Here is a 69559-nt window from a genome sequence, read left to right as displayed (position 1 = left end):
AGAATTCGAAAAAGGAGACCCTGGCATTTCATTAATTAAACAAATAAATAATACATCTCAAGATTAATTCATGAAAAACTGTTTCTGTTGTTAGATCCAAACCAATATTTTTCCATAGTAAACGAAATATTACCTCACATAGTGAAAATGCATGAAATGAGTGATATGTATGCAAACAAACTTACGAATAAAATATATCAAAGTTGGTGATCGGCCAGTGACCCTACTTATTACAAACTGGAAGCAGTGGGACAAAATATCTTTTATATATTCTTTGCTGATTCAATTCACATTAGTGAAACAATATTTAACCAATGGTAACAATACATCAACATTTGATAACCCTACAGTAGTTGATCTTCCTCTGAAAAAGACCGAGTGTCACAACTTTCCTCCTCTGAAATAAACATCATTCTGAATGGCAGATTGAGTGTTTTGCAGAGCTGCCAACATAATTTATTTATTTATTTACGACTTTGTTTACATGGCGAAGTTAAGGCATTAATGCCTTCTCTTCCACTTAACCATTAATTACAGGGATTATTTTTTTGCAGTAAATTGTATACAATTAAAAAATTAAAAAAGATAAATGAAAAATAAAATAATAAAAGAAAAATAAAGTAATGAAAGTAAAATGAAAATAAAAATGAAAGCAATACAGTTTGAATACGAGCAGTCAAGCCCTGGATTAACCATTAATTACGTACATTGCTCATTATTTTTACTAACACAATGAAAAAATGTAGTGTAGAAGAAATTAAAATTAAAAGCAATACAGTTTCTACATGCACACATACACACACACACATTCACACACAAGTACTACACAGAAAGTATATTTCGTGGGATAAATGTAAAACGTATTTCTTTCTGGGAATTTAATCTAGGTCCAATTGTTTAGCATGTATAATTTTAATTGTCTTTTGAATGTTACAACTGAGGAGGAGGCTTGGATTTTGGGGGGCAGTCTGTTCCAGTGTCCTGCAGAGGTAACGGTAAACGAATTGGCGTAGAAGTTACATCTGTGGATAGGGATGGATAACAGATTTTTCACGTGATCTGGTGTTGCGGGAGTGGAAGTCCGAAAGATATTGAAACCGCTCGGAAAGGTATTTTGGATCTTTTATTTCTAGGGCTTTGTACAGTAGGACAAGGTTGTGGTAAATCCGATTATCACTTAATTTCAGCCACTCGACCTTCGCATAATACGGTGTCAAATGCTCGGAATATTTTATGTCGAAAACGAAGCGGACACATGCGTTCTGGATTCGCTGAAGGCGTTTAGCTTGCTCACAATTAACGTCTGAGTAAACAGTGTCACAGTAATCAATAATAGGAAAAACAAGAGATTGGACAAGTTTGGTTTTATACGTTCGGGGAGGAGGTTTTTAAGCCGGTAAAGAGTGTGTAGTACAACGAAAGCTCTTTTACACACGGAGTTTACGTGTTCTCTCCAGGTAAGATTATTGTTTAGCGTAATTCCCAGATTTTTAACCGTGGTAGAGAGAGGCAAGTATTTATCGTTGACCGTAAGATTAGGGAGATTTAATTCGTCAAGTCTGTTCAGAATCTTTGGGGAGCCTACGAGCATACACTGGGTTTTGGTCGAGTTGACGTGCAAGCCGTGGTCTACAGACCACTTGTTGATTTTTTTCAGGTCGTTGTTTACACGTTCGGTTGCATTCAATATTTCTTGAGGAGGGAAAGAAAAGTATAATTGAAAGTCATCGGCATAGATGTGATACCTACAATGATTAAGCACTGACGGGAGGTCATTAATATACAGTGTAAACAGGAGGGGGCCCAGTACGGTGCCTTGAGGGACGCCACAGGGGATGCTTTTCCAGGATGATCTTCGATGTGGGTCGACGATACATTGTTGACGTCCAGACAGGTAGGATCGGAACCAGTTAACCGTAGTGTTTGAGAAGCTGAATAGGGATGATAGTTTTGTGAGTAAAATTTCGTGATCAATGGTTTGGAAAGGTTTGGTAAAATCGAGAAGAACAAGGATTGTAAGTTGTCGATTGTCCATAGCTAACCTAATGTCATCGGTTACGTTGACGAGAGTCGTGCATGTGCTGTGGTTGCTACGGAACCCAGATTGAAAACGGTTTATTAGGTTATTTCGTGCTAGAAAGTCACGGGATTGATCACTAATAAGATGTTCTAGAGCCTTAGACAGAGCTGGGAGGATGCTAATTGGTCTAAAATTGTTTAAATTGATTTCGTTGCTTGTTTTAGGTATAGGGCATACCTGGGCGAGTTTCCAAAACGATGGGAATGTGTCAGAAAGCAAGGAGAAATTGAATATGTCCGTGATGGGAATAAGGACATGGTGGAGGATTTTTTGATCATGAGAATGGAAACTTCTACTTCTACGGCCGACGATTTTATCTTAAGTAAAGATTTTCTAACGTGTTCCGGTGAAATACAGGAAAACCAAAATTTTGAAGCATTTGTGGAGTGCGTTGCGATGTTCTGAATAGTTTCACGTTTAACATTATTTTCAATAGTCGGGAGGTCACAAAAATGATTATTCAGTACATCTGATGCAAACTTAGGAATGTAGTCGTCCTTTTTCTGTTTCCCAACACCTAGAATTTTCAACTTTTCCATAGAACGTTCAGTTTATTTTGGTGGTTGAGCAATTCGTATGCGAATCGGCGCTTGGCTTTTCTTACCTCCTAATTGCAGCGGTTCCTCAGGGTTCTATAATTTTCGAAGCTGCATGTGCTAGAGTCACCTTTTTTTACATCATTTCTGTATTTGGTGTAAGCTCTGTCTCTCATGACCATAAGTCGACGTACGTCATCCGTCAGCCAGGGGGCGGGGGGACGTGAGACCCATTTCTTTCTGACGGGAGAATGTTTATTGAACAGTTCAAGAATAAATGTATTTAACATGTGAAGTTGCTCGTCCACTGTTGGTAACGTGCTAATTACGTACCACGGAACGAGTGCAGCGTTTTCGTTCAAGCGGGTTTCGTCAACGTTTTATATGTCCCTGTAAGATACTTGTTTAGGCTTAAATTTTGGAACGCGGATGTTATATGATACGTGAATTAAATCATGATAGGAAATCCCAGGTACCGGAATTTGGCCATGGCTCTTTACGCGATTTTCGTCCGAGACCAGAATGACGTCAAGCCAGGAATCTGAAGTGGCCGTGTGGTGGGTTGGATTTAGGCAGGGTGACCAGACGTCCTCTTTTATCCGGACATGTCCTCCTTTTTAGGTGTCTGTCTGGCATCCGGGCGGATTTTTTAGAAATCGGAAAATGTCCTCCTTTTTGGAAAGAGTATAGCATTGACTATAGCAAATGTGCTGCATACACAATGCTTCATTTGGTGCGCGTTAATTCGAGCAATGCTCACCTAGTATCTGGGAGCTCAATACGATCACTTTCCCGACTGAGTCAATAGTAAGGCGCGTATTTAAGGCACTAAAAACCTCTGAAATAGACACCAAAATGATGAAAATAGGCACTTAAAAAGCACCATAAACTAAGAAAAGGCACGAAAATAGTCACCCTAAAATAAAATAAAAAATACATTAAAATAGGCAATGGATGTGAACTTCTTTAAATTTTCTTCTTACAATGCACAGTTGTACTGTATTAGCACTTCAGTTGATACATAAAGTGCGCTAGCGATTAACATACTATAATACTCTTTTGATCGAAATTCACATTTGCGGGGAATCGTCTATTAAAGTAATTCTCACAAAAAGAGCTTGTGCTAACGACTGCGAATTTGAACAAATTATGAATAAACAATTTGCAACATTGTAACAAAAAATATTTTAAACAATGTTCCAAGTCAGACCATCAAATCTGGCGAATCCCAGATTTCAGTGAGTACAACATCAACAAAGCCTTACATCTTTCAATATAGGGAAAGCCAAATGCATGTAACAAAAAGCTGAAGTATGCAAAAATTGCAGAATATCCATTTTTTGGCACAGAAATAGGCACTAACCATCAAAATGGGAATTTATAGGCAATATAAAAATGTGTTTTCGGAATAGGAACTCCATGAAATGAACTTTAATGTTTATGCATGAAAGCCTATGGTTTACTACAAAGGAATAAAAAAGGCAAATAGGCAAATTTCCGCACCCCAGTCATTAGTATTAAGCGCCGAGACTGCTGGAACGCATGTAGTCTGTGTGTTTCCTTTCCGGTTGATTGATTTGGTTTATTTTACTTCGCTTTTTTGCTACTTTTGGCTAATCGCGAAGATGAGTATGAGCAGTGGTGTCTCGTGGCCTCAAATTTGGCCGGGGCTTATTTTTTAAAGAATTTAAAATATAATGACAATTCACATGAATTACAAAAAAGGTATTTTTTTTTTCTTCTAGACTACAAAACTGGACTTACTTTTTTGAAAGAATTTAAAATATAATGACAATTCACATGATTACAAAAGAAACAGGTATTGTTGTGAAACATACCTTTCTACGAATGTTGATTCCTGTTCTTCTGCTCAGCAAATTTTGTTATTACTTTTTCGTTGAAGCCCTCTATGTTTGAAATGTATTCTATCTCTATTGTAAGCAAGTGCCAAGGCATTTGGTCTGTCTTGTCCCATTGCATTTCTTAAGCAGGTTTTAATATGCTTCAATGTGCTTAAACATCGTTCAGATTCAGCTGTTGCCACTGGAGTTATTATATGTTTGTCATTTTTACTGTTTCTGAAAAGGTACCCTCTAAATAATTTTAAATAAAAAATGAATGCAATCTACTGATAGAGTTTATGTTTTTCAACTCTTCACTACAATAAAGAACACGAAGTTCCCTTTAGTTTTCCTTCTTCTATGAAGGGATAATAAATCTGGGATAGATGCCTCTATTTAAAGAATGTTCTCTTTCATTATGTCCTCGTAGAGCAAGTTCATGTCGACCACAGAATTTTAAGCAATCGATAATTCTATTTAATATATGCCTATTTTTTCGGACAAATTCATTGTGTCTTGTAATTGACAGCCTATGTCCTTCATCAATTTGTGTTAGAACATCAACCCTGCCAAACTCACTCAAACATAGCAAATGAAAGCCACCAAAACACTACAGAACAACACGCAAGATCGAACGCGACGCAACGGAGCTAGCCCCGAATCAGCACTCAAATACATTGCACTCTTCCCTCCTCTCTCTGCTAGCATGTGACCTTCACTGTAGCATAGCCTTCCTTTGCGACGTGCCCCGGAAAACGATAATTGACATCAATGCCGCTAGGAACGCTGTCGTATCCATTGCAACAGACGATGAATTTACGTGGGTAAAAATCGCCTTTCAAAAGACTGTGTTATAGTTATGCGTTATGGTGATTGATAATTACGTGAATACGTCCGTTTTTCTTTAGGGGCTAAGCCCTGGAAGCCCCAAGGGACGAGACGCCACTGAGTATGAGCGATGATATGATGATTTTGATGAAGGACACACATGCCCAGGCCGGGATTCGAAACTGAGGTCTCTGGCGTTGTGGTGCGGTGTGCTAACCACTCCAGCACAGAGGTCGGCCAGTTCCTTTTCAAGTTATACATACGTGATACAGAAATATGTAGTGAGAATTTTGATTATTAAGTAATATTTACTTTCATGAAATAACGAAGCGAAAGAAAATATCCAGTTTTAAAGGATGGAAGAAACCATAGGCGCCGACTCCATGGTGCTTGGGAGGGCTCGAGCCCCCCACAATGTTAACGATGAGGGGGCAGAGCCCCCCAAATAATTTTGCTTAAGAGGATCTAATGTATTATTTTGCTTCTCTTGTAAAGTTTGCTCTGAATTGTGCCACATGAACTTAACTTTCAATACACATTTGAAATGTTCTAGACCATCAACTTTGGGGGCTGAGACCGCTAAAGCATCAACTTTGGGGGGGGGGGGGGGCTATGGCCAGAGACAGCAAAACACCTGACTTATTACTTTATACTTAGCATGTAATTATGAGTATTGTTAAAATGTTTACTAAAAAGAGTTTCAAAAGACGATGTGCATGAACTAGGGTAGTGGATGGGACATTCGGGGCTTCGGGCTACAAATGGCTCTCACATGACATTCAGAACGAGATCATTGATATGTTAGGGAGATCTGTTTTGCGCTCCGTGGTACCAGATATTAAAAGTCGGGAATATTTTGCTATTATGGTTGACGAAACATGTGACATATCCATCCGTGGACAATTAAAATTAATATTCTGCATTCGAACTGTGAATAAAAATTTTCATATTTTTGAGGAATTCATGGGCTTTTACGAGATTCCGAACACTGAGGCCAAAACTTAATAAAGGAAGAGAGTGAGTCATTCATTAATTTAATTTATTTCAGTGATCAGCCCCCCCCCCCCAATTTTTTTGACAGTGCCCCTGGAAGAAACGAATATGGGGTAAAGTGCAAGGTGATTGCCATTTTCCCCTGCTGTTGAAAGAGTGCTAGAAATGTTCGTGGTATTGAAATCATACTTCTCTACCCAATCCAAACTACCTAAATATTTTATTTGGTTTCTCGAAATAAGTTAAGCGAATCTTACTTGTTACATTTGCATTCACTTGTGGAGATATTTCAGTCTAATATCCAAAAATTAGAAAAGGAGTAAAATTCTGTGCTTCAAATTATATATATTCTTTGTAATTTGTTTTAAAAAACAGATTAGGAGATTGCTTTCTTTGCTAAAAAAGGTAAGATGAAGTTCTTGAAAGAGATCCTCTGAAAAGCATCTGTGAGCAAAATGTTGGTAAGATTTTTGTATATTGATTAAATTATGAGTAATGGCAAATGTATAGCCATTTTTTGCGGTGTCCTCTTTTTTATGACTTTGTCCTCCTTTTTCGCCATGCTCTGTCCTCTTTTTTGAATGTATGTGTCTGGTCACCCTAGATTTAGGTGACAGATTGTAAGATTTAAGGCTGAGAACGTATCGCAGAATTGCATAGCCTAATCTTTGGTGGTACACAGGTCGACGTTCATGTCTCCCAAAACAATGACGTGAGAATATTTTGGTAGAAATGTTGTGATATCGTTTTCGAAGTTTTCGAGGTGAGTGGTAGGTGGTCAATAGACTACGGCAAGGAGGAGTTTCTGTTGACCGACGGTAGTTTCCATAATTATATATTCGGAAGATCGGTCGTAGTCGCCGGGTGATTCCGAAAGGATTTTGACAGAAATATCTTCGCGTAGATAAATTGCCACTCCCCCACCCCTCTTCCCGATCCTGTCTCTTCTGAATAGACGAAAACCTGGAAGGTGCACCTGTTCACTCGAAAGGCTCTCCTTTAGCCACGTTTCCGACACGAGCAGAGCATGCACGTGTTTGTTTATTTGGGCAATATTTTGGACTTCAAGGAGATGCGCGAGAATGCTTTGTGCATTGACGTGGATGACGTTGAGACTGCCCAAGGGGAGGTTCAGCTGCGACCCAGAAGGTGGGTCGCCCATTTGTGACACCGGGGTTGGGGAGGGAAGGTCGTTGTCGCTTGCTGGGGAAATGCAGATATTTCTTAATTGACTGAAAAAAGCCGACGTCGGTGTTGCCGGGAGGTTGCCGGCGGGCAAACAGTTTGAGGGGTTGGGAAGCGAGTTTATGGTCTGCTGCTGGGAGGGGGTAGGGGGGAGGTTAATGGCAACTGAAGAGGAGTGGGGCAGGTTTTCAAGTTCTACAGAAGCACCGGGTGGGGGCGTTGCCAGATTTACATCCACCAGAATGTCAGTTTGAGCCATTGGGAATGAGAAGATAATAAATAAAAAAAATTAACATCTGTCGCTAGGTATACCAAACACAATTAATTATTAGAAATTGGAGATTCACTTATCAAGCCAGCAGAAGTGATGTATTTAGAGCCTGCAGGACACCGAAAACTGAATTCTATATACTTACGCACACATACGCACACGCACACATACACGAGCATAACGGTTAACGTAGTAACATAAATACCAATAACTAACATAATGCAGTCACAAACACTAATACACAAAAATAGCTGAGTTTACGCAATAACGTGGCGGAATGTGATGCGCCCTCAGTAGGCAAAATAAACGTTCTGAGTGGCTGCTTATTCCCTGCACGTCCTCTTTTTTCCCCTTGCGTTCACTCCACTTTGTCCAGTTCCTCCAGTGTGGTGACGGAGATCTTCCGATTGTTCTTTAGTATGATGATTCTGCCATCCTGAGTCCACACGTTCCTGGGGCCATGCTGCTCCTTGGCCTTCTGCAGCACTTGCTGCCTGGCTGCAGTCAGGGATTCGGTGATGAGAACTCTCGTTCCCTTCAGCGCCTTCTTGTTCTTCCAGATGGCGTCCCTGGTTCGGTAGCTGCAAAGCATCCAGAGATGCTGCACTTAAACTAAATTTCATGCTACATTTTTTTTTTTAACAGGACTGTATAACATTCTACTATGTGAATTTGGATTTTTATTACAAAATTAAGGATACTTTATGACTCTCCTTCAAACTTTTAGTCAATACTGTATGTGTGAATGAATAAAAAAAATGTTTGGCTACATATGCAGCCACTGGTTTCCCTGTGCACCTGGTCAAATGTTGAAGAGGGGGAAGGGAATTTTTTCTACACAAGTAATATGTAGAGGCACATATTTTTGGTGAATAAAAGAGCAAAATTTCGGTACAAAAACAGTCAATTTTGGGTTCAAAAGCGGTAAACAAAATAAAATTTCGGTGTTATAGCGGTGAATAATCACATCAAAAGTGGTATAACAAATGACATTTTGGTTTTAAAGTTGTGAATATAATCCTAAATTTGATTTAAAAATGCACTTATTACACAAAATAAACTTATCCCTTCTAATAGCACAATTATGTATTTACCAGAGTATTAAGTTTATTCCTGTGTAAAGGGGTCCATTTTTGCTTCTCAAATATATACAGCAAAATTAATCAATTTTCCGTGAGTTGCATAACTCACAGGATACTTCAGACTTCAGAAAGTGTCGCGTCTGTATATAAACGGTAGATTTCATGTTAAAGAGTATATTTCGCACTATTTTGTAACAAAACAGGGTAGAAAAATGCACCTCACACCTTTCAGAAACATGAAAAACTAACATTACTGCATGTTATTTCATATTTCAGGTTTTCGTCAAAAAACGAAATTCCATACCTCTAGTAATATGTTATGGTGCATTGATAGTTATTTTGACATCAATGCCTACAATAATTTTTGATATATGATTTGTGTCTCATACAAGCTAGAATAGCCATGTAATATCGGATAATGAAAGACACATTCTGTTATTCAGTGCTGTAGCTTTCCCAGCAAAGGCACTCTGCAGTGAAGCAAATTCCATTGTAAACTGCATGTCCAGTTCTGATACGCCAATCAGAGAACAAACATGGGCTTAAGGGTTTATTTTTTTCAAACAGAAGGCAGCACAAGTTTAGTCCTGAGTATTTTATTCCAAAACTAATATACAAAAACACCTTCAAACAAGAAAATTCTCATTCAACATGTGAGCAACGTACTTTAATATTTTTGAAAATATAAACTTAGTAATTTAACAATGTCTGACACTGTAGAAATGAAGAAATTAAGTCATCCCTTTAACAATGGAATACCTGTAAGGCAGAATTATAACTCACTAATTTTTTTTTGGATAAATTTCTATTCTAACACCATGTGATAAAATACAATAATGGTTCATTAGAAAATAGTGTATAACATAGTGTACCATTTTCTGCACAACCAACTAAAATGTTTTAAAAACTATTCAGGTACAAATAGATAAAAATGCATGTAGCTTGCATACATTTCTAGGAACTAACAGTAAGCACCTTTGGTTCTGAACCACATTGTAGGAAAATCTCACTCAAGATAAATTTAGTTTTCATGCCTTTTATATTATTTTAAGTGGTTCCATTTTTACAATAATATAGTAATGATGAAGAAAGAAACTGGAAAATAGCATCAAATACAAACACAGCATACTTTTAATCCTAAAATATTTTAAATCTACTCAGGTAAGATAAATCAAATGCATGTAACATGCACACATTCAAGAAATTTCAGTCAAGTAACAGTATGGAATTTTGGTTCTAAATAATGTCAATTTAGAAAAATCTCTTAAAACTAAGTACTCATACCTATGATATTAGTTTACGTGATTCCACTCTGAAGAATTTAACAATAAAATCAGAACAAAAAGGAAAAGGAACATAACATTCCAACTTAAAATGAATGAGCAATGGTGCACATCAAATTTTATGAAATACAAATACAACACACTTTTGGTCCAACACCAATTTACAAAAACACTTTCATCAAGCACCCCACTTCTTATTCATCATATGAGCACAAACATTAATATTTTTAAGTAATTTAATAATGTCTGACATTGCTAATATGAAGAAGTGAAGTCATCCCTTTGACAATGGTATGTCTCTAAGGCAGTTATAGCTCACTAAATTTTTTTTAGGATAAATTTCTATCCTAAAACATATCACAAAATACAATACTGGTTCATTAGAAAATAGTGTATCATTTTCTGAATAATTCACTAAAACATTTAAAACACTACTCAGGTACAATTAAATGCATGTAACTTGCATACATTTCTAGGAACTGTAGCTAAATAACAGTTTGCACCTTTGGTTCTAAATCACATTAGCAGAAATCACAACATGCTACAAATATCTCACTCTAGATAAATTTAGCCTTCATACCTTTCATACTAAATAGTTTGTCTTTTAACAATAAGATAAACAAGGAACATAAAGAAAAGGAACAAAACATAAATAAAGAATGAGTGAGCAAAGGGTGCACACCAAATCGTATCAGATATGAACACAGCACATTTATAATCCTGAAAATTTTAAAACTTCTCAGATATAATAAATAAATCAAATGCATTTAACATGCACAAATTTCAAGGAATCTGAGTTAAGTAACAGTATGCACCTTTGGTTCAAAACAACAACAATTTAGAAAATATCTAACAAGATAAACACACTCCTCATATCTCTTGCTTTATTTTAGGATCTCTTTCTAGGCTTCCTCCTAGCAGAAAGACATGGGTCTGTATAAGCCAACGGTGGACACTGAAAGAGAAATAACGAATTATTAGAATTGATATGGTCTCAATAGCCTGCCTTAAGGAACACTAAGGAATTGAAATTCGATGGCATGTTTTCATTTTACTTATACAGGGTGTCATTAAAATGGTGATCATGCACCACAAAAATGTATAGTGGGAGCTGAAAGAAATGGTGGAAATTGTGGTATAAGGGAATGAAAGGATACTTGTTTTCCCACTATTTCTTATATCATTGGGTAACTGGATGAGTTCCTTGCAAACTCTGGCATGAGGCATTTCTCAACAGGAAGCAACATCACAGATGGGATCAAATGTTATGTTGGGTTAAAAGCATACAGGAGACAAGCCTATTTTGAACATTTGTAGTGCCAAAATGGCAAAAATGGTACACTCCCGTTCAGATAAAGTGGCACATTCTTTAACTGTTCAACCTTATAAAGTGTGCCACTTTATGTGAACAGGAGTTAACCAAGACCTGTTGTTTGATTAAACCCTTCATCATCTGCATCCTCATAGTAGCACTAATGTCCCGCATGCGGCACTCAGTGCCACCCTATCAAAACCAACTTTATTTACATCAATTATTGATGCATATCGATGTTGAATTACACTAGCACTTACTGAAAATCAGGCGAAATATATAAGAATGAAAGCTTATCCATTTTGGACATCTTTATTAGCTATTAAAGGAAATAAACTAAAAAATGAGAGAAAGTATTTCATAGAATTACAAGCTTACTCTTGAATCAAATGCATCAATTTATTATTCTAAAAATAATTAAAACTTTGCCACATAATGAAGGTACTAAAAAATTAACTCACTATTCACAAAATTTTCAACATATTTTTCAAAAGTTTTTAACGAATTTTTCAAAATGCATTGAAATCGTACAACTTATATGGGCTTAGAAGGGAAATATTTGTTTCAAATTTCTGAGTCAAAATTTACTGACTCTCAGAAAAAGCAATCAAATGTGTAAAACACAACTCTAAGAAACTTACAAAATATTTTTAAAATCTTCAAATCTCTAGCCTTTACAAGATATATGTAATAAAAGACACACTGACTGAAATAAAAGGAACCGAATGCTGTCACTTTTCAATATCCTTATTTTGACAAATCTAACATTTCGTATGGGTACTGCAATGGTTTCTGCATACAAATAATTTGAATTCTGAACAACACACTGTCGTTTTATTCTTCTTATTTCCACCAAATTCATGGCTGGCGTGTTATGATATAAGGTAGGAAATGTTCCCGCGTGAGGTACTGAGAGCCACCTAAGGGGGACAGGTCACTTCATAGGCATGTAAGCAACTGAAAGAACACCAGAACAAAGGTGCTAATGCCTCTATGTTTTCATGGGAATAATGTAGATACGTTACCTAGTGCTTTGCCGACCATTATTGCGCAGGTAAAGAAAATAATTCAAAATTTTAAAAAAGGCAGCACTCAGTGCCGCTGCGTGGGTTACAGAAGGTTAATGTCCTCCATACCTTTCTGCAGTCTTTGAGTGGCAATTTAATGACACCTCATAAAACAAGGTGTCATTCAATCCTCCTTTTCAGTTTTCCAATTTTCCATGAACAGATTTTACGTTCCTAGATTTTACATTTTTCCACATTATACATTCAAACTTGATGGTCCCAACATAGCAATATGCTATAAAATTTTCCTCAATTTCACCCACATTTTAAGTTGATGAAATAATGATGGGACAAACAATGATACATCCATGACCAACCAGGGTTCGAAACTGGGGCTTCTGGATTCATAGCATGTTATCTTGACCACTCAGCAAATGATCCCCACCCCCTCGATTTTTCATAAATGAGAAGTGTGTCGCGGTACTCGTGAAAGGACTTGAATAATTCAACACAACTGGGTGTCTGATAATTTAAACTAATGAAGTTAATAAAAAAAACTAAATTATTATTGTATATTTTAGATTTTAACTTTATGTTTACATGCAATCCAAGTTAAGTGTGATTTATTTATTTATTTCTCTCTCTCACTAGAGCTTAAGAAATATGTGGATTTTCAGCAGCACAATTTTCTTGAAAAGTAAATATGACTAAAATGTAGTTGAGAAGATTTAAAACTTATTAAAATGCAAAAAGAACTGCAAAGATTTGAAACTGAAAAATAACCCAGTAACCAAAAGGACATAATATTTCATAATAATAATTATATTATTAATACTACTTCTTAATCATTTTTATATCAATAACAAGTTGTGTCTACAAAAATTTCTACTTCCCACAATGAAAAACTATTTTTGCCCCCCAACCCTCTTAAAAAATTGCTGCACCATCTGAATTGCCTCTTCAACCATCAATCTTCAGGCTGTGGAAGACAACAATGCCATATGCATTCTAATAGGCTGTGGAAGACAACAATGCCATATGCATTCTAATATACTGCAAGTCAGAGGCGGAAGAAACTGGAGGACTGCTCACTCTGCTTGAACAATCATAGTTCACATTTTAACTCAACACGACATAACCTACATTTCTAGAAATGTTCCCATGCAACTGTTATCAAAAATCCTGCTTCCTAACCCTGGCTATGCTATGACGTGGTACTGGATGCAAGCCTATTTATCCCATTCAACTTGCAGCCTTCCAATAGTTCAGAACATATTTGCACAGATTCTGACAATTGAAAATTGTTAAGAATAGTTATATAAAATGTATCAGAGTTTTGCTTTAAATTATGGATAAGATAATCAGACTATTAAAATTACAGTCATCACAAACTTCACATTTGACACAAAATTTTGGTGCATAATTCATGAAAATACTGATCAGATTTTAATCACAACTGCCACTGTACAAATATGTTGGTCAGTTTGTAACATACTTTACCAGGTCTCCAGAACACACTGTCTGAGGTCAGTAATGACATCTGCAGAGATATGAGTTTCTAATACATATACCATTAATTTCAGCCAGTATCAAAACATCTGTGCTAATGTTGACTTGTCTCTACAATCTTCATTTAGATTCATTGTTAAAATGTTTTGTTTCCAAACATTGTCATACTCAAATATGTTCACATTAATTTTTCATAGTGCGATAGTCTGTGAGGGGACTTAATTTTTTGGTTCAATCTTATTGTGTCTGTGTGGCTTCTAAGAAGAGAAATAAAATTTCTTATGTTCAGTTCGGCATATTAATCATTATGCATATGCAGTATCAGGTTTGATAAATGGCTTCAAATTTTTAACAGGTTATGGGCCCAGCCCAGGTGTTCAAAAACTGTGCTGCAATGTACTTTGGAGTTGTTTCATCACAGTGGAAAATTTTGTGATGTATTTATGACTGATCACATGATATGATAATGCATGTAGTGCTTGTGAAGTTTTGAATCAAAATTTGTGCTCTGTAATATTCGATACTACATACACTAAGAAAAATGACTACTCCAATTGTGATTAATAGTGGTGGACAGCCGAACATCGAAAAACTGGAAGGTGTTAAGAATTACGCCAAGTGGAAGTTCTTAATGAAATTAACTCTGATCGATTGTGGTTTATGGGACTGCTTCGAAAGTACTACTCCAGTGGATCCAGTTCGAGACCAGAAAGCGTATGCCAAGATTTGTTTGTACGTACATTCTTCTTGCTACCCACATATTAGAAATGCGCAAAGTGCAAGGCAGCATGGGATAATCTGAAGGCAGCTTACGAAAACCAAGGTATACGTAGGTGCTTAGCAATTAAAATAAGACTGGCAAGAGTGTGTTATTTAGATTTTCCTTCAATGGACTTGTACCTGGGTGAAATCATCTCATTGCAACAAGAGTTAGCGGACGTGGTGATGAAGAAATCACCGAAATTATGTTGATTGGATTGCCTGAAGAGTTTAATCCTTTGGTAATGGGTATTGAAGGAACCCAGACGAAACTTAGAAGCGAGTTTGTGAAGTCACGGCTCATGCAGGGTGATTTTCAACAAAGTGAAAGTGTTTCCAAGGATTAGCTTCAGATAAGAAGAAGGGTCCATTTGTGCCTATTTGACATCATTGCAAGAAGGAAGGCCACATAAAGCCAAGATGTCCTCAACTACAGAAGTCTAAGAAGCGGATGAAGAAACCTACAGTTACGAAGCAAGGACCAAGTTCATCGCAACACAATAGTTCCTTGTTGTTGACTACCCACCGTGCTTATGCCAGTAAAATGTTTAATGATGATGACTGGTTACTAGATTCAGGGTGTAATTCACATATGTGTAAACGTAATGATTGGTTTGTTAATTATTCAAATTTTAAATCATCTGAAATTACCATTGCAAATAATCAAAAGTTGATAAGTAATGGAATTGGTGATGTGAAAGTAAATCTCAAAAATAATGTGCAGAAGTTAATATCTGAAGTGATGTATGTTCCAGATAGTACAGCTACTTTGTTCTCTGTTAACCAAGTTACTGAAAAAGGTTATGTTATTATTAGAGATAATTGATATTATGGTGTCAATTACAATTTTTAATGATAATTTAAGTGCTCATAAAATTGTTGAAAATTCTCAGCACCATAGGCGTACAAAACACAATGATGTACGACATCATTATATTAGGGATGCTGTTCAACAAGGAGATTTTCATTTGGTTTATCAACCAACTAATGATATGATTGCAGATTTATTAACAAAACCTGTATCTAAAATTGTGCATGACAATTATGTATCACAGTTAGGTTTGAAATAATTATGGTCATATGTATGTATGCATATTTGAGTAAGGGGAAGTGTTAAAACGTTTTGTTTCCAAACATTGTCATACTCAAATATGTTCACCTTATTTTTCATAGTGCGAGACAGTCTGTGAAGGGACTTAATTTTTTTGTTCAATCATATTGTGTCTGTGTGGCTTCTAAGAAGAGAAATAAAACTTCTTATATTCAGTTCACCGTATTAATCATTATGCATATGCAGTATCAGGTTTGATTAATGGCTTCAAATTTTTAAGATTCATAAATTAAATTAAATTAGATTTTATCACAGGGTTTTACATTTTCTCAGATTTTAAGTTTAATTTAGCCCCTAATACAAACCAAGAACAATTGTTGTTCCATTAATTAAAGTTGTAATATAGCTATCTTGGGATGCATTTTTTATACATACCCCATTGTTCGTCCTTTCCTGACATGCCTTGAGCATGATCTCTGACAGAGCTTCTAATCTGTCTTCAGATCTTGGGTGGGTGGAGAGCCATTCAATTGGGGCATTTACGTAATTATCAGCCTTTATCATGCCGTGTACTTTCTTCCATAACACCTGGGCTTGATGAACATCAAAACAGGCCTAGAAATAAGAAAAAAACAATCAATTAGCCTTTATCTGTTCACTCTCCCACACAAAAAAGTGTCTTTAAAAAAGAAAGAGACATGCATACATTTGACTAACACAGTTACTAATGAACAATGAAACTGGAATAAAAGTAAGAACACACATTCTAAGATTACTTTTATCCTTAGTTAACAGGATTTTTGTCTCAGTGTGTTTTCTTATGGTATCCCAGGTTCGATACCCTGTGGAGGGACATAGTGGTTCGGATCCCACTTTAAACTGTAGGTCCAGTCCCGATTAGCCTTTCTGTGCAATAGCTGATTGAATCAAACACTATGTCCTGGATTGTGCACATCTGAGTTAACCACACTTGTTCCAACTTGTCGCCCTTCCATGCTCGACAAATCGTGTGCCAATCAGAAACAAGCAAAATGTCATCTGCTGGGCAGACAGGAGCAAATGGAAAGTACAGAAGCACTTATGCACATGATGTTGCCAATTCCTCATTTTTTAAATGTTGTTCAAGAAGGTTATGTTGTACAATTATCATGGTAGAAGTTCGTGTGCTGTACATGCATTTGTGTATTCCTGTGTAGCTTATGTTCAGTCTGCATTTACCCAAAAGTGGGGGGTTGACAGTAACATCGATATCATGTGGTTTCTGCTAGAAAGATCAATGTTCGTCAAGCGCGGGAACAGTGACAGCTTATGAAAAATGCAGTTTAGGCATATGCCTCTGTATAATGACTGGTACTGATAATCTTACTGAATTTACTATATTTTGATTTCAACACTTGAATATTACCAAAAGAATAAATTATTCTGAATCGATTATATAAGTATATTGGAACATAAATATGAAACCTAACTGTGTTAGATTATTTTGCATCTATGAAACAGCATGCATATTTATGATATTCTAGATTTGGTATTTAAACAGATTGATTTTTGCAACCAAATTTTACAAAAAATTAATTCATATTTTTCATCTCTCACCTATAATCCAGAAAGTGCTAGAAAAAGAGAAGAAAAATAAGAGTTTTCATATTTTACAAATAAAATAGTGATATTATATTAACATCAATATTATGTCATTATATATATCATTGTTGATGCTTGAATTGGTAAGTTTGAAAATACAAAATTGCAGTATTCCAACACAGGCCAAAAAATTATTAATTTTCAAAATTTTGCAACATATAGCAATACAAAGCACATGTTCTTTTCCAGCATGGCTGGAAAATAATATTCAAGTAAGTTTATAGTCATTTATATATATATTTATTTATATATATTTATAATATTCAAGATAAAATTCAAGTACAGTTCCTGATTTTATCAGCATTGGTCAGGTTATTTTTTTAATACTCATGGGTACAAGCAAATGTTAGCTCCATTTCAACCTTACTTAACAACTGGAATTCACAGAATTCCTGGTGATTAGCTACTGCTTTCATGAGCCTCAATCTTATGTATTTTATGAGAAAGGGATGATAAAAAATTATTCGTTTTTTATTTATTTATTTAATTAAAGTTTCAGATACAGTACTGAATGACCATTTTATACTGAAACTGTAGCAACAAGAAAAAAATAAAAACAATAATAAAAATATAAATAACAACAACAAAACAAGACAATACAAGATAGCAGATGAAAAAAAGAAATTGTTACACGTACATTCTTAGCGATTGTCGAAAACTGTGTTCTGACAAGAAAATATCGTTATTTATAGGTAGGTTGTTATATAAGTGGGGGAGCCTATAGTAAAGAGACCGCTGAAGGAGAGAGAGCCTTGTAGCGGGAATGTGAAATAGTTTTACGTAGCGGGTTGGCTGTGTGGGTACTCGTAGATGAAATTGGTTGACAAGGAATTCGGTTTTAATTTTGCCATTAATGATTTTGTGCAAAAATTTCATGTCTGCTAGTTCGTGACGAGTGTGTGGTGACTGGATCTTCAAAATAGTCATAATATCTGTTTTATGGAGGTGTCTGAGAGAAGGAATTCTATGGCGAGCAATGGCAAGGAAAAAGCTGAGGACAGAATCAATCCTGGAAAGATTAGTTTTAGAAGCCATAGTCCAGATGGGGGAGCAGTATTCAAGAATGGGAGAGATAAAGGATTTGAAAAATATGCTAATGGCTGATTGGTTTTGGATTTCAGGGAACCTGTACAGAATACCAAGGAGACGCATGGCTCGTTTAGTAGTATATGTAATGTGATCATTGAAGTTTAACTTTTCATCAATGATAACACCAAGATCTTTTTGATAGGAAACATTTTTGATGGGACAGTTTTCGAGAGTATAAAGAGAGTTCAGTTTGTTCCTTTTTAAGGAAATGGTGAGGCAGGAGCATTTCTGAGGATTCAATTCAAGTTTCCACTGGCGACACCACACAAGTAGTTCTGTAAGAGCTTGTTGAAGGATTAGTGAATCGCATTCCGATGAAATTTCTTTGAAGAGTTTACAGTCATCGGCTAAGAGAAGTACATTTATGGGAAGAGAAGACAGTCTGTCTGGCAGATCATCCATGTAAAGAAGGAACAAAAGTGGGCCTAAGACACTCCCCTGGGGGACACCGGACAGGACAGGTAGAAAGCTGGAAGAGGAGCCAGAGAGGATAATACGCTGCTCTCGTGCATGCAGATAGTCTGTTAGCAAAGATAGAAGTTTACCATGGATGTGAAATCTGGATTGTGAAGAAGGAGATTATGGTTAATTTTATCGAAAGTTTTTGAAATGTCCAAATATATAACGTCAAGCTGGGAATTGTTTGAGATAGACTGAGTAGCATGAGAAAGTAATACTGATAGATTGGTCAAGCAAGAGCTGCCTGGAAGAAAACCATGCTGAGCAGTATTTATAAGCGGAGATGTGAACTTCAGCAACCTGTCTTTGATTATTTTCTCACAGATGACAGAGAGAGGTGACAAAAGAGAGATTGGTCGATAAGATTTTACAGAATGTTTGTCTCCAGATTTATAGATCGGTACAACATTTGCACGTTTGAACAGTTCAGGAAACACACCTGCATAAAAACACTTGTTTAGTAAGAGACACAGAGGGTGAGCCAGGGAGTCAACAGCGTTGCGCAGGAAAATTGTTGGAATTTCATTGGGGCCTAAGGACCGGCGCAACGGCAAAGAGAGGAGGAGAGATTTGACTTCTTGAGGGGAGGTTTTGACCGAGGAGAGAGTGTGGGAACTAACAGACTTAACATGAGGAAGAGATTCGGAAACTGTCTCTGAGGAGAAATTTTCATGAAAAAAAGTGTTAAAAAGTTGTGTTCTTTTGTCTCCAACAGCGGTGTCAGAATTATTTACAATTTCCATAGGCAAACGAGGATTCTGTTTTCTCGAATTAAATAATGAGTAGAACTTCTTCGGTTCAGCAACACACTCGTCTGTTATGTTATTTACATATTCAGTATACCTTGTTTTGAGTAAATATTTTGAATGTCTCTGAATATCACTAAACGTTTTGTGGGTATGTTCATTCGGATACTGCTTCCACAAGTTCCAGGCCAGATTTTTGTTTTTCAATGTAAGGATAAGTTCGCTGTCGAACCAAATTGGATATTTTGCAGAACGCACTTTCTTCGTAGGCACAAAGTCTCCATGGTGTCGTTGACCTCTTCCTCTTCCAGCAGAAACCAGAGATAGGCATCGAGTGCTCGCCGGACATCGATCTAGGGGGTTTTTCGGCACAGGTGGCGAGGACTGTTCTGGGGGTGGAAATTTTTGACCTTCTCAGTGGAGGGGAGGCTCACAGCGACATCGAGAGAGGTATGGTCCGAGGGCAGCAAATGCCTCTCAGGTGTTATCTCCAGTTTGCACAGTGTTGCCAGCACATAGTCCAAATTGCTTTCTCCATGCGTTTTGTGCATGTTATGCTGCTTCAACCCCATGCCGTGTATGAAAGTGTCGAGAAACCACTGATCACTTGAACAATTTACGATTCCAGTTGTTGGATTTTCCCACTCAATGGAGAGATTGAAATCACCACACACCACGACATTTCCACATTTCATAGCTGCCAACACTAAATCCCTGCAAGCTTCAAGGATATGGAGGGGAGAGTTTTTGTGCGGGCGATAATATGAACCAAGAATAAGTTTCTCTTCTTTATGAATATTTACCTCCACCCAAATAACTTCGCAAGCCCGACTCAGATCACGACGGTTTTTACAGTTCCATTTCGTGTTTACACAAATCATAACACCATCCCCACATTGATTTAGACGGTCGTTTCTAAAAATGTTAAAGTGCTTGGCGAAGGGAAGTTCAGCATCACTCACAGTATCATTCAGCCAGGTCTCGGTGAAAACTAAACAGTCATATTGTATTAACTCACTTAGGTTTATAGCACAATCAGAGAGCTTGTTCTTTATGCTCTGTATGTTCTGTTTGCATTTTGATTTGAGGGACCGGGGTTAAGGTGGATGTCGCCGCACATGAGCGCGAGGCAAAGCAGGTGAAAGTGCCGGGCGACGGTTTGCTTACCTCGTGGTTCGTCCCCTTGGGTCAGTGACCGTGACATGGCTGCCAAGAGTCCAGGTACACATCCAGCTGCAGGAAATAAAAAGCTCCTATTTCCCAGGCTCCATCCATCAAATGAAGCGTCAAAACTACACGCAAACCCACTAGAAAACTGTTCTTCACATACACGGCGTTGAAGCACACAAATATAACAAAAAAAAAAAACAGTAGAATAATGACACCTTTTGCGGAGAGAAAAAACATGCTTCGACTACGTTTTACCTGGTATTGCTCTGTTTTGAAATTTGTGCACTATATTTATTTCATAAAAAGAATAGTACGTAAGGGATAAATTAATGCTTTCTTTAAGTTCAAGTATATGACCTAAGTTTTCAGTAATTTTTCTTTTGTATGCTTATCAGTGTTTATTCTTCATTGTATGAAGACAGATACTAGTTTCAAATTTTCAGTCAGGTGTCTTTCATACATTTTCCCTTTAAACAGCCTTGCAAGAAAAAGTCTACAAATTTAGCTAAATACATCACCTGTTATTTATTTCAGAAATTGAACGCAACAGGTATATTACCCATTAATGGCGTTCATTATACAATATTTTTGTGATAACATTATTGAAATATTGCACAGATGAATGTAGTATATAGACAAAAAAACATATAACAAACATACAACTCTTAGGTTCTATTGTAATTTATGTAATTTTAGTATATTCCTTCTCAAAATTGCGGTCGGGTGAAATAAGTCAACACTGTTTTCACTTTTGATGGTATCATTAAATGTTTTACACATATTCCAAATTGGGGATATTGTCAGAGCATTGGTTCTATTACGACGGAGGCTGAAGAGTTGCCTTCTTGGTCGTAATTTGATTGAGGGGACGTAGAAGTCGAGTTGTGACAGGGCGAAAGGAGCTTCAATGAGATTATTTAAAATTTTGTGGAGGAAAATGAGCTGATGCATGATGCGTCTGTTGTTGAGAGTTGTTAGGTTAAAATATCTGAGAAGGTTCTCACGGGATTCCATTTGAGGGTATATACCATCTAGTTTGTACTTTAAGTGTCTTAAGAATTGACTTTGAATTTGTTCTATTTTGTTTATATCTTGCTGGGTTTGAGGGTGCCACACTATGCTTGTGTATTCAATTTCACTCTAACGTAAACATTATAAAGCATCATTAAGCTTCCGACATTTTTGAACTCTTTGCATGTACGTATTATAAATCCCAGACGTCTGTAAGCCTCATTTGTTACAAAGTTAACGTGCACATGAAATGTAAGTTTAGAATCAAACAGAACTCCTAGATCTTTGATTGTTTCTACCCATTTTAATTTTTGTTTATTTATGCAATAGTCGTATTTTATTGATGTAGTGTTTCGAGTATATGACATTTGGTAACATCTTTCGCTATTTAAGATTAGTTTGTTGCTTTCACACCATTCCACAAGACTGTTTATGTCTGCTTGTAACTTGGTACAGTCATTGTAACTGCAAATTCTTTTCTATATTTAAATTGTCTGCAAAAAGTAGTTTACCCGATTGATTCAGATGTTCGTGAAGATCATTTATGTACATGAGAAAGAATAAGGGACCAAGGTTAGAGCCTTGGGGAACTCCGGATGTAGCTTCAAATTCATCGGAAGTATTTCCCTGAAACGTGACGTACTGTTTGCAGTTTGTTAAGTAGGATTGACACAATTGTAACATCGGATTCGATAGATTGTATGATTTCAGTTTTTCTATTAAAATTCTATGGTTTATGGTATCAAACGCTTTCGAAAAATCTGTATATATTACATCTACTTGAGCTCCGCTATTCATCGCAGTTGCGATAAAATGGGTGATTTCTGATAGGTTGGTACAGACAGACTTTTTACATAAGAAACCATGTTGATAAGGAGAGATCACTGATCGTATGTGATAAGAAATGTGCTTGTAAAGAATTTGCTCTAAGAGCTTGGCAGGTGCTGCCAGGACTGCTATCGGCCTGTAATTCTCTACATCATTTTGCTTATTTGTTTTTGGTATCAGGGTAATTTTTGCTAATTTCCAAATATCTGGAAATGTTGAGGTGGAAAGTACAAGATTGAACAGCGTGTGTATTTGAGTATCTCACCGCATCCTTTAAGTAAGTAAGGTGGAATTTTATCGGAACCAATAGATTTCTTCGGTTTAAGATTTTTAATGGCATCTTCGATTTCTTTAAGACTAATATCTGATACTATTCATGGTGGTTGCGGTAAACGTGGTTTAAAATTACTTACGTAAAATTTAGAAGATTTCGCACTTCTGCGTTGCACAATTTAATGGTTCAATCCTATTAATTTCGAAATAATGGGAAAAGGCCAATACAGTGACAAAATGCAAGCAAAACTAAACTCTGATGGCTACAAAAAGCTGAAACGTGACCCCACAAGCAGATACAATACAGCCGAGCCATAGATAACTGCTCCCTCCTTCAAGATAGTGAAAAGAAGAAACTAAGGAACACCCACCCCAGCCTTCCCTGTGCATATGGCATACCAAAAACTCACAAACCAGGAACCCCCTTGAGAATCATAGTGGCCGGCTTCAATCAACCAAGTCTCCCCCTGACCAAATGGCTCCTCCAGAAACTGACCGCCCACAATGACAAACTCACCTACTGCCTAAAAAACAGCCTCAAAGCAAAAGAATTTGTCACCTCTTTTGTCAAAGCCGACAACTGCAAACTAGCCAGCATAGACGTAGTGGACATGTACTCCTCCATTCCGATCAGCCTTGCACTTGACTCCACCAGAACATGGCTACTCAGCAATAGTACGCCTCCATTTGTAACTGATGAAATCTGCAACCTTCTACAAGCCTGCCTCACCCACAACTATTTCCAGTTCGAGGACAGTTTCTTCCACCAGACAGGGAGCCTAGCGATGGGCAACCCCCTTTCTGCACCCCTATCCAACATAGTGCTGCATGTGGCCGAGAAGTCAATTCTCACCCAATCAGAGTTTGCTCATATAAGATACAAAAGCTATGCCGATGACACCATAGTCATTTACAAACAGGAAGAGGACCTAACCCATCTCCTAACTGCCCTCAATAACATACATCCCAACATAAACTTCACCGTTGAAAGGGAACAAAGTGGCCACCTCAACTTTCTCGACCTCAGCATCCGACGACTCCAAGACAAGTTCGTCACATCCGTATACAGAAAACCAGGTTCGGGCACCCAGTATATCCATGCAAAATCCAACCACCCACCAAAACAGAAAGCTGGAGTATGGATGAACTTTTACAGAAGAGCCTTCACACACAGCTGCACAGAAGATGACCTGCAAGATGAAATAGCGTGTGTAACGGAAATAGGCCTAAACAACGGTTACACCAAGCGCCAACTATCCATGTGGTGTGCAAAAACAGAAGCCCAGTTCAGACACCCAAGAAACAGAGATAACCCGAACCAAAATCCTAAACCCAAATGGATCGCCTTTCCTTACCACCCCACCACATCTGGAAAATTTGCCAAGGCCCTCAAACCCTTCAACATCCGAGTAGCACACAAACCCATATCCCAAATCGGAAGGGCACTACCCAACTTCAAGAGATACTACCTACCCAAACTTGCATCCCCCGGTGTCTACAAGACCACATGCCAATGCCACAACACCTACATTGGCAGAACCATCCGCACCATCCAAGAACGGATTAACGAACATGTAAAAGATGCCAAAAATGACACACCTAAATCAGGCCTCTCCCAACACCTCCACTCCACTAACCACACCATCTCCTCCATATCCATACTTCACCCAACCGGCTCTGTCATAGAAAACACCATCAAAGAAACCCATGCCATCATCCAGCAGAAACCAGCACTAAACCTGGACAATGGACAATCACACCCAACTTGGCACCCTGTCCTCAGAAAGATCCCCGACCTGAAAAAGAAAAGATGCTATACACATACTCGACCCCCCTCCAGCCACACGGGGAACAGGAACGGCACATTACCGAGCAACACGGCCCAGCCCCCAACTGACAACGCCACCGGACAACAGGAAGCAGACGACGCAAACCAAGATGCGCGCACCAGTGCCGCCGAACGGAAAAAATCGCAACCACCGCCGCCCGGGAACAAACAATGTAGTGACGCGGTACCATCTCCGCTTCAAACGCCGTACCCTTTTGTGAATGAAGACAGTGGATCTTCGAAATTAATAGGATTGAACCATTAAATTGTGCAACGCGGAAGTGCGAAATCTCCTAAATTTCACGTAAGTAATATCTGATAGGTTTAGTTTATCGATTTCACTGTAAGATTGAATATTCAAAGTCTTATTTTTTCCATCATCCTGCCGGTACACCAATTGAAAATATTTAGCAAACGCTGTTGTTACTTCTAGTGTGTCAGAAAGTACTTTACTTTGATATTGAAAAGGTTCTGCTTTTTTTTGTTTTTTCATATTTTTGGCAAAGCTGAAGATAAGATTAGGGGTATGAAGTATGTTATACTCAGTGCTTGAAATATAATGTGTATATGCTTTTTGAATCCCTCGTTTAACAATATTCCAAAGTTCTTTAAATTTCTCATAATGATTTTTTTGCCTATGATATGCTTTTTTCCTGATATTCTTTATAATTTCCCGTGAGAACCAGCGTGGAAATTTCTTCGGTTGAGTTTTCGTTGAAGGTACACATTTGTTAAATATGTCATACACCATTTCATAGAACTTATCAATAGCGGCATTAATATTAGTGTATTTCTTCAGATCATTCCAATTTACAACTCTCATAAGATTATACATTTTTAAAAAATCTGCATTCCTAAAGTTACAGTTATATTCTGCTTGAATTGAATTTTTTGTGATAGATTTAGTCATGGAAATGTCAATATTTAAAGCTGGGTGAGAGAATCGGATTCCCTTGTGACTATTTTTATGTCATTGAAGCTGTTTAGTAGGTGGAGTGACATGAAATGACTCAATTCTACGCAAGCTTAGTTTGAAAAAAAGAGATTGTGATCCTCCCCCTTTATCTGAGGGAAATTAAAATCCCCTGCAACAATAAGGGAAGACCCCTGCTCATAAAGTGATTCTAACGTTTGATAGAAGGAACTGTATACAGATTGATTCATATTTGGGGGGAAATGGGCTGCACAAATATGCATATTTATTTCGCTAATTTTTACTAACTTTTTACGTATTATACAAACTTAACTTTCATGGTTAAACCAAAATGTTACAAAAGTTTTTTAACTTTACATTTTCTACATTATTGAGCTCCCACAGTGAAAATCTCACAAATTTCTTCGTAATGTGTTTAATAAATGTATTATCTGGAAAAATGATAAAAGGGAGTTATTGCAAAATATATCTTCAAATGAAGCATCACTGCCAGAATAATCAATCTCTTCCACTACGAAGATTGGAATTGCCAGTAAAAGTTAAATTTATAATCAGCTGGTATATACAGTGGAAAGGTGGCCGTGGTGGTTCAGTCGGTAACGCGTCTGACTACCATGCTAAAGGTCCCGGGTTCGATCTATGGCCGGTTCAAATCCGGGAACTTTTCTAACGGTGGAAGCGGCCCCGGTGCCCACCCAGCATCGAATAACATGGGTATCTGGGGGAAACCCTGGGGGGTAAAGGCAGTCAGGGGCATGATGCTGATCACATCACCCCCACTCACGACTGGATCAAGAAAGTGTGGGGCGTTACCCCCACACCCCCTATATGCCTTCATGGCGTGGTGCTATGCACAGGGGAACTCTTTACCTTTACCTTTTACCTTTTATATACAGTGGAATTCTGATTTCACATTCACATTATACGAGTACATTCAATCTTGATCATCCCAACATAGCAAAATGTTACACAATTTTCTGTGATTTTACATTTTCCCACATTTTAAGTTATTTCAGCTTGGTCCCTTGAAAAACGTAAAATCAAGGTTCCACAGTATTAAGTATTCAAATTGATACCAAATTCTCTAATACTAAATTGTCAATGTCCAGCTCTATTTTCATATCATGCACATATTTAATACCAAATATTTACCCTTGCAGCAAGTTTTAGTCCGATTTCGTCTGCTTCCATTTCCATTTCTCTACTTTTAGGTAGTACAAAGAGAACAGATGCCACGTAAGAAGACATAATGTGGAAAAACAGAGCAGCAACATCAGGTAAAATTGCCCACAGCAATACTGCAGGGATAAGCAAGAAGAGCTCAGCAATATTGGAATCACTCAACTGCTCAGCCTAAAAGAAAAAATATACATACTCTCATACATGATTTATGAATTTCACATCTGTTCATCTGATTTATTCAGTGAGAATAACAATAATGGATCTCAGATATTACAATTACTGTGTAACAGGAATGTATTTCTCTAAAATGTATAGGAGGAAGGGGTGGCACATGGTGGAGAAAGTGGCCACCCTAAGTTCAAAAAATAATTTCTTCAAATAGTTAATGTTATAAATAGGTTAGAAATTTCACCGTAGTCGAAAAAAAAATGTAGGGAGAACGTACAAATAAAATTCTAGTCAGTGTTTGTCTCATGTCATCAAGTGCAATATTAAATCAAACTTGAATAATATTATTTTAGTGGCCTTCTTACACAACTTTACCATAATCGATGTAAATATTTTTTTCAATTAACACACGGCACCATATTGAATATAGGTCTGTACTATAAGTACTTATTAGGTTATCACAAATCACCACAGCACTTGCATCACATTTGTCATTTGTGACGGTTGATATACATTATATAAATATCATCCCGCCACAGTTATTCTCTTCTCTTGACATACGAGAGTGAAATATGCCATGCGCCAAATAAGTCACTGATGGTTACGTAATGTATCATGTTGAGCAGCTTCTCGATAGAGGGCACTCGCTGCCTCAGCACGTCACTCGCGCATGCGTAAAATATACTTGTCGACCGAGCAGCGTTGGGAACTGGGTGAAAGAGAAACAGACACAGTACAGTTCCGATACTCTCGAGACCAAGGACAGACCAGCATTATACGCCAGCCGGAGCAGAGAGACTATAGGTATATCTAGTAGTGCGCCCAACAGGTGCCCGACCTTTTACCTCCCCTTCGTTGCGTATTTGGCATGGCATTTTAACTGACGTTATACGTTTGAGTTGCCATATCTTCCAAGCCATCTGGATTCTGCCATGTTGCGTAACGGGGAAGGAAGGAGGTCAGGTCAGTATGGGGGTTTTGTCGAATTCATTTTTTGTAACTCGGGTACACGACTTGTTTAGTAACAGAGATTAATAGTTCTAAATTGATGAGCAACTTTTATTGAATTCCTTATTACAAAAAGAAATTAAGTAGTGTTAATTTTTTTTTTTGTCTCTCCACTCCGCAACTGGCTGGATTATTACGTATACTTTTTTTTTTATAAAAATAATTCTATCAGTGACTTGTTTCGGCACCACCTCAAATAGTGTATGAACGATTGTTGGGATGTGTTTCAAATGGGTGTATCTATTTATATTTACTTGTTTTAATATTTGAATGAAGAATTGGGAGGGGGATTGAATGCGTGTATATAGAAACTAAATTTGGGAAGAGTTCATTCCTGTTTATTGTAGGTTGTTTGAATGGGAACTAAAATAAGTAAATGACAAAGTAAGGGATAAGTGAATGTAAAAAAATAGTATTTGAGGTCCGCTTAACTTTAAATTGTGAACATTATTGACTCAGTATTTTTTCATTGAATTGTTATATTCTGGGAAATTAAGATATTGAACCTATTGTACTGATCAAGTCGCTGTTCTTATTTTTTACAAAGTTAAACAGTTCTTGAATAAAACCTTGTTAAAATTGAGTACAAATTTTAATCAATCAAAGAGTAGACTAAGTTGTTACTGTTTTGCAAAATAGCCGTTGACGTAGAATAATCTAGGCTGAAAGTGATAATTTATCTGGGTTGTTTTGGGAGTACGTAATTTTCTTGGGAGGGGGAAATAGACGATTCCCCCACTTCTCAATAAGATTGCGTTAACCCGGATTGGTGCACTCGGTGATTTGAGTTCTTTCATTCCTGGAGCAAGCCAAAAATCGATGCACGTAGTTCAGGGAAGTATATTGGGCTGGGCGAAATAATAATACTAAGGTAGCAGCTTCCAAAACATCATACGCTTCAATATTGTATTTAGAGAATTTTGCTATTGGGTAGCAGTAGTATATGCAAAATTGAAGCGTAACAAATGATATGATAGTATTCGCCACACATTCTAAGTCAAACTTGGGGTTAGAATACAGCTACCAGTGATCACTTCAAATTATAATGAAACATGAGTCAAATTCACACACATGAAGGCATATAAGGAAAAATGACGAAAATATTTATAATACCACAGATTCAGTGGTAATTAGATTTTACATTTTACTGCTTTACACATACAATCTTCATGGTTGCAATAGAAAAAAATGTTATAAAATTTTCCCCCCATTCTTCCATTCTTCATTTTTGTGTCTTGGTCCCCATAGTTCTATCAAGATGAGAAAGACCCTGGAAAACATACAAACTAAAGGTGACAGTCATTTGTTTTATCCTCATGCTTGTCCTCCTCCACTCATGCTCACATGTTCTGTTTTGCTACATTCATTGTGAACTCAAATGTGTCGAGGACTGGGATATCATTCAGTGTCTTGCATGCAAGTTGTTTTCGTATTTCATTATAAAATTTACTTCACTTTTTTGACTAATTACAACGATGAAGATGAGTCACGATTATGGAAAAGGAAATTTAGCTATGAATAATGGCTATATTAGACGCTGTATATGTGGCACAGGTTCCAGTCAACTGAAGGTTCATTTCAGTGGCCACTGCCACCATCCTCATTTGAACACATTGTTGATTGGCATTCTTTGGCAGATGACATAGGCGCAGGTAGGCAGATGACAACAGTGCAGCAAGTTCCAATGATGATAGTGGCAGTGGCCACTGACATTAATAACAAGAAAGCATAGTTTTGTGTAAAAGTGAGTAACATTCTCTGCATACATTTGACTGTTTTTAGTTTTAATTTTCTTGCCCTGAAGAAGACTCTTGGTGCTTTGGGTAAAAATGAAATTTTTTATCAAAATTTATATTAACTGCACACACACCCACACATAATGTATGAAAAGGGGATGGAACCAGAAGAGTGGAAAAACAAAAATGGAAAGAAACAGCAAATATCACTCAATATATAAACCACAATTTCCTTGTGGTTCAAAGAAGAAAATTATATAACATGTTATAATGTTCAAATGTTTTGTGAAAGAAAGAAAAAATGAAAACTACACACATACATACCTGGGATGTTTTACAGCACATGTACTGCTCAGCAAAGATGAGAAAGTCTCTCTGGCGCTGCTGTCCTGTGAGCAACTTGTTTGTTTGAAGGTTGGGTCGAGTGGGAGGTGAGGGGTAGCAAGGACTGCTCGATTTCTGACACCCTTTCAATGATGCCAAACTTACATGGACAAAAGGTCATTGAGTTTGAGTGCATCTGTTGTTAGTACCGAAATGAAGGGCAAAATCGTACATAGTGAGAGCATAGAGGTGATTTCGAATGTTGTTAAATTTTTTGACAACGAAGCGAGAGAAGGATGTTACTTGTTCCGAGCTTTCAAGAGCTAAAGTCACTCTCATCTTAAGGGATTCACTTCAATCCCTGAAGATGAGAGTGACGTTAGCTCTCAAAAGCCTATCCGGAAATCACCTGGCAGATTGCCCGAGAAAACCTCTTCAAATCATTCTTTCTTTTTAAAATGTAAGCTGAGTGTATATTTGACAGGTTATTTATTTACATAAATATTGTTTATGCGAACCTTGCCCCCAAAATTTATCTTAAGTTAGCACATCTGGCCTGGTCCCCCAATCACCGCCACTGTCTCTAAGGATATAATTATAATTAACTTGAAGATAAAATGTTTGTTAAATGGTAATATTTAATATTGCATAGTAAGAATCAAAACCATGACAATAGATTTTATTATTATTAATTATTTAAATCTGGAATCGTCACGAACACTATCCATTCTTCTTCAATCACTGGCCGCTCCACCCTGAACATCGTGTTTTGTGGCAGGTCAACTAGAATTCCATCTGTCCGAGAACAGCTGTGAGGCAACGTGGCAACAGCGTGCCATTTGAGAGCAGAGGAAAATAAGAATTTCCCCCATATTCTCGTCTGCTGCCCTTCACTGGGACAGAAACAAGTGGGGTGGATTTTAGTTCGCATGTTTTCCAAGAGTTTTCTCTTCTTTGCTGAGCAGTACTTTTTCTGAATTAAGCACTTGCAATTATCAATACAGTTACCTCCTGCATCACTAAATGTCAGCACATTCAACAAGAGAATATCCTAAAACTACTTCAAGAAAATTAAATACAATATTTTTTAACTTACGGCATGAGACAATACGACATGTGCCAGCTCATGACCCAAAATAAATCCCAATTGGTCATCATTATCAATAAGCTTGAAAAGGCCTGTGAATATGAACAGACTTCCATCCTTCAAAAAACAAACAGAAATGTGACATTAATGAAATGTTCATTGAATTATCAAAATTGCACACTTTATTCAACACTAGGCACATATAAACATATTGATTCATTAAAATACCCACAAAATATCAGTATCACAAATAAAGAGGAAAATCAGAGCAGCTTGTTGCATATTTTTCACTTGATACAGATATAAATAATTGATACATAAACAGATAATTCCTCTCAAGAAAATGACTACATATTGTGTTACCTGGTTATTAGATACACAGGTTCAGGTTCACAGTAATTTTAAGGCCATGTATGATATACTATGGTAAATTCCACAATATCATGTCATTAGCTGCAGCAGTAATGCCGTTGCCTTGTAATCAAGGGGTCCCAAGTTTGATACCCAGTGGAGGCACAAGTGGTTCGGTTCCCACTTTAAACCATAGGTCCAGTCCAGATTAGCCTTCCTTCACATAAAGTGGACTTAAAACCAAACTCAAGAAACCTCAAAATATCATTAGCTGAACGTATTTGAGAAAACGAATACAATTAGTGCAGATTTCAGCTTAACAATACAAGGAAATTTTCAGAACAGCTGTCACAGCATAAGGTGGCTGATCTCTTTGCAGTATTATTTGATGAAACAAGGATTTGCGAGTTTCTGTAAGCAGTAGTATAGTATTACCAACAGGCATATGGAGCACTGCATTTTCCTGGAAATCCCAACAGAGAAGTGCATTGCAAGTGAGAATTGGAAAGGGGATAAAATCCAAAATAATATCTACACAGCAGCAGATTTCAAATAGAATGCCAAAAAATGCACTATGTGTGAATACACAAGTTATAAATGAAATTTGTTGCTTGTATATCATATAACAGGAATATATTCAGAGTGTTCAACATTGCAGTATAAGTAATACTAATAGCCATAGACAGAGTGAGTCAAAAGACCTTTACACTAGAGTGCTGCATCGAGACTTTTTTGCTAGATTATCTAATAGTTTGCACGGATGACGCTAGATGGCTTTGCAGAATTGGCAACTACTTCACTCGAGCGAATAATGCTCGAGCAGGTATGTACCATCGTAACAAAAGAAATAATTAAAACAATGTTCCAGTTGAAACCCTCAAATCTGGCAAATACCAGATTTCAGTCAGTACAACATCAACAAAGCCTTACATCTTTCAATGTGGGAAAAGCCAAAGACATGTAAAGAAAGCTGAAGTATGCAAAAAAATTGCAGAATATAAATTTTTTGACACCATTAAGCAAAATAGGCACTAACACTCAAAATAGGCATTTATAAGCACTATAAAAATGTGTTTTCAGACTAGAAACACCATGAAACGAACCTTAAACTTTAGGCCCTATGTTTTACTACAGAGGCATAAAAATGGCAAATAGGAAAAATTTTGCACCCGTGTCATTAGTATTATTCAAACTCATTGCTTCGCCCTCGGAGACTGCTGGAACACATGTACTATGTGCAGTTCCTTTTCGATTGATTGATTTGATTCATTTTACTTTACTTTTCTGCCACTTTTGGCTAATCGCGAAGATGAGGATGAACGATATGATGATTTTGATGAAAGGATATTCAGAAAGAACACCCATGACCAGGTCGGGTTTCGAATCCGGGATCGCTGGCGTTGTGGCACGGTGTGCTAACCACTCTGCCATGGAGGTCGGTGAGTTCCTCTTCGAGTTATACATCCGCGATACAGAAAAGTGTAGTGAGAATTTTGATTGTCAAGTAATATTTACTTTCATGAAATAACGAAGCAAAAGTATAAATTCAACAATTATCTTGCAAGAAAATATCCAGCTTTTAAAGGATGGAAGAAACAAATATGAGGTAAAGTGTGGCTGTCACTTTCCCCTGCTGTTGAAAGAGTGCTAGGAATGTTCGTGCCATTAAAATCATATTTCTTTACCCAATCTAAATTAGATGAAAATTTTAATTTGGTTTTTGGAAATAAGTTAAAGTGAATCTTACTTGTTGCATTTGTATTAACCTTTGGGGAGATTTCATTCTAATATCCAAGAATTAGAAAAGGAGTAATATTCTGTGCTTCAAATTGTAGATATTCTTTGAAGTTCGTTAAATAACAGATTAGGAGATTGCTTTCTTCGCTTAAAGGTAAGACAAAATTATTTTACCTGAAAAGTATCTGTGACCATAATGTTGGTAAGATTTTTATATATTGATTAAATTATGAGTAATGGCAAATGTGTTGCCATTTTTTGCGACGTCCTCTTTTCCATGACTTTGTCCTTCTTTTTCGCCATGCTCTGTCCTCTTTTTTGAAGGTATGTGTCTGGTCACCCTACTCATAGTAGTCAGAAATAAACCCTAATTAACTTGAATAAATCAACACACACACATAAGTACACATTTATTAAAGTATTAAATAATGTACTTACCGGCAAAATAAACGCATTCTTCATATCAGAATCTATTACATAAAAACGCCAACGCCTTGGCTTTATCATATCACGATTAGCATCAATAAGCTTGTACGCAACTCTAACTACCCTCATGCGCAGTGCATTTCCAGGTTGCAGTATTTTCCCCTTGAACTTATATGCAATCTGAAACAGAGAGATAAATGTTGACATAAGAACAGAAGGTATTCGGAAGAGCATCAGCCTTATAGTTACTACATCATAGGGAAATGAAGGAAGAATACAGCAAATGCCTAGAGGCATATATTTCGTTTTTGACGATAACACGAAATGTGAAATAACACATTGTAATGTTAATTTTTCATGTTTCTGAAAGGTGTAAAGTGCATTTTCCTACCCTGTTTTGTCACGAAATAATGCAAAATGAACAAAAAGCAAAAAAGAAGCAAAAATGGACCCCTTAGTGCCGGAATAAACTTAATATTCTGGTAATGACATAAATGTTCTATTAGAAGGGATATGTTTATTTTGTGTAGTAAGTGAAGTTTTTAAATCAAATTTGGGATTATATTCACATTTTTTAAAACCAAAATGTCATTTTATATACCGCTTTTTACAGCTATAACAGCAAAATTTTATTTTATTTACCGCTTTTGGACCCAAAACTGACTGTTTTTGTACAGATATTTTGCTTTTTTATTTACCAAAAATATGTGTCTCTACAAATGCCTCACTTTGAACACAGTACTTAACACAAACAATAATGTTAATTCATGTCTATGGTTTTGTTGTCACAAACAAATACACTTACCAACTAATATTATTTTCTAAATTACACAGGTTCAACATAAACAAAATTTACAAATGTGAGATTTAAATGATGATATGTGAATTTCTTCCTGTTAAAAAGCAGAATACAAACCACACCACATAAGAAATCATATTCAAATTCTTAGGTTTCACATCCACTTTTCATGAAAGAAATGGAGGATAACTAAAACCATGGGAGGTGGGTAAAAAGCTAACATCATGAAGAATTGACTGTTTTCTCACCAGCTGCTGTAAACCAGAAGTCATGTGAACTGTGTAGTGGCTTGCACAAAGATTCTTAACTTCCTAGTTCCTTCATTATATTTATAATTATATTTAGGGTTGAGCTACCACTTTCAACCAATGCCAATACTCTCACTGATTCCCACAACTACTGATACTGATGCTTGAAAATTGTTATAATTAAAAGTTGTTCAAAATAATGATTAATGTTTGTGTGTAATTATTCCACTCTAATTACATGTTTCAATTTACCAAGATTTGTGCTTTAAAATAATCAAGAATTACATCAGAATATTAAATTATGTGCTATGCTACCACAAAATTTAGTTTTCACGCAAAACTGATGCACAATTATAATAAACTATGAATTTTGAACAATTTTCAGGATAAGTAGGCTCTGAGAAAGTGTCGTGCAGCCTTTTTATGGAGCCTGTAAGAGACCAAAATGCTGGAAAAGTATCAGCCGGGATCAGTAAATAAATTCCAACCAATACATTGGCATCATTAATGGCTCAGCCCTAATATATACTGTGCATCCATTTCCTTGCAAGGCCAAGAGATCGGGAGAAGTTTGATGGGCGGCACTAGCAGAGATGCTGACATTTTCAACCAGTAACATCCCGCTTAAGTTTACCCTCAAAAGCATTTTGCTTTGCTCAGTATCGTTTGGAGGTTTCGCATGTGCAACACTGCATCAAGATTATGTTGCAGACTAAACCGTTAAAAGTCAATGGTCTTCGTGAGCATTGTTAGCAATCGGAAAGCTCCGAGCTTGGGTTGTTCTTTCCTTCGCGACTACAGGTGCCCTGGACAGAGCTGCGAATGGAGTGAGGAACAGATCTTGAACCAAGAGCATGTTAATTTTGTACTGTGTGAAAGAGTGTGGTTTTTTGTTACTTGCCATGCTACTTCTTTGTGTAATTGCAGTGTGTGTGTGTGTGTGTGTGTGTGTGTGTGTGTGTGTGTGTGTGTGTGTGTGTGTTGTGTGTAAGTGTAAATGCCAGCTGCAAAGTTCACATTAGAACAAAGAAATTTTATGTATGACACTTACATAAAAACAGACTCGTGTCAAGACGTGTGTAGACAATTTGCACAGAAATTCCCTGGAGTTTCACCTCAAGGTAGAGAGACGACTAGACGTCTTGTCCTTAAATTACGAGAAACTGGATCATTAAATTTTTAGAACCCCTAAGCAAAAATGACTGATTCTAACCGAAGAAAAACTCGACGAAAATGGGGCAGCATTAGAACGCTCTTAATACAAACTTCTACGCCATGTTTCACAGGAGGTGGGTGTGTCAAAATCATCAGCACATACAGCCACTAAGCTACTAAAATAAAAACCATACAGTGTCTATAGTGCAAGAATTATGGCCCTCTGACAAAAGTCGTGTAAATTTCTGTAATTGGGTTTTGAAGAATATTGTTCATGGTATTTTTGATCCACAGTTAATAAATTTTTCGGATGAGGCATGGCTTCATTTGCGTGGTCATGTTTGTTCACGGAACAATAGATACTGGAGCACAAACAAACTCGCATGACATGTTACACCTTGATTTCTACTAATATGTGGATAGTTTTTATGAATTTCAGATTGTGTGCAAATATAATTTTCTACTGAATATAGATGTATGAAATACATTCATAACACTAACAAATCTCACAATACATAAGAAAATAAAGACACCATTCTGTTCTAAAGTTACTACTTACAGAATCAGCCTGTGCTCGTGCATAGTCAAGCATCTGCTCATCTTTCACAAGCATGATTCTCTCCCGGTGATGCAAATAATCTTCCTCAAGCAGTGAGTGATACCATATGATTGACACAAGCCCAAAGCCAAGAAACCCACCTTAAAAAAAATATAATAATAATAATAACTATTTTTAAATTTCTTTCAAAGATATCTACTCATCATCACAAAATTTGATGAAATAGAGACTCTAGGAAAAGTTAGCTGGCATATAAACTCTACTCAGTGAAATTTTAAAAAAAGCAATTCCTTCATGAGATGACATGTGCATCCAAGTTCCTATTAAGAAATTGCTGTTGAATATAAAATAAACAAATTGACAGGGTGCCTGAACAGCCTTGCAGTTGCCGACTTCCAGGGTGCATATGAACAGTGGAAAAAGTGCTGGCAGCAGTGTATTGACGCAGGAGGGTGATATTTTGAAGAATACATACACACTGTACATATATCTTCAATAAATTTATTTTTATGACTTTGGTCAAACCCGGTATACTATGTCAGCAATATATAGTCACAATATCTGGCAATATATCATCTCCACAATATATCACTGGTATCATGATATTGAAAAATATCGAAATCATATTATATGTGATGATACTTTCTTCATGATATATCATTATCAAATTTCAGATATCATCCATCCCTACTAAATACAAGTACAAAATACAAAATTTAAATTTTGTAAAATATGAATACTTTTAAAACATACCTATAATGGCATACCAATTCTGTTGCATCTTCTGTACGTACTGCTCTCTAACATCTACTGGTAGTGTGTGCCACCATCTTTTAATAAGCTTGCCAAAAACAAAGCTGCTCAGTCTCACAAGGGGTCTGAAGAACAAAAGAACAAAGTACGAGAGGGAACTCTGTTGAAATGAAGCTTCCACCAGTCTCTTGTCATGATATATTAGAATTTTAGTTGCTTGTTTCAATTTGAAGACACTAAACTTGCAGATTCTTTGGCCATGTAAACTGTAATCAAAAGACTTGAAATGAGACCACAACTGTCCGTCAGTATTGATTCGAGCTGGTACCCACTGGCGGCCTGCAGTCTTCAACCTAGGCCCTTCATTCACTAGAAGATCATTAAACTTACAGATCTGTTGGCCATGAAGATTGTAACGAGAAGACCTGAAATGAGGCCATGATTGCTTCTCCGTGTTCATTTGTGCACGTCCGGAATTAGGTACTACTCTTTGCAAATTAGAATGGGTTTTCATCGAGTCTTCACGGCAATATCCGCTAACCCATTTTCTCACTTGTATACCATAAGAACGTACACGAAACATTTTGAATTTTAGTTGTACCTTTAAAAGTACATGCACACCATCAATGCCAGGAAGCCCAACTTGTCGTATTTGAAGTATAGTGCAAATGACAGCAGAAATCTTAATGCCGTGAGTAACACTTTGCGTGTAAAGAATATAACTATAAATTGAAGCCACACAGGCCTCTCACGTCGCACTGGTGAAGGAGCAACTGTTGGTACAGATGCCAGAGGGGGCACCACTGTTGGAAGATTGTAGCTAGCCTGACAGGCCACGGTCTTAAAGAACGAGACTCCTTTGGTAAATCCAGAAATGAGAGATCCACTTGGCCACATCGTTACATCTCAACCTGGAAAGTAAAGAAAACTTGTCTTTAATATCAACATAAACATTGGCACATTATATGATATTTAATCTTATACTCTCACTTGACCATCAGAAATTGTTTCCCCACATTGTCCTAACTAAAACATTTTACAAAATAGTGAACAAAGTGGAACAATACATATCATTGCAATTAGCCAAAAGTGGCAGAAAAGTCATGTTAAACAAGAAAAATACAAAATACAATCCTGAGTATTTTCCATGCAAGATATATTTTTGTTATTTCAGGAAAAAAATTGAAAAATGTAAAAATAAATTTATTTTTTGAGTAGTGATGGATCTGTTTCAAAGAAAAATACTAGAATCATCTATCATTTTTAATTTCTGCATACATTTTTTTTTTTTTTTTGGAATTGAATTGACATTATTGCTTTATTTCATAAGCATGATTTCATACGACTTCAAGAAAACATACACTTCTCTCTCACATTTTTGGAAGCCTGTAACTTTGTTATTGTGAGCTACAGAGGAAAAATCAGATTTTAATGCACATGTGAACAAATATTTGAAGTGTAATTTTTTTTTCAAAGATATCTTTGGTGGTCAAGGGGCAGATTCATGACACCCTGAAAGGAAATAGAATGACACTTGCAGATAGTATCAGTCAACATGTGATACTGCATAAAATTAGGCAGTACAAGGACAATTACCACAATATTCAAGGGTGAGATTTTTCAACATGATTGCATCTACCCATGTACAATTGATTGAGGAATATTTCCCAGAGCATTCCAAATGTACATTAAATGACACCAGTTTTCCAATGAGACAGAACCACACATGAACTGTACACCCAAGTATGACTTGCTTAACAAGAAAGAAATTTGTTTGTCAGCACACACTACCATTCAGAATTTGGGTCATGTTCACAGTATATGGAGCAATTGCTTAAAAAAAAGCAAATCAGAAAGTCAAGCTTGGTGCCAACTCTTTCTCAGAGTCAATATCAGGGCTGGTCATGGGCTGGACAGTGAAGAAGAGACAGTTGAGGTTCCGATGACAGTCGAAAGCTTGGACAAATTTTAAAGTGTTTCGTATCATGTTGTTTATGTGTTTTTGAGTTGTTTCCAACAAGAATGTTACCAGCATGTGATGGAAGAAGTTCTTTAATGTCATAATTTATGTTAGCTTGATAGTGTAATCTTGTACTTGATCTTTCATGTTTGCAAAAATGGGAAGCCAAGTCAATTTAGAAGGATCTTATTGAAAACAAATCACTCTAGAGTTAGGCACTGCACAGAACTTACTGTAGTAAAGTGAGCCATTTCAGGTCCTAAGTGTCCCATTGTTATTGATGGTGATTGTACATGTAATGAATTCATTCAATGCATGATCATGGGAGCATGGGTTAGGTGAGTTTGCCACTATTTCTCACTTTCTCCATCTGCTTTAAGGTACAACACAATTTTTTGGTAACACTTCGATCTAGTGAAAACGGATTTCTTCATTTTTACAGAAGAAACTACTTATGGAAATCAGTTTCTATAGCATTATCGAAGTTCGTCAATGTATTTTCTTTCATCGTGTAATTTTTTTTAGTGCGAATTCATGTTTTTTTTCTAGAAAAATGAATTTTAACTGTTTTCCTAAACTAACAGATGCTAACCCAACATTACCATGAATGGATTTTGGGGCTATGCATGTATGGTGTTTTGGGCTATGCGTGAATGGTTTGTGAGGCTATCCGTGAATGGTTTGTGGGGCTATCCGTGAATGGTTTTTGGGGCTATCCACTATTATTTTCATGAGAAAAGCATAATTCCACCCTAAAGAATGTCCCGCAATGCAGAATACGTAAGAAGGAATGTTAAAAAGGACAAAATAAATGAGTTATAGCTGTTTTCACGAGATCGAAGTAGTACCTTTTTTCATCTTACAATACGTTTTATTCCATTGAACCATGGAAACTGCAGGCTATCACTGCATGCAGTGTTGCCACAGTCAACACAGATATTCAATTCGTTGAATAAAAATCTCTATAAAATCGGTTACACAATGTGATTTAACAATCATAATGGGTCTTAAAAACAGCTGCAAAGAGCTTCAAAAAAAGATCAAGATCATATTTGTAGGACTATCCAATACTAAGAAAAAGGCATTTCACAAAATTCATGTGAATGTATCTCTCTTTGGCTGACTTAAAAAATCTGAAAATTAAGAATGGTATTTAAAACATAACTACCTGCACTGTACTTAAATTTCATCATGGTTGGGCAACAAGTTTCTTTTATAGAATTTCAGAGAGAGAAGTCATTTGGAAGACGAAAAAAGCAGTTTTTTGGTTCTCACAACAATGAAAAATCGAAGGGATACTCGAAAAGAAAAAAAATGTTGTCATAGCTCGACGCAGAATTGAATAAGCTAAATTTTGATGTACAGTAAACCCTTGTTAAAACGAATCCCAAGGGACCGAAAGAAATCGTGCTAACCGGGGACTCAAATGTTATTGTTGCAATACATTAACCATTTACAATACGTATTATGTACGTCATCATAGAAAACACTACTGCAGTACTACGGTAATTAAATTTTAAGAAAAGTACTCACAGATCATTTTCTGGTGAAAAATTCCTGTATATTATGCTGTCGCAGGCGGGAACACAAATGCCTGGTAACTTCACGCCCAACTGTACTCACAGCTTAAACTAGCGGTCAATTTGTGACACACACAACTGAATTATTTGGATAAATGCGTATAAGCTCATTGTTGAAAAAAATGATCACAATTGTCGAGCAATTGCACCCAAGTTTTAATCTTGATGTTCTGATACTGGCTTTGTTTTAAAGAATAGAAAAACACATTTGAACACATTGTTGATCTGAATCTGTTGGTTACAATACTGTATAAGTTGATTGTTGACAAGATGATAGAGATTGTTGAGCAATTTCTTACATACCTAGCAGAGGAACGACAGAGGAAAAACTTTGAAAGTTTGTGTTAAATGAGATATACAGACACAAAGGACTAAAAAATAGTTCATAATTCGTGGTAACCGAAATTCGCGTTAACCAATAAAACTTTCTATAAGATATAATATATCCCAGCCGGGAACAACATTTCGTTCATGTTAACCAAGTGTTCGTCTTAAGCGAGTTTGTGTTAACAAGGGTTTACTGTAATTCGTTTTCATGTAAATATATTGGTTAATTTTTAATTGGAGTCCAAACTCTAGTATCCATAATTCTTAATCCGACAGTAGGTTATCTACAGTTCATTCGGCCCTTCCATCTTGTTCTTTACATTTAACCACCTTTTTAAATGCCTTTAGCAATCCAAATTTTTAATGCTTGTGAATCTTTTGGTATGTAAAGTTTTTAAACGTGCAGTAATATACATAAAGTAGGAGGATTCCAATTTCGACATGCTAATTTCATACTTACGCATGTGACTTGCATATGTTTAGGTAATTGTTCCGAATGTTTAATGGTTTCACAGGAGACAGACGAAGTATTGCAGAACTGTAGAAATGATTGTTATACTAAATTTGAACCTTGGTGCAATTTATTGTTTCAAAAAGATTATATAAAACTACTTATGCAAGATTACGTGCTTCCCTCCAACAAGCCATTCTTCATTCATAGGAGAAAGAAAAAGTTGAAATGCGATTGGAAAAGTAAATTTGAACTGCACAGTTTGCAGTTCCGAAAAGTCATATTTATTGGGTTAAAGAAGATGTAAAACATAACTTACGAAAACATCCCTTCTTTCCAAAATGCAATTCTACAGACTAATGCCATACTTACTCACTATTGCATGTTCACACAAGGCTCAAAGGGGTGTCGTGCTTGAGAACAACCCCAACATGATGAACTGTCGAAAATATTCAGGGATATTACTGTAATGCTAAGAGCCCTAAACCTGACAAACCTAACATCACTATGAAAGCATTCTGGGACAATAATTAAATGTTGAATGAGTATTCCTGCATGGTAAATGGACTGATTCAAAAAACCTATGTGACCTAGATGGCAGCACCAGTGGGAGAATTACAGTAGACGAACTTTCACTTGTAAATGCAAATTTCCTTGGGAGATGTCAGGAATGTGTTGCAGCAGAGGAACATCATTTTCAACACCTTCTGTAGTCACGTTTAGTACACAATATGAAAACTAATTTTAATAGCCGACTCTACAGACTGTCGCGGACCTGTTCACCAGGAAAGACAAGCGCAGATGCTGGGCCACTTGCTGCCGAGCCTCATAGTGAATATCAGGGAATGCTCTGTATATACATACATTGCTTGTGTAAAGTAATTCTTAAGTTTTATTTTCAATATAAATAGCTTTTTCAAAATCCAAACAGTGCTCACTACTTTAAGGAAGGTTCAAATTTCGTGTGACAATGATTGCCAAAATTCTACGATGATTAGTCTTCCTAGGAAAATTTGAAAAAAAATCATAAAACAAGTAGAACCGTTACAGCAGTTGTAACAAACTTATTGCATTCCAGAAGCTATCTGGCAGGGTTGGGTGGATAATGGTTTAGTGGTTTTCTACCTGCATTCCATGCTAAATGCTGACTTAGGCAGGTCAGGTTTGGTGGTGTTAGCAGTGCAACAAAAAATCTTCAAACATGTTGATGATGTAATGAAAACACAGAAAGCAGCTGGGTAATGGTTCCGATTGTTTAATTTTTCTTTTAACTCTCCTAGGATGAAGACTAATTAGCACAGAATTGTAGCAATGATTGTCACACTAACTTTGAACCTTCCTGAAAGTAATTATAGTGGAACCACAAGGAAAGAAACCTGCGCAGACCCCATCGCGCTGGCGGGTGGGGGAAAAAGACAGGAGGAAGGAGCCTTCAGAGGGGCCAACGTCAGTGTTGCCAGACCTATTGATTTCTCGGTAGGATTCCATAATAAACTATTGCTATGGCACCTCCGACGGCCTGCTCAAAAACAAGTTTCCTGGTCACCTTACTTGAACATGGAGGGAAGAGTGGAACTCCACTCAGCCATGAAAAGTGCTGCTTGAACTGTGAAATTATGCCAAACGATGTGCTAGGACATTATTATTTTATTACTATTACTACATTACCATGGGCGTCCGGAAGGGGGGGGGGGCGTGGCCCCCCTGGAAAATGAAAGTCAACCAAAAATTATATATTTTTCACATATAATTTCATTTCAGCTGCAATAATGTGTGTTAATTATTGCATGAATATGATACATTGAAATTTAAGCAATGTTTTTTGAGTGAACAACACTATTATTGGAGAAAATGTGCCTTCTTTGTCCCCCTGGAAAAAATACCTTCCTTGCCCCTGCCTGGAAAAAATCCTGCGGACGTCCATGTACATTACTATTTTTAGATGGTTGTATTTTATCCCACCCGAACATCTATTTCTATTTTAGTTATTTTACGTCGCTTTTGTGCCTCTACGGGTAAGTACGACAACAAGGATGAATAAAAAACTGATGAAATGAATGAAGTGACACAGACACAGTGAAACGTCCTTGCCTTACTAAGTAGATATACTGACTTTGTAGCGTGGGCAAATTATTTTATATATGTATGTGAGTGTGTGTGTGTCTATTATATATTAAATGCAGCAACATAGAGGCAGCATAACTGACGAATAAAGCATGTGTTAATAACAAGAAATTTGCTAGAGAACGAAGCGGCATAGTTCAATTACAAAGGAAATAATGCACCCTCTCCCCCGTAGTTGCTTGGAACTTTCATCGGCTTGAAAATACTTAATTTTCTATCCTTAATATACTATTATTTACTTAAATACTTAATTTTCTACAAAATTATAAAGCGGCATGGACGTCCAGAAGGAAGTGCAAGGATGGTCGCCACCCCCTCCCCTTCTGGAAAATGAATGTTGACATAAAAGTACTTATTAATTCAGACGTATGAGTTGATTTCAGTTACAGTAATTTACATCCATTATTATAATAGGGATGTAGGAACGTGATAATTTCAAACTCAAGTGGTGTTTTCTGAGAGGGCAACATTATTACGGGGTAATATGCCTCGTTTACCCGCCTGATAAAAATACATTGTTTCCCCCTCGCTGGAAAAAAATCTGCAGACATCCTCTTGCCCCCCAGTGCGCACGCCTATGCCGCCCCCGAGAAGGTCGTTCATACGCTACTATTAGATCATCGGATTTTGTAGCAGATCTTCTGGTTTCCCAAGGAACAATCTCTCGATTTTTTCAAGTCTGACCTGGCAACACTGTCCCGAGCCCCGATAACGGCATGGAAAATGCGCGAACGCTTTTGAGGGAAGGTTTTTTTCCTTGTGGTCGAGCTATAGTACTGTTTAGATTTCCAACAACAGGTAATTATGGTCGGAAAAAAAAAAACAACTAACAATTATCTCACGCTAGCATCCATGCTTCCCATGGACAAGGCATTCTCCATTCATAGAATAAATGGAAGCTTCCTGAAAGTAATTAGCATGGTTTTCCATTCGAAAATGTCCTATTTATAGGCAAACAGATGATGTAAGAGGTACCTTGCCCAAACATCCCTGTTTTGCACTGATTAGGCATTCCGCAGACTACTACTGTTATTCTCTTGTTCCTGGGGGCTCCATATCGCACATAAGTCCAACATTTTCTTGGTCAAGCACTGAAATCATCAGGTTAAATGCTTTTGTCATTTGGCTAAATGTAGTATATTTATTCTAAGAGATTTAAAGCTAACAAGCCTAACCTAATCACATAAACATTCCGTGCTTGCATCAAAATATGAAATACAGTGCTTGACCAAGAAGGTGTTTGACTTGTGTGTGATGAGTCATACCTGTAACTAAGATGACAGTAAATGAATGGCTGGTGGCAAGTACAGAAATATGAAAGGAGTATATGGAAGCAAAATAACATTCTCAAGGAAACCTGCAGTCAGTAATTACTAAAACTCGACAGCATGTTAACAAGACATAAACAATGCAAAAAAATGTGTGCATAGCATGATGATATCACAATTAAACAAAAGAAACTTGGGCCAACAACTGTTCATGCAATAACAGGTTTCAAGCAAGAAAAAAAATGGTAACAGTTATAGTGAAAACAGATTTCTTCAAATTTACAGGAGAAATAACTGGAAAGTACTTTTAGAATTGAGTTCCTGTGGACTTTTGGAAGCTGCGAATAGCATTTATTCCATTCGTGCAACTTATTCGGCCGGTAAATAATGTCATTTTCGACATTAATGTATCTTCGTTGCACGATAGCTCGTGCCACCATCACCGTCGACCACGTGAATTAAATTTTCCGTGTGTTCAAATATGTAACCCCCCTGTCAGTGTTACAACCACGTGGTAGTTTTACAAGATGACGTGCGAGTGTTTTTTTCCCACAATTTAATTTGCTATGTTTGCCTAACCTAACCGAACCTAACCTAATCTTCCGTGAATGGTTTGTGAATCAATTTTCGCTTAAAAACATTTTGTGAATAGTTTGTGCGGCATTTTTCAGTTCAGAAGTTTGGAAACACTGCATATCAGCTGACGATAGACAACGTGAGTCAAGATTTGCCTGCCATATTGTGTGTAACGAAAGCGAATTAGCAACGACCAATAAATACTTGTAATGTGAAAAATTAAGTTTTTTTCAGTGAAATGAACATAGTCCCAAGTCGAAAAATGTTCCGCTATGCATATAAGGTAAGTACAAATGTAAATAATTCAGAAATAAACGAGTTAAATGTGTTTTCACTAGTATATCTAACTGGTACCAAAAAAATTTACAAATCACACTTGAAATGCTCAATAGATTGCACCAGTAGTCATGCAAGAAAACGGTAAACAAATTACCCTCTCAAAGCTTCAAACTTACTTGCAGAATCAATTCAAGCATTCCAAAAGACTTCTTGATAACGATTAGATAAGCCGGAGACACATTTCTTGAAATTTACAGGAGAAAAGATGAGAAAGTACTTACGGAATTGAGTTCTTGTGCACTTTCTGAAGCTGCGGAAATTGTTTTTTTCGAATCGTGCAATTTATTTGGCCTGTAAGTAAGGTATTTTTTGTCATTCATGCATCTCCGTTGCACGATAGCTCGTGCCACCATTACCGTCGACTACGTGAATCAAATGTTCCATGCGTTTGATTACGTAACCTCCTGTCAGTGCAGCAACCACACGGTAGTTTTACAAGATGACGTGAGAGCGGGATTTTTTTTTTCCAATTTAATTTTCTATGTTTGCCTAACCAAACTGAACCTAACCTAACCTTCCGTGAATGGTTTGTGGATTAATAACAATCATTTTTCGGTTAATAAGTGTTAGTATAACAACCATGCCGTAGTTTTACATGATGACATGTGAGCATTTTTTTTTTTCCAATTCAATTTTCTATGTTTGCCTAACCTAACTTAACCTTCCGTTAATGGTTTGTGGATCAATTTTCGCTTAAAAACCTTTTGTGAATAGTTTGTGCAGCATTTATAGGTTCATAAGTTTGGAAACACTGCACATCAGCTGGCGATAGACAACGTCAGTCAAGATTTGCCTGCCGAATTAGCAACGACCAATAAATAATTATAATGTTAAAAATAACGCATTTTTCATGGGAAAAAAAAGTGATCCGAAGTTGAAAAATGTTCCGATATACATATGAGGTAAGTAGAAATGAATTTTATTTGAAAATAAACCAGTTAAATGTATCTCCGGCTTATCTAACTGGTACAGACTTCTTAATGCTCCCACAAAATTTATGAAAATCATTACATAATCAGAACCATTACCAAAAAATCTACACAATGATAAAATAAAGGTAACACTTTACTATACCAGAGATGAATATCTTCAAATTTACAGCAGAAAGTACTTAAGCAAATCATTTTCTGTAGCATTGTTGATGTTCAGGAATGTAATTTTTGATCCATTTTAATGCGAATGCCTGTGGTTTTCTACAAAAATCTATTTCCGACGCGCTATTGCTACTGCCGCCATTTGCTTTCTGCACGAGAGCACAATACGCTCTCGTATATATGCTAAATTGAACAAAAGGAGTTGTAATGGAACCTAACCTAACAGGCCTAACCTAACCTAGTAGGCATACCTCGTCCCCATGATGGTTCGTGGAGCTATCGTGAATTTTTGGGCTAATGTCAATGGTTTTTGGGGCTACCGGTGGATGGTTTGTGGGAAATAAGGAACAACAGTAAGTACTCGTTAATGTAAGAAATAGACATTATTTTAGTTAGAAATTCATTATTTCACCTAAAGAAATGTTTCGGAATGCAGAATAGTACGTTAGCAATGTAAAAAATTGCAAAATAAATCATTGATAGGTGTCTCCGGTATAGTAAAGTAGTACCGTCCAAAATAAATAAATAAGATTAGCAGCCAGGTGTTGGAAGTTTGGTCCGTGCTCTTACCAGTGTAGTCAATGATGTAGATGAAGATGAAGCAGTACTAGTTTACTATCCTTCAAACAGATTTCTACAGAAGAAACTACTTACCGTAATAAGTTCCTGTAGTATTCTCTAACATCTGGAAGGTGTTTTGTGTGATGTGGGAATGTTTCATAGTGGAAATTCATGTTGTTCGTTTGAAAATTAATTATCCACGAACCATTGGCACATGGATAGGTTAGTTCTGTTAGGTTAGGAAACATAGTTAAAATTTGGTGTCGTGTTAGTATCAGGATCTAGAAATTGGAAATAATTGCGAACCATTGGCACTAGCCCCACGACCATTGGCGCGTGGTTAGGTTAGTTCGTCTCAGGCAAGTGAAAAGGCCTATCAGAAAGACGTACTGGTAATGTGAAAAATTGCAATTAATACGTTGATACACCTTCAGGAATGTTCCGCGAAGCAGATACGTAAGTACGAATGTCAAAAATTGACGAAACGAAAAAATTAGAGGTGTCCGAAGGATAGTAAATATTTACCCTCTCGAATAATCCACGTATTTGCACATAATTAGTGCACAAACACAAGATGTTACCTTATGGAACATGCTACGAGTACAAATATTCCGGACTCCGTAAATCTGGGATCACAGCTGTTCAAATAATTTGGAAGGTAAAAGAGAATAACAAGTGAAAGGAATAAGTCCATGGCACACACAAACTCGGACAAATAGATTGAAGTGAACACTATGGCAAACCTTACATATATTTATGATATTATTGTCTACAGCAGTCTCCCTTTAAAAGATGAAAAAAGCATTCTAAAACACTATACTTCTTTCACGTGATCCAGTAATCCACAGCAAAAATAACATACATGAAATGTTCTTCGACTTCTAATGTCTGATATCACTTCGTATCAATTCAGTAAAACATATATTTTACAGTTACAAATGTAACTGATGATAGTACTAATTGAAAAATTAACTTACACCAAAAAAAGTAAATGATAAACTTACACAAATATAAAATAACGAGTTGACAAATGCAGCTCTTCATAGCAAGAAGCAGACGAAATTTAAAGGTATACAATTAGTTATCCCAAATACATTGGCATCTACAAGAACTTACATTTACACATTAAAGGAACAGCAAATAACGTTTCCTAGTAATAAATGAATAAATTACAAATCTATAATAGTCAAAACTTACTTGAAAATCTCAACAACTAGCCGAATACCAATTCGTAACTAGGCTCGTTGTTTGCTACTGTCTTTTGTCAGTTCTATGATGAATTCACTTATCAAACCACGTATTCTACTAAAAAAATATGAAAGCACTAGAATTCTGATTTCTATACTAAAGAAGGAAAAAACTACTTACAAATATTCTTTATATCATAAAATAACTTGTTTTAGTATTGCGCTCAGATTCTAAGCCCAAAACCGATTTGTAATCTTGAAGTTTTCTTTCCGAATTTCTCATACACGCTTGTTTCTTGCCGCATGTATCCAAGTCGGGGTCTCACTTATCGGACAATGTATTGAACACCGTTGTCTACTGACGTCACAATAAATATTGTCCGTGTTAGGTGTAGAGCTGTTAGCATAAATAATGTATTTTTGTCAACCCACGAAAAACCGCAGTGTATTTATGCTAACAGAACTAAACATAACAAGCCTAACCTAAGAACGTAGGCAGTGGCGCAGGAACGTTTTTCATTTGGGGGGGTACAAAATTCAGCCTTCCCCCCCCCCCCCCACACACACATATATATATGTCCAATCAAGTGTAGCAATAATAATAATTAGGATAATTATATTTAATTAAATTAATATATTAATTAATTAAATATGTACATTAATTAATATTGTATTGTTATTATTACATGAATAGGTAAAAGATAGTAAAAGAATAGAAATATAACAGCAAGTATTCATTATCTAGCGTACGTGTAGTTAAGATCGCCAAGATTTGCACAAAATCAACTGCCCTGGCTAGGAATTTAATGTCAGATAGAAAAAGAATTGAATATGTATTGAATAACAAAAAAAGGAGTTAGATTCAATTAACGAAAAGTAAAGTTCCTGATTAATATTTTATGGATATTATCATTAGTAGTGTGCATAAATCTTTGGAATCCTTCAAAGCCGTATGCGGCAAATTCCTTGCCTTCCAATAAGTTCAGCGGAGAAAACCATCGAGTATACAGGGTGCAGCAGATTTCATTCGTGAATAACAAAGCAACGATCGATGTTATGCAAAATTTTATTTCACAGTTGGAAAGAACAAGGATTACCATTTTGTTTCCCATATGTGCCGAGACAACTACATGAGGAAGACGGCACGCAGTTAATGTAACGTCTGACCGTTATGTATGGATGTTACGCAACTTCCTGCAGCCGCAATCGAACGAACGTGGCAAATTGGCTGTGTGGTTCCAACAGGATGGGGCCACAGCACGCGTATCGATGAACGTGCTACGTAAAATGTTTCCAGGGCGTCTAATCTCACTACGAAGTCACCTTCCATGGCCAACTCGTTCCCCCGAGCTCGCACCCTGCGACTTCTTTCTGTGGGAGTACTTGAAGGCTAAAGTTTACCAAGGAAGGTCGAGGACAGCCAATGATCTGTAAAAATGGTATCAGACAGGAAAGAGCGGCAATACCGACCAGACATGACTAGGAGGGTAATGCAGAACTTCAGGGCGAGACTTCAGAAATGCGTACACTGTGCAGATCGGCATTTGGACGATATCATTTTAAAAAGTCAACTATGTCACACAAAATGGTGACTTGTGGCAATTTTGACAAAAAATAATTGGAACATTTTGTTCTTTGCAAATGTGCAATAAAATGGTAAACTCTGTTCTTTCCAACTGTGCAATAAAGTTTTGCATAACATCTATCGTAGCTTTGTTATTCACAAATGAAATCCGGGAGATATTTCTGCCGCACCCTAACTTTTAATTGTTACGCTGTTCAAGCATGGTATTGGCATTGATGGAAATTGAGTATAACAAATGCTAAACAATTATATTTTGATAAATTACTTTCACTACTTGGTAAGTATTTCGGGGGGAAGGGGTCCGGACCCCCTGGATCCCACAAAAACGTCCTTGATACCTAGGTATAATATGAAGCCATGAGAAATATTCTCTTTTAGAACAACACACACGAATGTCCTGTTATTTAATGCAAAATATGCATAAATATTTTTCATTGTTTTTGTTAGAATCCGATAACAATTCTGAAACATATAAGGCTAAGCTCTGGACCTCATTCTGGGCTTATTTGGATTTCACGGAACGGAAAATCAGGAGTGAGGGGGATCTTGAGCCACCCCAACCAGCAATAATCATCTCCCACCCACTGGATATAGAAACTACATTATATAGAGTTCCACTTCAGTTCCGTTCATTCTAATTTTCAAAGTCCCATAAAATGTATTTAAACAATTTATGGCAGATGTGTACCACATCCAATGCCTTTTAGAAGCCATGTATTTGGTATTTTCTCAGACATCTATAGGCTGTTGTATTAAAAAAGAAAAAAATGAGTTCAGATGGTTCCCAATCAATTCGTATGAAGTCTAACTTTGAAATATTTGTGAACAATTTGACAAATCATTTATTTGTAATATAATTAGCTGTACCTAATGACGCTCTTCAAGTACTGAAAGTAATATCATTCGGTACATTTACAAAACCGAAATCCTTCAGCTCTCAGAAGTAGCAAGGAAAGCCGTACGCTCAAAAGTTTATTCTTTCTTTTCAATTTTTGGTGGACAATGTGAAGAGCCGGCCAAGGTTTATTTTCGTATGTAGTGGTATTAAATGCAGATACATGCGTGTGTTTTAGGAAGACATGTCAATTTATCTTTTATGTGAAAAGGTAAACTTTAATGTAAGCAGAAGCATGTGCACGTCACAGTTAAAGATTTTCGCATCTACAAAGAAAATCCAAAACACATTCCCACCTCGCCGGACTCCGTGGCGGAGGGGTTAGCATAGCGCGCTATGACGCCTGAGGTCCCAGGTTCGAATCCTGGCCTGACCATGGGTGTTATTTGTGAGTGTCCATCAATTTCATCATATCATCATCACTCATCCTCATCTTCGCGATTAGCCAAAAGTGGCAGAAAGGCGAAGTAAAATAAACCAAATCAATCAATCAAATTTTCCCATCTTACTCCCAGAGACCTTGTAAATCCAATCCAAAATCTACCAATGGAACCTGCAGTGAGTCTCATTTATCTCGTGCATTCATCTGACTAATGTAATTTTCTTACAATTTGACTTTAGAGTTTAACATAAAATGGCGTTGTGTTTGTGTTGCATTCGATATCACAATTAGATTTTAAGCAAATAATGTCCAATTATAAGTATACCTAATACATAGGTAAAAAATAGTCCCCCTCTGATAAAATCGCAAATTGCACCCTGTTTAAATGTCTAGGAAAGATTTCACTTCACCTAGGAATGATATCTGCGATGCGATGAGTCTAGAATTGTCACAGCCTCATCTCGTCTCCTGTGTGGTGAAGTCCTTCTCGTTCTTGTTTGTGCTTATTTTTCTTTCGGTTTCCACTCTGAAGTTATGAAAACTTATTCCAAATTCACCTCATTCTCAGATAGGCTAATCGGCACTCTATTTTTTAAAAAATATATATCTTAATATATAGGTTTAAGTATAGTTTTCCCAACACCCTCTTACAAATTCATGAAAAATATAGGTGAGGTACAGGAATGTATTGAACCCTCCCCCCCCCCCCCCGCCAAGTTGTTCTGTCGTGTATAGTCTCGTCTGAGAGTCATCGTTCCACACACATTTTAAACAATTTTCATCTCCTTAAAGAGGTTTCCAAGAACTTAGGTCAATGAACTAACTAGTAGCAAGCACAATGTAGTATAATAAGTTTACAATTAAATGTTTTGAATTTCTGTGGTAAGGACTATAATGCTTAATATTTATAAACAATAATACATATTTTTTATTGGGCGAATTGATAATAGGTAATTTTAACAGTAGCACCTTCCGTCTGCTGTCAAATTACCAAAGGGGGGTACAGGGGGTACAACTCGATTTACGGATTTAGGGGGTACAGTACCCCCTTCAAAAATTTGCGGGGGTACTATGTACCCCTGTACCCCCCCCCCCGTTCCTGCGCCACTGAACGTAGGCATTCTGCACTTACATCAGTGTTCCATACGGTGTGCGATAAGTGAGACCCATCCAAATTACTAATTTACCCTAACACTTTCACGAAACTTTAATATTTTTAATATATCTTGCTCATCGGCATCCATACAAAACAAAATTATTACAAAATGATAAAAAGTTTAAATTAGGAAGAATTTTGTAATAAAATATTACAATATTATGTCCTGACAAGAAATTAAAACCGGCAATTAAATTTAGGGAAACTGAATCTTGTGTGCATGTCAGAGTATCAAATCTGTGTAAAGTGTGAAGAGTATGCAAATAATTTACAAACGTTAGTTGTGTGTATCCTAGTTTAATGTAATTAATATTTATGTGTACATGCTGATCAGATTTCCCCACTGTGCACTGTGACCAATATCAAGAATGTGTCAAGCCTAACCATAACTCCCCTCCACACTGTTCGTTCATAACCCCATATAATCTTCAGAGGAGCTGTGTATGTATGTAATAATATACTTAATGTTATATTCTAACCTGCATGGAAATAATTTTAATTATATGTACCAATTTGTACAGTGTCTCTCAAAACTTTTAGGACAACGACATTTTAAACTAGGCAACCCAACTTACACAAGGCGTTGGTGGGTTGCGTGCAGAGTTAGGCTCAATTTCAGGGTTGCCACATGCACAATAGAATAGAAGAGAGGATAGACGAGGAGAGAAGATGCAGTGAGGAGAATGGAAAAGGATTCTAGGAGAGATGAGGAAAATGGAGTAAAGAAGAGAAAAGAGAAGGAAAACGAGATGAGAGAAGAGGAGTCGAGAAGAAGGGAGTGGAGAGTAGAGTAAAGGAGAGAATAAGAGAAGAACGAAAAGAAGAGGAGAAGAGTGCAGTGGAGTCGGAAATCTAAGACAGGAAAGGAGATACGAGGAGTGGAGATGAGTGGGATGGAGATAAGATGCGAGAAAAGTAGGGAATTCGGTATGAGATAAAAGCAGAGCAAAAGGAGAGGAGAGAAGAAGGAGAATGAGAAGAAGGAGAATGAGAAGAAGGAGAAGGAGAAGAGAAGAACAGAAGGGACTGAAGAGAAGAGGTAGTTGCAGAAAATATCGTCTCAATGTCAAGAATTGATGCATTGGTCAAATTATCGACATGAAACATTCAATAACATTTTGAAATGTATTAGAGAATGAATGTATTACATCGGTTCGAAATGCCTTTTGGCTTAGTTAAGATAAAAGCTTCCATGTAAGATCTTTGATTTTACCTGCGATTATACCAATAAAAACATGAATGTATTTTTAATATTTATAAGAATTAACCAATTTTTATCCACTTCTCGGTTCGCTGAAATGGAGATTTTGTAATTTAATATTTTCCCTCCCCCCATCGTTAATTCCAAACTGAATCATTCCGTTTCACAAGGCGTGGACAATGAACACAATGGGATAGGTCTAAAAACTTACGAAAATTTTCTGTCACCGGAAGGGTTTGAACCTACGACCATCAGATTGACAGTCCTGAACGGTAAACACTACCCTACAAGCTTTCGCTCCTGAAAGTAAGTAGAAGGAGCTGACCAATGTGAAATGTAGATGCAACTCTCCTCCTACATGTAATATGCAAACAATACTTGTTTGTTACAAAGAAAACGAAGGTAGTACGACTCGGCGAAAACATTTAATGGAGAATTGCACATGATGAGAACTTTTCATGCGATATTTGCGGAGGTATTCTTGCATTGAACTCGAGTGGGAAAAGGGGTAAAATTAGAATGTCCTGAATTGCCACAAATATAAATAGTTATTTCCAGGGACGTCGTTAGATTTTTTCTAACAACTTGTTTTTTTTCAGTTATCACTTAATATTTGCAAAATATATTTTCAAACATGTTTTATTATACATTGAAATCATTTTACATTGTTACAGCATTTTTCTTTATGAATATTTAAAACATTAATGCAAATAAGCACATTAAAATACAATTTATTATTGACATAAATTCAAATTCAAAATGTTTTATAATTCAGGATGTTTCTAATCAGATTCAGAGTCAACTTCTTTTGCAGCACATTCACGGCAAACATAAACAGTTGTTTCTGTATGTTCTTTACATACTGGGGAGGAACACTTACTACATGAATGATATGTGAATCAATTCTTTCTTTTGGGACAATAGGCACATCGGGACTTTTCCTCTGATTCAAGAGTTCTCTCAGTTTTCGGCAGACTTTCAATGCTTGCAATACTTTTTATTTTCTCCTTCAGACGAAGTGATACATTTGGAACTGACAGTGACGTTCACTGAGGAGTAGCTAGTCTAGCAGAGATAGATCAATCTCTAATTATTTTCAAATCACGATATTTATTGTCTTGAAGCCTCAGTTCATATGCAACATTTCTTTCCACGCGCTACTCGTCCCTCCATGTGATCAGCTGGCAAGGCTGAATACCCTAGCTGGCTCTTCTTCCGCCTTACCAGATCCAGGTATAGACAACCGCCCGAAGAGAAAGGGAAGATGTCTGCCTGTAGCTCCCTTGCCCCCTCGCCCCCCGCTCCAATGGTTGAAAGACCGTGGATTCAGGTCCTCCAGTCTATCTCCTACAGGACAGATAGGGGATAGGTTTCCCTTCGATTCCTTTGTAAATCCTCTAAAGAACTCAGGGGAAAATTTTCTGCAGTACTTGTTCTCTGTATTTACACAACCTTTAATACAATATGTATGTATAATATGGGTATAATATGGGATGCAGTTTTATTTGTATATGAATGAGAACGTACTTGTATTATGTGCAGACAAAAATGTTATGGTCTCTTTCCTCTTTTTTTTAAATATGGAATTTATAATGATTAAATAACAAATATTTGCTCACGCTCTCTCTGGCTCTCGTTTTAGTAGTGTTTTATTTAAACATACTAATAATTTGGCTTCTAATAAAAAAAATGGGTAAGCTAAACAGTCATAAATACGGATGTATTAAATTGGGCAAGAAAACGCGTGTTCTAATTGTTGTTGTTGGTTTGGTTTATTTTACTTCACCTTTCTGCCACATTTGGTTATAGCGAAAATGAGGATGAGTGATGATATAATGAAATTGATGAAGGGACCTCACAAAGAACAATTCAGTCTGGGATTCGAACCCGTGACGAGTGCGCATTCTTGTTCCTATGTGTTGTACTCTGCAGTGAATGATGAAATAATTTGGAATGAAACATGAATCCGAGAACTGAAAAAGCCAAATGAATATCATTGAAGAAAGTAGAAAAAAGTGTGTTTTGTTACCTCTTTATCTCCTCTAATATATTGAATTTTTGCCACCTCCCATCGCTTTTTCTAGCTGTATAGATTTAATCGCGATAATTAGCTAATGAGCTTATGGAAGTCACGAGAGACATTCATAAACAGAGAACTCTAGACTCCTGATTTCACAGTACCCTGCAGATGCACTGGGAGGAAATTATTTGTATTTTCTTTTTCCTTTCTTTAGCATTGCTTTTCCACCACTTTACCTAACTTCTGCCATGACGATGAACGTTGATTAAATTAAATGGATGAAAAGTGGTTACAAAGAAACACTCATTCAGAGGCCAGGGCTCGAGCCCGGATCTTCCAGTAACGAGATCGTGAGATGGAGAAATTAGGGAAATCAAGCAATGTAATTTTTTTGGAAAACGTTATTCATATACAAATATGGTGTATCAAAAATCCAATTGAAATTTACGTACCACCGAGTAAATACGCAGTTTGCTTTACCGATACCCATGTATTCGAATAGTTAGAGCTTTCCACTCATCTTTGTTGTCGGCCTACCTCCGTGGGGGAGTGCAAGTGGCCCCGGATCGGTATCAGGTGGAGGCACATAGTGGTTCGGATCCCACTTTAAACTGTGGGTCCAGTCCCGATTAGCTTTTATGTACATAAAGTGGACTTAAACACCAAATCAACCAACCGCTGGGGAGTGATTATCACTGCACGCTATGACACCAGGAGTTCCGGGTTCGAACCCTGACCTTGGGTGTTTTTTTTGTGTTTGTCTCTTCAGTAATTGTATTGTACCATCTTCGCGATTAACCAAATGTGACAGCGACGCTAAGTAGCATAAATCAAATCATTTATTGATTGTTTCATTTGGTTTGTTTTACTTCGCTTTTCCTACACTTTTGGCTAATTGTCAAGATGGTACGAAAAAATTGATGAAGGGACAAACACAAATAACACCCATGCCCAGGTCGGGGTTCGAACCCGGGATCTCTGGCTTAATAGCAAATCAACATGTTTTGGATTTTCGAAAGTGGGTGGGATCAATACGTGCTTTTTTTCAGTAGTCCTTCCTCATTTTGCAATTCTTTCCTTTCTTTGACTTTCTATTTTTAGGAATACTGGGCCTTAAAGGGAGGAGGGGGATTATGACCCACACCAACCTCCCTTGGAACTGACATCCGTCTCATCATATGTGGTTTTGTAAGCATCATACTAAGTTGCGTAACAAATTTTCTACGAGCCAACAAGTCGCCTGTATTTGTTTTGTAAATTATCTGAGCATTTATTACTCCAATGTTGAGAAGGCTGAAAAATATTGTGAGAGGCCAGCGATTGCTTATGCTTGAAACAGAATATTCAGATTTCAGACGATCTACAACATCCACTCCTCCTTTTGTGAGATTGTAGAAAGTAATCACTTCTGGCTTTTTTGCCTCTCCAGAGTCAGGATCAATGCCGTCGTCATTATGCATGGTGGAAATCATCATAACATTTTTTTTCTGTTTCTTCTTTGGCACATAAGAGCAGAGGAGACAATTATTAGATGGTTTCTCTCCAAACGCAAACATGCTGCTGTTTCCAAGCCTTTCCTTGACAGATAAAAATTCCGGTGGAATTTCTCTTTTATTCAATCGAAGAGTTCCTACTAGTGTCAACCTGTGGTTGGTGTACAGTTCATTAGCTAGAGGTATGGAGGTAAAATAATTGTCCATGGCCACATTCCTTCCGCTGTTGTCAATTGGACGTATTAATCGCAAGACCACGTTTTGTGCATCATTGGGAACTTGGTAAGGCCCAGATGGTTGTTTTCCTGCATAAATTTCCATATTTAGAGTGTAGAATGTTCTAGCATCACAGAGTGTATATATTGTTATGCCATATTTTGCAGGTTTATTTGCAATGTATTGTCTGAACTTGCATCGTCCTTTGAATGCTTCTAACATCTCATCAATAGTAGTGTAAGCACTTCGCCTGTAACTATTCATGCAGACACTAACAAAGTCATCGAATATTTCTCTAATTGGAGATAGGTTGTCTTCTTGCTTCCTTTGTGCTCGTGTAGTGATATCATCAAACCTAACAGCTTGGAGAAGAGTGTGAAATCTTCGTTTGCTCATTGACGCGATGAAAAAGTCTGGTGCAGTTCCATCTGTGGCCCACAACTCATCTGTATTTAGGTGCTGTGACTTCTTTACTCCAGCAAGATATAGTACTCCTAGGAATGCTGAAATTTCTTCAAAATCAGTTAGAGGGCAGTCCCGTGTACCTATTACGTGAGTAGGAAGGTGCCATTTCCTTGGGCTTTACGTTTGTGTATTGGACAATACGTGTGATTAGAGAATCCGGAAAGAACAGTTTCCAACAGTCTAGAATTGACTTCAAATTCTTGGCCCCACCTATCACACCTGGTAACTGTGTGACAATATTCTGTCTGGCGATTTCACTTGGTGGGGCTTTTTGCTTGAACCATATTGTTGAACCATCTTTGCCTCGATACGTATCAAGATTCACATGTCTTGAAACTGTCAGAGAATCATCAGAATCACTAACTGACTGTACTGTCTAGGTATGCACTTCCTCATGTTCTGATGGACCGTCTGTATCGGTTTCCCAACCTGTGTCTTGAGGTCCAATGTCCACTTCATCTGTGTCTTCTTCTTCCAGCCACATCATGTACTGTTTAGTTTCTTTGTCAGACATTTTACTGCTATTCTCTTCAATAACACAATGCCAAAAACAACAATCATCAGATTGGAAGAACCAATGCACCTTTCCACTACACTGTACACAGACGGAATAATAAATGAAAGCGGTATTTCCCAAAGGAAAACTGTTGTACAATCATTCGCTGGAAATGTGACGCGATAACTCGCATGTTAGAAAAAAATCTAACAATGCACTCGGCTAGGATCAAAGCCGCTAGTATAAGGTTTCGCTTTCAATTTCAATAACATTTGCTACAGTGTTGACAAGTAGAGACATGGAGGGAGGCATTTTATCCTTAACGCATTATTACCTCCAGTAACAATCTAGAAATAACAAAAGTTTTGCAATTGTTAGATTTTATCTAATAGCGAGAGCGATCGCGGGCTAGCTATAGTGGATGATATCAGTGTAGGACTAGGAACCTAGCACTTAGATGTTTCTTGGAATTTTGATGGAGTGGTCTTTCCACCCCTCGCAGTCGCAGGTCAACAACAGGCAGCGTTTGCTGTTGGATGTTACCGTTGCGTCCAAATAACGTTTCGAGCTTGAGTAGTTTGTGAACAGATTGAAGAACAACCGCTTGGCAGCTGTAAACCACATATATGCAAACAGTTACAAGTGGTCTCGAATCAGAGCGCAATACACGCTAAATAAGTATAATGGTGGCAGGATGCCTATGTAGATTATCATATCTCCGGGTAAGTAGTATTATTCGCACCAAATAACTATTCTATGTACTATTGAAACAGTCTAAAACACGCAACATGTCAAAAGTAATTATCTTCACAAACTGTACGATTTCTTGAGTCACATATTTTTTTCGATTCCGTGAAGACCGATTTTGAGAATCCTCCTTAACAAATGATGCCTCCCCGATGGCGCAGTGATAGCGTCGTTGCTTTGTAATCGATGGGTATCGGGTTCGATAAATGGGTGGAGGCACATAGTGGTCTGGATCTTGCTTTAAACTGCAGGTCCACTCCTGATTAGCCTTACTGCGCATAAAGTGGACTTAAAACACCAACTCAACTCAACTTCTTAACAAACGTTTCGAAGCGTCGAAAATTTGAACAAGTAAATACATTTTTGTCATTTTTAAATAAATTTTTATTATTATTATTATTTTGGCTATTTTTGGTTCGTATGAATCTGCCTCACACAGTAAGTTTATTTTATTGAGTCAAGTACAATAAGCAATCCTTGCAATAAGTCACTGGAAAGACATGTGTGGTTGCACATATATTTAAGCATCTATAAATAAATAATAAGCCGTTGTTCGACAGCCCTGGATGGGCCTTGGCCTATCCCCCCGACTGCCAATCTCCCTCCAACAATCCTACCTAGAGGTGTGGAGATCTTTAACCAGTAATTGGGTGACGTGGTGTCAGCAGTTTGAACACCCAACCATTATAGGGGATATCCGTAAAGAATAATTATATTCTTGTGGTAAGTAGTTGTTGTCATTTAACAAACGTTATTGATTTATTCCATCAGCATTAATTAAAATATAGTGCCATACTGAACATACCAACTTAACAAAGGCACATTGATTGCTTAATGAGGCCTTTTCCTTGTCTTGCAGAGCAGGTTCAGTTTTTGGAGTATTGCATTGTTTAACACAGTCCGTTCGAAGAATTTTGAGAATATTGATGTTTTGTCAGAGGGACCACCCCCGAATAAATATCTGTGGATGGTTTACAGGTTTCATCGTATTTAAGAAGGTAATTTTCCGGTGCAACTTTCCTCCGTACAACATGTCTTTTGCCCTCAAGCTGAAGAGCCGATTCATAGGTGCAACGACCTTGGCAGAAAGAAACTGTGATTGGCACCATGTTGACAAAAGACTCAAGAAGTCCCGCAACTGACAGAAGTCGAAGCACTCGGATCCTACGGTGACATACAATTTGGTTGAACACAAACAGATGCATTGGTAGGAAATGCAGTGATTTTATGGGCCGTCCCTTTCTGGGAAGTCGGGGACCTTTTGTAAACACACTTTCCCTTCATGCACACCAGGGGGCCTAAGCCAGGTCACCCCCTCCCACAAAATCTTCTTTTCATCTGGCTCTTGTTATCGGCCGCGTCGAAACGCACTGCAGGTAGCTAGGACTTTCTGGGTTAATTATTTAGTTTATGGTTCAGGATGGACATAGGCTTTTCAAATTGCAAGAGACAAAATTCTACTGTTTGGCCCTTTTCTGGCAGATCTGTCATCCGACGAATTCTAGACGTCCACTCCTTCATAGTAGAACTTTAAAAAATACCTTTCTTGACTATCGTCGCACAACTGATGAAAACAAGCGAACATTTCTTACTTCGTATGCCGGTGAATCTGCACTGGTAACAAAGGGGACTGGCCTAAACCGGAAGTTCCGGGGGGACCGGGCAAGATCTCACCAATGTTTATGTTTACATCTTTAACACGGTCTATAGTAGTGTACATGCCCTAGAAATATTACGTTTCAAAATTCTGCACATTTATATGACTTTTTCTGATTTTTCTTCATTCAGCGTCCACCAGGGTTGTCAAAGGTCCAGGAACCAATAAGTTCTAATGGGTTTTATTGGGTTCCGTTGCAGGACCGTAAGCGTTTTTTTCCCGCACAATATAAATTCGGTCCAAGTAATGTATTGTTCCATTAAAAAAAGGTTACTGGATCATATTTAAATTGATCTGGAAAAAGAATCATGCTCCGAATTTTAATTGATCCATGAAAAAAAGGTTCCTGGACAGTGTTTAAATTCAGCCGCAAACAAGATTCCCAGACTGTATTTAAATTCAACTGGAAAAAGAGTTCCTGCACCGTATTTAAATTCATACGGAAAAAAAGTTCCTGGACCGAATTGAGGCCTAGAACCCATTTACACTTGCCGATTTTCTCTCCTGGATGGGAAATGAATTTATTTACATTTCCTGGAATTCTAACAACCCTGGGATTGTTAAATATCAAGAAACGCATACATTCTAATTTGTTCTACAGGGTTTTGTAACAGGACCGGAACCTTTTCTCTCACACAATTTGAATTCGTACCAAGTTGCGAATACAAAACTTGGACCCTATTTAAACTCATCCGGAAAAAATGTTCATTGACCGTATTTAAATTCATCAGGAAATAAGGTTCCAGGACCGAATTTACATTCATCTGGAAAAAATATTCCTAGACCGAATTGAAAACTTTACAGATAAAAAGGTTCTTTACGGTCCAGAACCCATTTACGCTTGCTGATTTTCTCTCCTGGACGGGAATTGAATTTATTTAAAATTCCTGGACTTTTAACAACCCTGGCCTCCACCCACAAATGCAGACGTAGTGGCTGCTGCTTAAGCAGTAAAGTTGACTACACATACAAATATTATTAATCCGAAGTTATATAACGAATAATAGATACTTACATAATAATATAATGAAATATGGAGAGTCAAATTACTTATCAAGTATATTCTGTTATTTACCTGTCCTAGTGGGAGCGAGAACTCAGTTCCTGCAAATTCAAGACGGCATTTTCTAATTTTCATTTCTATTTGGGCCAACAACTCTGTGGTGGAGTGGTTAGCAGGTTACGCTAGGAAGCAGTGTGTCCCGGGTTCGAATCCCAGCCTGGGCATGTGTCTTGTTTGTGATGGTCCTTTCATCAATTTAATCTTAACTCATTCTCATCTTCACCATTAGCAAAAAAGGTCAGAAAAGTGAAGTAAAATTAACCAAGTCAATCAATAATTTCTATTCCGTTATTTTACGCCGCTTTTCTACCTCTTGGGTTAAATGCGACGATGAGATTGAATGATGATCCGAGGGAATAGCAATGCGAGAGACATGATGCAACCACACCTGTCCAAGGTCCGAAACTGGGACCTATGGTTTCGTAGTGTGTTATGCTCATGCTTCGGGAGTGGAATCCTTTGAATGTATAACTATAAAAGTAGGGTGAATGAAAACAACATTGTACTGTGCTAAAAAGCCATGTTTAGGCCCTCTAAAGAAAACTACAATTATTCAGTAAAATTAATTTTGAAGGTCAAAGCCTGCGAAGTCTTTTTCCGTTTGGTCACAGGTGGTCATCACATCGAGTCCCATCTAGATTTGAGAGTGGAATTCGCTTACATATTGATTTCAAGTAGCTTCTCAATTGTCCTCACGATGTTGGACCATCACAGAAATTTTGGAGTTCCTACCAGAGATCGAACCTTGAATCTGTCGTACTAAAGACGAGAGCGCAATATTTTTAGCGCGCGGGAATTTTGTTATTTCTATTGCCATCATATATTCAGTTTTGGACGTACAAAGAAGATTACTTTTAAGAAAAATAAAATATCTTATATATCGTCATCATTCTCCAATGTGTACAGTACGACGCCACAAAGACTCTGGCATGTCCCATAGAATAGTGGTTAACGCTGTCGCCTTGCACTAAAGGGCACCGGATTCAATTCTGCCATAAACAAAAGCCACGGTGTTCTCTACTTCTCAATTTTCTTCAATCAAATTTACATATTTAAGGAGCAAGGACTAATGGCATTTTTCTTGGTGTTTCAAATCTAACATAAGAGAAAATACATGGATTTTTAAAGACTGTCTACATGCAATTAAATTAATGAGTTCATTCTGCATTTAGATTCCTGAATAATGCCGTGGATTTCGCGATTTATGTATATATATAAGAGCACACATAAAAGTAAAGTAAAGTGCTCCCCTGTGCATAGCACTAAGCCATGAAGGCGTTTAGGGGGTGTGGGGGTAACGCCCTACACTTTCTTGATCCGGTCGTGAGTGGGGATGATGTAATCAGCATCACGCCCCTGACCGCCTTTACCCCCCAGGGTTTCCCCCAGGTTCCCATGTTATTGGGCGCCGGGGCTGCTTCCACCGTTAGAAAAGTTCCCGGGTTTGAACACATACTGTACATATATGTAGGCCTATATGGTATATTAATAGTTTGTTAGTTTTTAATGATTTGATAGAAAAAATCCTAAGTTTTGGGCCCCTCCAAACTGATCAACCTAGCTACGTCCCTGGTTATTTCATTAATATTTGTCAATGTCTTTGAAGCAGTACACAAGTATCGTTAGAGTATCATAATTCACGATCTTATACATGAAAATATACCTTTGAACGTGTGTCAATTCATTTTTTTTAATATAAATTCCATATGCAGAACAATGTAAGCTTTATCACTTCAACTATTGCATGTGGAGCTAGTGCCCACCTAGCCGCCTCTGATGAAATCTATCAATCTTCAGATTCGCTTTAAAATTCGACTCTGGTCACTTGTAACTTGCTGGGTGCAGACACTGTGCATCGACGCACAGTGTTTTGGGATAAGAAGCGGCCTTGAATAGCGTGAGTGAGTCACTTTGAACGCGAGCAAGCTACGTTATCAAGCTTGTCTGCCTTTGGGTTGCCTAGTTTAAAATGTCTTTGTCCTAAAACTTTTGAGAGACACTGTACAGTGTGGTTAACATCAATTCATGTTGCTCACTTATTGGATAGGAAACACAAGACTGCTCCCCTGGAATAGAAATGTAATTGTCGATCACTGGAAACAATTCCTGAAGAGCGTGCTATTCCTTCAAGTTTAATTCAACACCAGCCGCCCCGCTTTTGGTTACCCTGATCACAGGTTGGAAATCCAAAGGAGAGGACAGTCCGATTGAGATAACCTTTATTTTCGAGGCATTCAAATAGTAGATGTGTTCGAATAATATTGTGGGGCGTATAAGACTGGTTAGTGGTTTCTGCTCCTCAGGTACTTGCTGATCGCTGTCTTTCTGAAGAACTCCTTGAAAATTAGTGTACGGTTGAAATTTCTTTTTCAACGGCATCGAAATAAAGGATTCCATGACGAAGAACAGTGAGATACTGTATGTTTCAGCAGCATGCACATACAGATTTAAAGAAATATGCACGGGCGTGTGTTTTGAAACGCATGCGCGCTTAGCAAACCAAACATGTGCTGGATAAGGAGGTGGAGGGGCGGAGGTTTACAAAGTTGAATGGTTAGAGAAAAGTCATCAGAATATCATAAACATAAGGTACCGCCACACGCTCCAGTTTTTTGTGTCTAGCATGTGTATGGTTTGCTACGCGCGCATGAGTCTGAACAACACAACCACGCATTACGTCAAATCTACATCTGCATGCTGCGATGGGATTCTCTGGTGTCGATATCGATTATTGTTGAATGCACATTTTTGTAGAATCATAATAATAGGTACCTGTATATATTTCGCTAATATTAAAGCTACAGAACAACATCGTTGCTGTTGTACCATGAAATAAGTCGTTGAACATTCCTGAAAGCGCAACCTGCTTCAGATGGAACGTTGTTTATTGTGTGATACATGCAACACTCACCCTGGTATACTTCCAGTTCCTGCATCTTTGGACATTTTATACTTTGAAGATCAATCACATTCTGAGTATTAAAAATATGTTCAATATTGAAGAGGTTTTCTCTGGCAATCAGCAAGGTGATTTCCGGAAAGACTCCAGAGCTTTCGAGAGCTAACGTCACTCTCATCTTCAGGGAATGAAGTGCAGAGATTTATATTATTATTATTATTATTATTATTATTATTATTATTATTAATATGGCCCCCAAAGTTCTCCGCCGCATTAAGTGGGGCCCAGCCAGATCTGCGGCGCTGGGATATAATGGCAGCCACTCTTGAGCCCGACCACCCGTGAGGCGGGTACAGTAGAGCTCTAGAGCGCCCTCCTTGTGTGTAGCATGCTTCATGCGGTTAGAGTGTAAACTACATGGAAAGCACAGCTAGTGTGAGTTGCAATCTCCGACTTCTGCCTTTCAGCACTTTTGGGGTAGTATGAATGAGAAGAAGGAAAAGGAAGGAAGTTGCAGCAAATGCGAAGAAAAAAGAAGAAAAAAGATTTTTAACGTATGAAGGAGAAAAAACCTGCCTGAGGGGCAGTAAAAAAACAACTAGTCAATTTTATTAAGGTTTGGTATGTGTGTTTTAATTTCTGTGACAGGGTATGGGTTGTTATGGGACTGCAAGTGTAAGAGTATTACTAAATTTGGGTGGAGTTGGTGACCTATGAAGAGAGATACTAAGTTTTTGGTACAAGCTATGGGGTTGTTAGTGAGAAGTGGATGCCAAAGTTATGCATTATTTTTAATGTGACTTTAATATTGATTATTTAAGGTATATATTAATTGTCGAGGTCCTTTATCATTGCTGGGTTGTCTGCAGGATGGGTCTGAAAAGAAACTTATAATTTGGTATTAGTAGTTTTGGAGTTTGACTGATGGGTTTGAACCTGAGGCGTCGTCCTGGTACATACTATAATCTTATATACAATTGGATACATTAGTCAGAGTATATGTTTTTTTATGTTCGCCGGGGGGGGGGGGACGTTATATGTATTTGGTGTTGGAGGGGTCCGGTGTAGGTGGCGGGCCAATCAGGTGACGTTTCTCCGACGTCCGCGCTCCGAGTCGACTATCGCTAACCAAACTTGGTCCAGTTCAACTCCCGTGTCCCTGTTGAGGTTGTCCTTTTCCCCGTGTATGGCTATTACTTTTTTGATGAGACGTTCCCAGTAATTTGATGATTATTGATGATCTCGGTGGTTGTGAAATCAATTGTATGGTCTTTCTGGATGGCAACTGTCTGCTGCCACGTTCTTTTTCCGCTAGGATCTCAAAAGAAGAAGAAGAAGCCAGGCCAATCATATGATGCGTAACAAAATGTGGGCGTGTACAAGCCGCAACGAGAGAACACGTGAATCAAGATGGCGAAACTAGGATCGACGGCGTAATGAGCTCCTGCTCGCTCTCGCTCTCTCTCTCTCTCTCTCTCTCTCTCTCTCTCTCTCGCTCTCTCTCTTTGTCATGCGTAAGAAAGTGGTCCGTCTCTCCTAGGAAGCCAAAGTTTAGGGTGACATGATTTCCGTTCTGTAATATTGATTGATTTTGTTTATTTTACTTCGCTTTTCTGCCACTTTTGGCTAATCGCGAAGACGAGGGTGAGTAATATGATTAAATTGATGAAGGGACACTCAAAAACACTCATGGGTCGACCACTCCGCCACGGAAGCCAGCTTTAATAAAAATTAAGTAAAAAATGAACTTTCTTCCATTCCGCTCCTAAAATGCATGCACCATGTGAGTTGAGTTGAGTTGAGTTGGGAGTCCACTTTATGCACAGTAAGGCTAATCGGGACTGGACCTACAGTTTAAAGTGGGATCCGAACCACTTGTGCCTCTACCGGGTATCGAACCCGGCATGTACCATTTGATTTTAACTAAATCTGGGACTAATTATTAGGAAAGAACGTATCTCATTGAGTTTTGAGTTGTTTTTTTTTTTTATTATTTTATGCACAGATAGGCTAATTGGATTTACAGTTTAATGTAACTTCGTTCTACCATCCTTTCCAGCGGCTCTGCAAACTACTCTTTTGCTACTTGATGTTGACTAACGCCACGTCATACCCAGAGACTCTTCTTTTTGCTAATATTTGTCATCAGTCAGACTCATTTCAATGGCCAATAACCCCCTTCCCCCTCTGCTCTCCTCCAAGTAACTTTCCCTGCATTCATGATGTGTGATTTGATTTATTTTCATCATATTTGTGCAATGCATTTGTAATAACGTGGGGCATAGCCTATTATTGAGCAAAGAACTAGGTACATGACCTTCAATGACCCCTGAGAGACAATAGACGTATTAGAAGTTCCAGAATGAACCTGGCTGGCTTCCCAGCGATCTCCACAGAGTGTCTCTTTAGTCGAGCTGCGAACCATCATATTATCTTGAAACGGGGATGTAGGAAGCACAGTACATTGTAAAAAGAGCGGAGAGGGAAGAATACACGAGACAAGACTGGTTGTGCAATTGTTATTTTACGTTGCTTTTCTTCCTGTTTAGGCTAATCGCGACAACGAGGACGGGTGAGTGTTGATATGATGAAATTGATGAACATTTACAAAGAACAATCATGCCCGGCCTGGGATTCGAACCCGGGGCCCCTGGCCTCGTAGCGCGATGTGCTAACCACTAAATCGCGGAGGGTCGGCACGAGACAAGAATTGGATGGTAAAATGGAAAATGTAACCAAATCAAAAATATGTTTCTAAAAAAGTTACAGGTAGAACTTAGTGTTGCCCACGGGACGAGACGGGACAGGCTTTTAAAAATTCGAGACGAGACGAGATTGATCATGTGTCCCTTTGACAAACGAATATTTTCGAGACGAGACAGCATTTTACAGCATTTCTACGAGACGAGACAGGCCAAAATCTCGTCTCGTGGGCAACACTAGTAGAACTTAGAGGAAAAAAAATAAAACAAGTAATCAAGCAAGAAAAGCAGCACCGGAAAACATAGGTGCCGATTTCTAGCGATATTAGGAGGGCAAAGTTAAGCGAAGTATGAATACCAATTTCTTTCCGCGTGCGGGTAGGTACACTGAAAACATAAAAACATGTATCAGCAGTTCGTATTCAATATTGTCGTATGTCTACACTCTTCTGGATCCAATTGTAGCACAGCTCTCAGTCGATCTGTTTGTAGATATCTGAAGCTCACTATACTTTATACCATGGATTGATTTGGCTGTGGTGTGAAAATATGGCACACTTATACAAACAACCAATTCTCAGATACGATTAAGATAATAAATAATCCTACGAAGTACATAACTTTCTTTCGTTAATAACATTGTATTAGAACTGTGAGTTTTTCTGGGGGGAAAAATGTGGAGATACTAGCGCTTTCTCAAAAATGAAATTAGTGAAAAACAGGCTTCGTGCTACCATGGGACAGGATCGCTTATCCAATCTTTGTTTATTAAGCATTGAACATGAACTTCTTCGTGAATTGGACTTCGATGATATAGTAGATGAATTTTCGGCGAAAAAGGCAAGAAAAGTGTGTCTACTATAAGTGTTAAGCCTTTGGGAATTTTCTTGAAGAAAGTGTAGTTACTACAATTTCCACAATGAACCTGTCGGTAGTTGTCCAGTAGATGGACCGTGCATATGTAGTGACATATTTACTCTTAATTGAAAATAATATAATTTACAATAAATTATGTACGTAAGTACAGTCTACTGCTCAGTTCTCTGTTTCCGTCTGAACCCCCTTAGTATTTACTATATATTGTAGTTACGCTGTTCACTCTTCATAATATACTGTAGACATTTAGACCCAGAATTTTACTGCTGCTATAGCGTTACAATTTTCGTCCTGTAACTTTATTTTACTGCGCTATTCTCCCTGCAAACCTACCTGCGATATGTTCGATTGTGAATGACTACTGATTCTAAAATCAGGCTACCATTTCAACTGCTGAAAATTGGTGGTTAACATGTTGAGCTAATAAAGCTCCTAGTAAAAAATAATAAACAAATGGGGGACCCCCACAAAACATTTTGCCCAGGGGCCTCCACAAACCTTGATACGGCACTATGTATCAGGGTACATCGAACTTTATTAGCTAGATAACGGTAACGCCCTCGCCTTGTAATCACTGGGTCCCGGGTTCGATTCTCGATGCAGGCACATAGTGGTTCGGATCCCACTATAAACTCTAGGTCCAGTCCTAATTAACCTTACTGTGCATAAAGTGGACTTGAAATAAACAAAAACTGGCGCGCGTATTTTTTCAAATGTTTGTTACGCATCGTATAAGTATCGGGTGTCCCAGAAGTCTTTCCCTGATTACAAACTTTATTCATATCCGCTATATATGCAATGTAGAGATGTGAAAGTGGTGCCAAAATATTGGAAAACTAACCAAGTTTATTTGTTGCAGGTTTCAGTAATGTGGCTGTAGTGTAGCAGTGTCAGTGCCAAGGAATCCGGAATTAATGCTCTTGACATGGGGTGGCATCTTTCCATACAATGTTTCTTTGGACTTGACAGGATTTGGGAATGAAGATAAAT

At 37.5% G+C, this 69559-nt stretch overlaps 1 protein-coding gene across 2 annotated transcripts; it reads right to left on the bottom strand.

Annotated features, from left to right (window-relative positions):
• Positions 1-10108: 10108 nt before the first annotated feature.
• LOC145984232 (metalloendopeptidase OMA1, mitochondrial-like) lies at positions 10109-48794 on the bottom strand. Of its 2 annotated transcripts, none has more exons than XM_083117807.1 (8): positions 48727-48794; positions 37250-38160; positions 36497-36636; positions 33748-33915; positions 31231-31338; positions 26869-27069; positions 16173-16352; positions 10109-11054 (listed from the first exon to the last, which is right to left on the bottom strand). In XM_083117807.1, exons 2-8 carry the CDS (start codon positions 37830-37832, stop codon positions 10989-10991), a joined length of 1446 nt encoding a protein of 481 aa, XP_082973933.1. In that variant the 5' UTR covers positions 37833-38160; positions 48727-48794; the 3' UTR covers positions 10109-10988. The 2 variants fall into 2 exon arrangements, with proteins under 2 accessions (XP_082973933.1, XP_082973934.1); XM_083117808.1 differs by lacking the exon at positions 10109-11054 and adding an exon at positions 17334-17350 and having other exon boundaries at positions 16205-16352.
• Between the last annotated feature and the right edge of the window lie 20765 nt (positions 48795-69559).

The sequence above is a fragment of the Lepisma saccharinum genome, chromosome 2 (genome assembly GCF_977018435.1).
Source record: "Lepisma saccharinum chromosome 2, izLepSacc3.1, whole genome shotgun sequence".
Taxonomy (NCBI): Eukaryota; Metazoa; Arthropoda; class Insecta; order Zygentoma; family Lepismatidae; genus Lepisma; species Lepisma saccharinum.
This window is presented reverse-complemented; position numbering and strand designations above follow the sequence as displayed.

Bases quoted from the DNA above. Each gene is read 5' to 3' on its own strand.
- LOC145984232 (XM_083117807.1), bottom strand. From the start codon at position 37,832: ATGTTTCGTGTACGTTCTTATGGTATACAAGTGAGAAAATGGGTTAGC. The intron at 36,637-37,249 runs GTATGTTTTAAA...ATTTTTTTTAAG, and splicing joins GAATTGGTATGCCATTATAG to GTGGGTTTCTTGGCTTTGGG. The intron at 16,353-26,868 runs GTAAATATTTGG...TCTTATTTCTAG, and splicing joins GACTAAAACTTGCTGCAAGG to GCCTGTTTTGATGTTCATCA.